At 38.6% G+C, this 72,089-nt stretch overlaps 3 protein-coding genes across 8 annotated transcripts in view; all 3 read right to left on the bottom strand.

Annotated features, from left to right (window-relative positions):
- Nucleotides 1-810: 810 nt before the first annotated feature.
- LOC128696322 (type-1 angiotensin II receptor-associated protein) lies at nt 811-34,648 on the bottom strand. Of its 5 annotated transcripts, none has more exons than XR_008408142.2 (7): nt 22,504-22,809; nt 22,064-22,098; nt 16,233-16,344; nt 14,926-14,998; nt 11,898-12,044; nt 7,376-7,550; nt 811-4,104 (listed from the first exon to the last, which is right to left on the bottom strand). XR_008408142.2 is itself a non-coding variant. In XM_053787519.2 (7 exons), exons 2-7 carry the CDS (start codon nt 23,597-23,599, stop codon nt 7,429-7,431), a joined length of 528 nt encoding a protein of 175 aa, XP_053643494.1. In that variant the 5' UTR covers nt 23,600-23,672; nt 34,328-34,648; the 3' UTR covers nt 811-7,428. The 5 variants fall into 5 exon arrangements, 4 of the variants coding, with proteins under 4 accessions (XP_053643494.1, XP_069948447.1, XP_069948448.1 ...); XM_053787519.2 differs by lacking the exon at nt 22,504-22,809 and adding exons at nt 23,561-23,672; nt 34,328-34,648 and having other exon boundaries at nt 811-7,550; XM_070092346.1 differs by lacking the exon at nt 22,504-22,809 and adding exons at nt 23,561-23,675; nt 34,328-34,648 and having other exon boundaries at nt 811-7,550.
- Nucleotides 34,649-36,184: 1,536 nt separating this feature from the next.
- Nucleotides 36,185-44,001, bottom strand: LOC128696224 (type-1 angiotensin II receptor-associated protein-like). The gene is made up of 6 exons (XM_053787349.2): nt 43,773-44,001; nt 40,852-40,886; nt 38,638-38,749; nt 38,211-38,283; nt 37,667-37,813; nt 36,185-37,254 (listed from the first exon to the last, which is right to left on the bottom strand). The coding sequence occupies exons 1-6, from the start codon at nt 43,857-43,859 to the stop codon at nt 37,130-37,132; spliced, it is 579 nt and encodes a 192-aa protein (XP_053643324.1). The 5' UTR covers nt 43,860-44,001; the 3' UTR covers nt 36,185-37,129.
- Nucleotides 44,002-49,332: 5,331 nt separating this feature from the next.
- The window catches only part of stnB (stoned B), a 23,865-nt gene continuing 1,108 nt past the window's right edge, over nt 49,333-72,089 (bottom strand). Inside the window, exons 1-12 of one of the 2 annotated variants that reach the window (XM_053787520.2) lie at nt 70,557-72,089; nt 70,028-70,220; nt 67,448-67,620; nt 66,164-66,332; nt 63,928-63,969; nt 57,878-58,002; nt 57,018-57,292; nt 55,649-55,835; nt 54,538-54,706; nt 53,979-54,150; nt 52,702-52,811; nt 49,333-51,809 (exon numbers count right to left, since the gene is read on the bottom strand). The exon at nt 70,557-72,089 is cut by the window's right edge and continues 1,108 nt beyond it. In XM_053787520.2, the coding sequence (XP_053643495.2) occupies nt 51,299-51,809; nt 52,702-52,811; nt 53,979-54,150; nt 54,538-54,706; nt 55,649-55,835; nt 57,018-57,292; nt 57,878-58,002; nt 63,928-63,969; nt 66,164-66,332; nt 67,448-67,620; nt 70,028-70,220; nt 70,557-72,089 (3,659 nt within the window). In that variant the 3' untranslated portion in view covers nt 49,333-51,298. The remainder of the gene's footprint in view (nt 51,810-52,701; nt 52,812-53,978; nt 54,151-54,537; nt 54,707-55,648; nt 55,836-57,017; nt 57,293-57,877; nt 58,003-63,927; nt 63,970-66,163; nt 66,333-67,447; nt 67,621-70,027; nt 70,221-70,556) is intronic. The other variant, XM_053787521.2, reaches the window with a different exon arrangement.

The following is a 72,089-nucleotide window of genomic DNA, read 5'->3' on the forward strand; positions in this document are numbered from 1 at the left end:
CCCTTAAACTGTCCAAACATAGATCTACGTTCATGCACTTAATGCTCCAAATGTAGATCTACATTCGATTTTACATTCTTATGTAAAAAAAAAAAAAAAAAAAAAAAATAAGTAGATCTACGTTCAGAGAGCTACGCGCGTGAATGTAGATCTACGTTTGGACAGTTTAAGGGTTAAATGGAGGTGGTGTATGATATTGCTAATTGTCCAAAATTTCCAAATTACAATATAATTTTCATGATTATCCAGTTCTCTGCTGAATTAGCAGACTTAGTCCACTGGTTCAGAAGATAACTGGACACTACGAATACTGTTACTGTATTGTAACATGTAGTACTACAGTACAGTAATTTTATAGCACTGTACATAGTTTACAGTAATTTTACTTACCTTCTTGTGGTGGAGAGATGAGGTGTAAATTGCTCTGATTCTTAGTCAGAAGAGTGGCTGAGGTGGTGCTTATGGATGAGGTTAGCAAATAAGTTGTAGAGGACATCCTCATGCGCAACTTTTAGGCATGACCTACTTCCACTAGTGGGTCCTGCCCACTGCCACACCTCATCTGATTGTAGTATATGAATGTATCTTCTTGCCTATGCTTCAAATTCATCAAGGTCAAGGTAGTAAACACTACCTCTAACTTTAATGCCTTCAAGGCTGAGAAGCTAATTACTTCACCCTCTACTGTCTCCAGTTAACAAGCTCTGTATTGACAAAGCCACATGCTGGCAAAATGTCTTCAAAATAAAGATAACCAGGTGTTGCATGTTATCTAATTCATCAACTTGTCAATATTGAATACTGTTAATGTTATTCATGCATGTCTAGTAGACGTCAGTGGTTGGCAGAAGAGGGACGGGGGGTGGGGTGGGGATAAGTGACATCCTTTTTCTCCTCTCCTTAACCTGCTTAGCTTACTGCACGTGTCCTCTCTCCCATGCAACTATATTCAGCATCCTCCACACCATAATAAACTGAATAATATTTGTTTACATTATGCTATACATCGACCTAATTTGCATTTCATATTAATAAACTGAAAGAAATAAAATATTTAGTTGACAATTTGACAACTCTGTGGTAAAACCATGTTGTAATATTTAACTGAGGAAAATGTTTTCCATGGCATTCACGAATTTATTATGCTTTTGGTTATTTACAACAGTATATTAAGTACAGCCTCTCCTCACTTAACAACAGAGTTCCGTTCCTAAGATGACATCAGTAAACGAGTTCATCGCTAAGCAAGGAGCATACTATAATGGTAGTGGGTTTGTGTGAACCATGCTTGATATTGTTTTAATGTCACCTTTGCACCATTTATAACATGTTTAGTATATTTTTAAATGTTTATACAGTAGTGTACTGTATATTGTAATAAACAGAACAAAGGAAATCAGCTCTAATGTACATTATTTAGGAATGCATATTGGTCAGAAAGCCCGTCATAAGTCTGAGTCATCGGCAAACGAGTACATCGCTAAGTGAAGAGAGGCTATGTTGTACATTTAGGATAATTAACCTATTTGCTTATTATTACATTTATGGGGGAGGGGAAGATACATAAATCTTTAGGTGTCAAACAGTGCCTGGGGTAATGGGAGGCAAACAGATTCAATTTAAGTGAAGGAAGATGTGCCCAGTTCCTTGGATCAAAGGTAATCAGGTTCAATTTAAGTGAAGAGAAGATGTGCCCAGTCCTTGGATCAGGAGTCCCTTGGCAGCATCAAGTGCAGATATGATTCAAATGACCTTCCTAAATGTAATAACCCCATCCCTCCTTCAAAGTGCTGGCACTGTGCCTAGACTTCAGGAATTTAAACATTACCTTGCCCTCACCCCAACAGCACTTCCAATCCTATAACCTAGCACACCTACTGAATGCTCAGGCCCCTATCATTTAAATACATCCTTCATACCCTCCAACCCTTCCTAGAATGGTTGCTACCCCCTTTCCTTTCTTCCTTTCACACTGAATTTATAAACCCTACTGATCACCTTATTATGCTCCATCCTCTTTAAATTCCCAAAACACCTCAACAATGTTCTCTCCTATGCCCTCCGAATTGTTACTTTCAGAACTCGATACAGTACTGTCTTAATTTCTATACTTCAAATTCTTCACATGGTATGCAAACTTTTAATTTTGCATCAAAACAATATCCTATCCAAACCTTACTAAAATTTACATAAATCAATGAAATACATTAATTTTGTGATGCAAAACACAAATGTAAGTTTGACTTCAGCAAATTAATCTTTGCTGAATGAACCAAGTGTACAAGATATGACTAGAGAGGATGACATTTTAAATCCACTGGAATGTTTTTCTTCACTTCAAAATAGAACACAACTTGAAACTTGTTATATAGAAAAGCACACAACTAAACAAATGGCAGGATGCACAAAGCTAATTTATTTGGGTAGAATTGTCAATAAAACTGATTCCTTTTGAAATTCACCTTTATATTTTTTGAAACACTGCAAAAATAAGATACAGCCTGTGGCAGCCTCCTGCCAAACTAGTGGTTAAATTGTTAACCTGCCAGCCGGCAGTACCAAGGGTACATCATCAAACCCAATGTGGGGACTGCTGAGCCGGCCTTAGAAGCAGTATTTACCAGAACACCTTACAGTATACATCTACTGGCAGTAGAGAGCATTCTCCTGACCATCTTATGGTATATATCTACTGGCTTCTACTGGCTTTAGAAGAAGAGCTCACCGCAGCTCACCGAGTCTGATGGCCTCGGTTACTTGACGACCGCATTCCGTGAACTCGCAACATAGTGTGTTCTGCAAGCAGTATTCACCAGACCACCTTACGGTGTATATCAACTGGTCTTAGAGGCAGTAAATAGTACTCACCAGACCACCTTACGGTGTACATCTACAGGCCTTAGAGAGTATTTACAAGACTACCTCAAGGAGTACAATTGTAGGTGATGTCTACAAACTCATCACCGACTCTAGTCAACTGCGGGCCAAGTCATGCTGACGCTGTTGTATAGTGTCATGTGACAGCTGGCTTCTGAAGAAAGACGCTATGCGGGTAGAGTGTTATAACAGAGATAAGAGTGTCGTGTGACATGGTAGAGAAAGTGTCGTGTGACAGAGATAAGGGTGTCGTGTGACACAGTAGTGTTATAATACTGAAACTCCATGTAAATAATGTAGTATGACAGTGTGACACAGTAGTGTCAGAGTTGTATCCTGTGTGGTAGGGTGAACTGTCATGTAACCCAGCTTGTGTTGAAGTGTCAGATGCTGCTAAGAAACGGAAATACAGAGACTGAGTGTTATGACAAAGGGATAAGGGTGTCGTGTGACATGGTAGAAAAGGCATGCATGACGCAGAGATAAGGGTATCGTGTGATACGGTAGAGCAGGAGTGTCGTGTGACAGAGAGAAAAGGGCGTCAGCTGACACGGTAGAGAAGGAGCGTCATTACACAGAGACAAGGGTGTCTTGTGACACGGAGTTGTAGGTGTCATGATACTAGGATAGGTAGTGTCGTGAGACACGAAGAATGCAGCGACACTGACACCTGATGCACTATAGGGTCATGATGAGTTGGTTAAAATTTATTATTGCATGATTCATAGATAGATGTACAAAGATGTTACTTATAATCTATTATTTTAACATGTATATATATGTACCATGACACAGTAGTGTCAGGAAAGTTGTACCTGTGTGAATTAATTATTTAAGGATGTTAATTATAATTTATTACTGTAGCTTGTATATATATGTATCAAAGATAATAGGTTTTAATCAGATAATATATTAAAGATTATTTTATAATACCCCTAGACCAAAGATTAGTATCTTTATATGCAATTAAAATGATAAATATTTTGTGTGTATATATCTATCCCAAACTCTTTATTACAAAATGAGTAAACTACCATCTAAAAAATTACTTTTTTTTGTAATAGCCTACAACACAATTATGCCTAAATTTTCTATTTTTAAATTGCAAATAAAAAAATATTTCAGTTAGCCTTGTGTTCAGTTCTTATTTCCCCTACTTTTCTTAAAACATTTGAAACATATAATGACAATCACAACAACTAGGCTTAAATATTTCCCCTCCTCAATCTGAAAAAAAAAATAGTTTTTGAGTTTAATGTTTATTTCTCTGTTACTAATGTATATAAAGCATTTTATAATATCCTAACCCTATCTCAGATTGGGCTTATTTTACATAATTATGTATCAGGTTCATTCCTGTCCGCATCATCATCTACGGTATAAGCATAGGGTTAAAAAAAAAAAAATTACCCTGTAAAGAGGTGCATCTTTCAATCAAAAACAGTTACATTTTTCTTTTAACATGCCAGCCACTGCCTACCAAGGAATTACAACCCAAAATAGCAAGAGGGATAGGATACCAAAATTTTTGCCAAAATCCATACTAAATTTTAGGCCAGTACTGATACCACAAAATTAGATACCTACTGATACTTTGGCATTCCTAAATAGCAAACACATTCATCATCAGTCATTCAATAGTTGTCATGCCAGAAGTTTGCAGACATCACAATTCAAATGATCCTGCAAATTGAAATATCCCCACCCCTCCTCCAGAGGGCACTGTATTTACCCACCATATTTTACATAACCACTGTATTGTATGCAAGTTACAGTATCCATCTCTACTGTTAGTTTTATGTAAAACAAGGAGAGAGTACAAGATATTTAAATACCAACATGGGTGCCTAGTGGGGGTCCCAGCTGGTGTTTTTTGTTTGGCCACTTAACTCTGGTTAAGAGATAGCAGTACATGCTAGGATGAGCAGAGTTTGCTGAAGTGAGAGGAATCTAAGAATGTGGCAAACAGTTCAACTGTAGCAAAATTGTAGTTCAATGATTTAAGAGGAATAAACTTCTAGTACCATGTTTGCACTTAATGCAGGGAATAATGGACCAGGATACTTTAAAAAAAAAAATCATTACCAGTGACAAGAAAGTGACATCTATAAGCAGATTATAAAAAAATGAAAAATTATAAATACGTAGTGTTTCAGTCACATTTCTTCAAAGCATTGCCGGAAGTCAGTAAACTGTAAATGTGAAGTGGGTTTAAAAACAGTGGCCTTTACTCTATACACCTTAGATATATTTGGTTATTTTTAGTTACAAGGATAAAACTCAGTTTGTGGTATCCCATCTGTATTCTAGTTTCTTAAATTGGCCTTATTTGCAACAAACCCAAATACAAGCTGAATGAAGCCAGTAACAGGGTAAAATTATAGAACTTATTAAATGCTAAGGTGATTCTTGGTACATTTACAAATTACCAGCATAATCAGGTTAACAAAATAAAACTGTCATAAGTACACAAATGAATCTGTATGCAGTGGAACCTCTACTTACGAGTGCATCCATGTGCGAGTTTTTCCACATACGAGCATCTGTTCGGTCGATTTTTTGCTTCCAGACGCGAGCAAAATTTCAAGATGCGAACAGGCATCAAGGGAGGTTAATTGACACTGGTGAGGGGGCTCTTGCTCTTGATCTAGGGAACTGAATCTCAGTTGTTTGTTGGACTATCTTATTGAAACTTGGGCAAAGTATGATGAAAAGATGCTTCTTAACGTACACCAAAAATGAAAGAAATTGGGTCATAAATAACGGAGTTCACTTCTCAGCCATTAGCCTCCCCTTAGCGGTATACAGTGGACCCCCGCATAACGATCACCTCCGAATGCGACCAATTATGTAAGTGTATTTATGTAAGTGCATTTGTACGTGTATGTTTGGGAGTCTGAAATGGACTAATCTACTTCACAATATTCCTTATGGGAACAAATTCGGTCAGTACTGGCACCTGAACATACTTCTGGAGTGAAAAAATATCGTTAACCGGGGGTCCACTGTATTTTTGTATGTTTTTTATGGTTGTATTCTCGTTTTATTTGGTCTCGTGTAATAGAATGGAAAATATACTACAAAAATAAATATGATTTTAATTGGTTTCACGATGAAAAGTACCTTAAAATTGAGCTACATCAATGGTAGACATCATGATGTAACAGTGGCAGACAACATGAAGGAGCAGTGGCAGACATGAGATAGCAGTGGCAGACAACATGAAGCAGCAGTGGCAGACATCATGAGGTAACAGTGGCAGACAACATGAAGCAGCAGTGGCAGATTAGCAATTAAATGTAGCATTAAGAGTGTAGCAATTAAGTAGCAAAGTCACTCTGTCTGACTTTTCTGGGTTATCCTAGGTTCTCTATACATGTAGTCAGGAGCAGGAATGGCCACTGTGGTGGCCCTATAAACCCCAACAATGGCTGCTGTCACCACCACTAGCCACATACCTAATGACATGTATTTTATTCATTCTAGTGTATATATCATGTTTCTATGTTATTAATATTGTTTATTATGTCATATTACATGAATTGTGATAGATAAATAAGCAGTAGAGTTGATATTAGGGAAATTATTAAAGTATTTTCTCGTGCCTGGAATTCCACTGGAATGAATTAATTCATTTCAATTAATCTAAATGAGGAAAATTGACTCTGCAAACGAGCAAATCCAATTGCAAGCAAGGTCATGGAATGGATTAAACTCGTAAGTAGAGGTTCCACTGTATTTAGGAAAATTTAGTGTTGCCTAACAAATGCCAGTCAAGTGATATCAGAAGACAAAATAGACATGCATGCTTTTGAGAAACTTTTATATTCAAAATATACCTCTGTTGTAAAATGAAAGTATTCAGTCAATAACTTCCTCCTATACTAACTTCTGGGTATGAAACAGTGAATGCAGAAATTATACACACATTTCCAACTTCTCAAAGAATGGAATAACTTGCAAGGACTAATGAATCCATTAGGATTAGCATGAGACATAATGAGAGCAAATGAATGAACTAAAATGGCAGAGGATAATACATACAGCTAAAAATGAATGAACATTAAATAAAACACCTTTAATGGATTCCATAAGAAAATAGTCAACTATGAGGTAGCCTAAAAACAAAAACTTACAGTTAAAGATATATTTAAATCATTAAGAGTCTTAAATTGAAATTTCCAGGTGACTGTTTGAATTTAGATGTGCAGCATCTCGCTTGTGTGTGGCAATTTCCTTAATGTCTGTAATAAGTTTAGTCTTGAGAAAATATATTGGCTCAGTTTATTAAAAGCAACCAATGAAATACTGTACTTACTAATTTAAGGTCATTCATATTTAATTTTGCTATGTACAGTATGTACAAAGCCATCCTAGTTCATATATTTTATTACACACTTCAGGTACCAGTAACCAAAAGAAAAATAGTAGCTTTAGCCAGTTTTGTAATGCTAATGCAAGAAAATCTAATACACACAAAATAAATTCTGCTGGATACCTTTGATTAACATGATGCCATTGTAAGGCTGGAAAATTTTGAAACCTTCCTGCTTAAGTGGTAAAGAGATTCTCACTGGGTGATGATGTGGGGACATTTTCTTGGTCCATGCCTGTTGAAGGGTTATTCTGAGGAGCCTGGTCAATATCTTCATATGGGCTGCGTCGGGGACCTCCTTAAATAAAAATGTTATATTACAAACAGAATTTCACAGAAACCGTTGAATAAAGTATTATATCAAATGTACCATCTGAGCAATGTTTTAACCACACCAAATATGCCATGTATAGTACAGGAAGGCCCCACTTTGAAGTGCTTCACTTTATGGTGTTTCACTATGCACCAGTTTTCAAATACAGGAGGGTCCAGCTTTACAGCATTTCACTTTGCAGTGATTCACTAATATGGACATTTCATTATGACCAAAAATTAGTTTATACAGCTCCCTGATTCACTATTACAGTGTCCACATGCCACTCTGTTTACATCCTCTGAGCTCCACATCTCTCAATTATGTCTGGAAATGTTTCAAAATTTCAAGCATTTTAAAGTTACTAGGTATACTATTCATACTCTGATAACTGCACTTATGTGTACCTGTACCTAAATAAACTTACAAATTGTGCTGGTGTGCAAGTACACATTAAAATCACTAAGTGTGTGTCATTAATACTGAAGACGCTATAATAATAATCGCTCTGAGGCACTTTAAATTTTGTATATTACGATAACATAGACATTTTCATTAATCCATCTATGATATTTTTTCAAAATTATATAAGAAACACGCTATATATCATACAAACATAATACGTACAACCATAGAACAAATTGACAATTACGAGATATGGTAGCCAGGCAGCTTGTAGGAGTATACCTGGAGAGAGTTCCAGGGGTCAATGCCCCCCATGGCCCAGTCTGTGACCAGGTCTCATGGTGGATCAGGGCCTGATCAACCAGGCTGTTACTGCTGGCTGCACGTAATCCAACGTACGAGCCACAACCCGGCTGGTCAGGTATCGACTTTAGGTGCCTGTCCAGTGCCTGCTTGAAGACGGCCAGGGATCTATTGTTAATCCCCCCTGATGTATGCTGGGAGGCAGTTAAACAGTCATGAGCCCCTGACACTTATTGGGGCTATGTCTTTTTAGTAACTGTGGGACGACCCCAGTGTCCATGCTCCCTCTCAACAGGATGTTAAAAGCAGTTCTTGATGAATACCAAGTTCCATGAGTCTGGGCCTGGGGCAGAGTGCATAGGCATGTCATTTATCGCCTTTTTGAAGTCATTTGGCATCAGGATAATATCAGATAGGTGTCTAACAAATTCTCTCATAAAAAATTCATTTAGGTCTTCGACTCTCAGTCTGGTTAGTGGCTCACTAAAAGCGAGTCATATTGGGACTTGAGTAGCTCAACATTTCCTTGCTGTCATCTGTGTAGGACCCATCCCGTTTAAGTAGGGGCCTAATACTGATGTTGTTCTAGACTTTGTTTGGCATAAGAAAAGAAATATTTTGGGTTTCTTTCAATTTCATAAATGGCTTTTAGTTCTTCTCGCATTTCTTGACTCCTGTAAGATTCCTTTAGCTTTAGTTCGAAGTGTACTATTTCTCTGACCAGTCTCTCCCTACATATTGCAGATATATTGGTGTCTTGTAGCCGCTCTGTTATTCTTTGCCTTCGTCTGTATAGGGAGTGCCTTTCTCTTTTCTCTTTCTAGTTTACATCTCCTCCTTTTCCTTAACCCTTTCAGGGTTTTGGCCGTACTAGTACAGCTTACGCACCAGTGTCCATGACGTACTAGTACGCATAAATTCTAGCGCCTTCAAATCTAGTGAAAGCTGGTAGGCCTACATATGAAAGAATGGGTCTATGTGGTCAGTGTGCCCAGTATAAAAAAATCCTGCAGCACACAGTGCGTAATGAAAAAAAAAAAAACTGACCGTGTTTTTGGATTAAAACAGCAACTTTGCACTATATTTTCGTATGGTATTTATGGTTGTATTCTAGTTTTCCTGGTCTCATTGTACAGAATGGAAGATATATTACAGAAATTGAGATGATTTTGACTGGTTTTGCAATGAAAAGTACCTTGAAATTGAGCTCAAAGTAGCAGAAATCTTCGATTTTTACCAAAGTTCAAAAGTAAACAAATCATGCTAAGCGTCCAATACACATCAACTGGCGAGTCTAATATTCTTTCACAAGTGCGTCGATATTATTTATACCATTTCTACACTAATGCAGTAGTCTGCATAACAGTAAATCTTCTATTTTTTTGTGAGAATAAAAATTCGAAGTGGAAAGCAAAAGAAATGCAAGAGGGGCCTGGGGGCATGACTAATGAACAGAGGAAATGTTATTTTAGTGCCAGGAATGTCTGTTTATTCTGGACCCTATTTAGAAATTGGCATCTTTTGAAATGTGTGTGAAATTGGCAAAATTGCTAAATTCTGACAACTGTATTGGATAGTTGAAATTGGTAAATTGGTGGTTTCTTGTACTCAATCGATAGAAAAAATGGAGTTCTAGCGAAATAGTTATGATTTCTGTCGACTAGTATATTGGAATTGGCCGAAAATAGGGCTCAAAGTGGGCAAAATCGCCGATGCATAAACATCGTCGAGACCATTAACTCTGCGAGAGCATAATTCCGCAAGTTTTCCATCAAATTTCATACTTTTGGTGTCATTATGATCGGGAAAAGATTCTCTATCTTTTCATAAAAAATATTTTTTTTTTTGAAATTTGGGGGACCCTGAGAACAAGTCTCTGAGAGGGCCTGTGGACCCTGAAAGGGCTAAGGGAATATGCCCTAAGCATACCTCAAGTTCCAGAGTTAATTTGTTCTAGACATAGGGTAGGATCCATGTTGCTTGGTCTATTTTCCCAGTTTATATCATTTAGGACTTGGTTTAATTGGTCCCACCTTATGTTTTTTTTATTGAAATTGAATTTGGAGAAGGCTCCCTCGTTGTATTGTGTCAGTCTGGGGTTCCCTGCATACATGTCTGGACCTCTATTATGTTGTGATCTAAGTATATTGATTTTGATGTGATGACATTTTGTATCAGATCATTGTTAGTGAAGATGAGGTCCAGCATATTCTCCAATCTTGTAGGCTCTATTATTTGCTGGTTTAAGGTGAATTTGGTGCAGAGATTTAAAAGCTCATGTGTGTGCAAGTTTTCATCTGAGCTGCCTCCTGGTGTTATCACTGCTACAATATTATTTGCTATATTCCTCCATTTTAGGTGCCTTAGGCTGAAATCCTCCAGGACTAAGATGTTGGGGGCAGGAGCTGGAAGATTTTCCAAACAGTGGTCAATTTTCAAAATCTGTTCCTGGAATTGTTGGGACGTTGCATCCGGAGGCTTGTATACAACCACAGTGACCAGGTTTTGGTTCTCGATCTTTACTGCTAAAACTTCAACTACATTTGAGGCATTTAGCAGTTCTGAGCATACACGTGACTGATATACAGGCCAACCTACCCCTCCTTTTGCCTGTTTACTCTGTCATATCTGTATAGGTTGTAACCTGGGATACATATTTCATTGACCAAGTGATCCTTTATGTGGGTCTCCATGAAAACCACGAACATTGCATTTGAATCCATAAGCAGTCCATGGATGAAAGGCATTTTATTTGTTGCTGGCTTTAGACCCTGTATATTTGCAATGATGAATGTCGTCAGATTGGTGGTATTGGGGATTCCTTTTTTTTACCTGGCACTAATATCTGTTGTGTTGGAGTGGAGCCAATCGACTGTGATTCCACTCCAGAAATGATTGGAGTTGGTGTATGACTTCTGTCATTTCCTGCCAGCTTTTTTCCTTCCTGACATTAAAAAAAACCTCTCTCTGGAGTGGCTGTGGCTACCAAGGTTGTCCCATGGTCTGGATGTTCTGTCTTCTTGTACCCTTTAAGTGGTGTGCCCAGCAATACAAGTTAAAGCGCTGTCTTTCCTGAACCTTAAGTGGACAGGAATTAATGTGTGTTCATCTGTTTGTTTACATTTTCCGTGTGTCTCTAAGTTTACTCATTCTCTCTCGTTTATGATGGCATCTAAGGGTAGTTCTTAGAAATGATTAAACTCAGTGAACAAGGTATGTTGATAATAATAATGATAATTGCTCTGGGGCACTTAAAATGTCGTATATTTCGTGTAGGTGTGGTAGCCGGGCGAGCTACCACACCTACATGTCCATGCATGTTAAAGCACTTATAGATGCTAGGGGTGATCAACCCATATATTAATTGATGCTAGGGGTGATCAACCCATATATTAATCAATGTAAAATAGTTGACCTGTACTGGTGTATCAAAATAAATCCTGGATCAGTCAGTGAAACTGGTTTAATTGACCTTTTAGTAGAAAAATATCAAATTTTAAAAAATCTATAATAATTATGTCAGTACTATACATACATCCCAGAAGATGATTTGTAACCATATCAATAATCTTTTCTTTCTGTTACACCACCTATCAATCATTAATAACAATGTGCAATACCAACCAAAGATGCCCTCAAAACTTGATGGCAAACCAAAGGTTCCATATGATCCAGCTCGGTCCTGCACAATTCGATAGAGCATAAAGCTGGTCAAAGGACGTAGCAATAAGTTCAAAATGGCCATGGCTGCTCCAAAGCGTTTCATTCCACCTGTAATAGTATGAAATAAAGATAATTTTGGTTTCATTTCATTATATATTGTATAGGGTATTTCACAACTTATGCTATTAGCAAGTTAGATTCCTTATTAATGCAAAGCTTGCAATGATAAAGTTCTCTACTTAATGCATTTAAATTCCTTAAGAAAACCATTTTTCTTTATTCAGAAGAATTACTTAAACCAGGTGATTTTAAGAAGAATACGACCTACTTCTCCATAATCTAGTTATCCTGAATATGGAATTTTCAATCCTACAATACTGTGTACAATTAGATTTTGAAACAAATTATGAAAAAAAAGGCATAATGACACCAAGTAATGATAAAAAAAAAATTCATTAGAGATTTAAACAGAAGTAGTGCAATGACTTGGGAGATGACTGAGCATAAGAGCTTGAGATATTACTAAAAAATACAAGCAATACACACAAATACTTAATAAATTCTGTACTGAAATCGAACAAAAAAACTTCTGTACTGAAATAGCAGAACATAAAACAAGAAATAAATTTAAGTCTTTCATCGAATTTTGCAGTCTAAAAGTAGTTTCTGTTTATGGACCAAACGTAAACCTATTTCAGTTTCTTTGAAAGAAATTAACAAAAATGTAATATATTCTCAGAATATCCCTGCAAGTCTCAGGTATGTGTCTGGAAAAATGAGGTTCACTTGATGTAAATTTCACCTAATAGATTTTCTTGGAACACATCTTGGTGTCTGTGCAGGGAATTACAATACAGTACGTACATCTTATTTTTTTTTATTCCAGGAATGCATCTTCAATTATATAACAGTAGTCTAAGGAAAAATACCAATATTTCCATATACAGAAAAGAAATTGAATTCAATATATGGTTTGTGGAATAAATCTGTCTATTAAGTGAAAATCACCTGTAAATCACAAAGGGAAGCCAAGTGACAACCTTAACCTTGGACCTACTGAACTAAAAAATCCTTTTAAAGGGGCAGAACTGGTATGGTGATACCAACAAGTTGTAGATAAAAGATGTATGCACTGAACAAGATATTAAGGAAACATTTCACCATGATTGGCTTCCTCAGGCTTAATACAGATTATAATAATCAGAGAAAGCGCTAAACCCACAAGGATCGGCTTAATATAGAAAAGTTAGAACAAGCAGTACATGAAGTGCAAGAGATAGTTACCCTTGGTTAAGTTAGGGTCATCTTTAAAAATAGGTTGGATAAATACACTAACGAAGCCAGTATGCCTCCTCAGGACTTCCTGGTGTAGTACAGCCTTCATCTTACAGTGGTCACAATTGGACAGAAATCATTCAGTTAGGGATCAAGGTATGCTATATATGCTTGATATCTACAGTATGGTGTTGGTGACTACTATCCTTGATGCATCCAAGCACTTGTTTTTTTTTTTTTTTTTTTTTTTTTTTTTTGGGGGGGGGGGGGGTACTATTTGTTTGGCTTCATTGAACATGATGTGTCCGTGTTATTCTGTGGGTGTGCTTTAAGTAGGGGTTAATTTGATCATCCGTTCTAAAGGCATTTTTGATGTTTTCAGAGTCTGAGTTCAAGTATTCTTGGTATCTGACTTGGTTAATTGTAATCTCCTCAAGGTATGATGGATATGCCAGCCTTGATGGTGGTAGTTTCTATGCTTGCTCTTTGTTTTTTACTTAGTCTTTGATGGAGGTCGAGGCATTAGTGGCTACTGTCGTGTCATTAGAACTGATACTTTAAAAGCCATATTACTAATTAGGAAAACAAATGAATTTGATGGATGGTTAAGAGCTTTTAGGATCTCCAGCCCACAATACCTAGAAAAAAATGTGAATACAGTACCTAAACAGTCTTTCCTGCAGCTTCACATCCCACCAAACGTTAATAACTACAGGAAGAGAGCCACATTCGTCCTCAACAGGAACAGACAACAATTGATCCACCCACCAAATACAAAATTCTACCATTTAGTAATGAGGCTTCTACCCTACTTATAACAGATGGTCACATTTAAGTAGCCACAAACGGATCAACCCCTATCAAAGGTTTAGTGAAAAACGAGAGCAAGCATGCAGACAATGTGACCATTAAGGCTGGTGTATACATCATACCTTGTGGAGATTGTTACAAAAAGTACACAAGCAAAATATCAAGAACACCTGAATTCAGACCGAGATAAAAATGCTTGCTGTAGGAATAAAAAAAAATTATGCCTGCATTCAACACATAACACAAGGGTACATCATAAGGTTTAATGAAGCCAAACAAATAGTAGTTCCCAAAAATGATTTGATCCAAGTCCTTGAAAGCAGCAATGATAGTCATCACTAATACCATACCACAAAAAACAGACAGCTATAGCTTATCCAGAACCTTGGCCAAACAACAGCTACCCAATAGTGACATTGCCATAAGACGACACTATATGGCACCAGGAAGCACTGTAGGAGGCCTCACTCGCATATTCGTCAAAACTACTATGTAAACACAATCCAACATGTTGCTGCTAATTAATGTGTTACCACACTTTTAATCTATGCTGACCTGATTTTTTGCACTATATATATACAATTTGTTCTAGCTTCTTTGTATTAGGCCTGAGGTAGCCACTTGGTGAACATTTTCCTTAAATGTCTATTACAGCAAACATGTCTTTTACCTACATTATTTTTTTAGGTAATATTGCTACAAAATTAAACAAAAGGTTTTTTTAAAAAATCTAGTTATAACAATGCAACCAAATATTCAATGGACAAAAGCACAGACAAGTCAAATGGATAAAAAAATGAACACCACTACATCATAACACGTGCCACAAAACTAAGGAGAAAAGGCAAACCGAAGTGTATAGACTGCTAGGAATTATAAATGTCTTAAAGTGTGTGGAACTTACTTATAGTGTGGGGCCAATAATATGCAAGATTCACTATATCAAACATTATGGCCAAAAGATTTGTGCACAAAGCCTGGAAAGAAGAATATGATCTATGTATTAAACTGACAAAATTAACAAGAAATTAGTTTAAACATCAAGAAAAGATGCAGGTTGTTGTCTGGGTTGTTAAAGAGCCACCAAAGCCTTAATGAGCCTTGCTTCCTGGAGGACAGGTGCAGAGCTAGACTAGTACAGTACACGTTTCACTCTGAGTAGCTTCGTCCAGTCAGTCTAAAGACTTGTGGCAATGCTTCACACAAATGAAAGCTTGCTCTTCACCCGTCTCTTCTTCATTACTATCAACATTTTACTTTGTATCTAGTTTTAAACACTGTATATGGATATAATTTGAAATGCCATAAATAGTACAACATGAATATTTTCACAAAATTCTGCTTAAACATTTAATTTGTTCCAAAGGTAAGTGAAAGAAAGGGGAAAGGAACAGTAAAGATAGAGTGGGAAGCAAAAGTGGAGATAAGAGGAGAAAAGTGAAGAAAAAGAGGGAAAGAAAAATTTAGATAGGAAGGGAAGGAGGAAAAAACTATCTCAACCACACTTTAGGTAATATTAAGGAACAGAAATAATGTAAATAGAATAGTACAAGTTGTATTCAATTGTATTCAAGAACGTTTAAGCTTTTCTCGTAATCCTTACTGCCTTCTGCGAAATTAATCATTAATAATTTAACCGAAAATAAATAAATGAAGTAGATACAGACTGTTAACATTATGGCTACTGAAAGAGACAGTGTTCTAATCTTGGTAGGCTGGTAGACAGCACCCATCCAGGGAGGCACTACCGTCATGTTTTACAAGTGTAAAATAGAAGCCTGTTGTACACTGACAATTTTCTTTTCTTTGCCTAACATATAAAATACCAAGAAAGTCTTACAAAATTCTACTTACAATGAGTATACCCTTACTCTTCCTTTCCTGTGTTTCTTAATAGCTTACAACTGCCAGAAGGCAGTTAACCTAGTAGCAACCAGTAAAGAGGCAAGGCTAAGGGCCGAGATTTGACCCCTGCAACCACGTATAAGAAAATACGTGTGTACATACCGAGTGCATGTGTGTACACGTGCACAAAAATTTTTTTAGGAGTCCACTTACACATGAACGCATACAAACACACACACTTACAAACATGCATTCTGCCTGGAAATATATTAAAATGATCCTTAACTGTAGAATACTGTATACAAATGGTACAGCAATACATGTATGTTAATTTTAACTAGAAGACAACTCTAGAAAATGACTGACCATGAATGGGGCTTCCTCAGACTCCCTCTGATGTAAACTCCATATGATTGTTAAGAGGAAGATTGTGTTGTAGAATACAAAACTTTCTGGGAGACTCCCACAAAAGTTGCTCCTGAAAAGTGGCATCATAAATAATTTCCATTCTGTACCTTCATGCTTTATTACAATATATTTTTAAAATACAGTAAATGAATGGTGAATTTCAGTGATAAACGTGTTCGAATTTAAAAAAAAAAAAAAAATAGCAGATAATGCTTAGTGCATATTCTTAACAGGAGTGGAAAATTTATCCCTTTAATTAATTTTATAGTAAGCCATATATGTGCATGTATTGTGTAAATGATAACCCAAATACAGCATAAGAGTACTGTCCATTGGATAATATTACAGTATAGCAACTGTTAAAAATTTATAAAAATTAGTATACTATAACTGTACAGTAATTTAAAGAAAAATTTTATGCAATAAAGTATAAACAAATGTGCAATAAAGAAAATTATGGTGCATGACCATGCTTCAATGCAATTATGAATGCAATAACTTTATTTTCCTAGAAAACAGCATCCTATAACTTGCTCCCAATTTATTCCTCTACTGAGGACCTTGCTTGAGCCAAAGCAATGTGGACCACTCAAACACTAATATACTGTACTACCCAAGAATCCTCATTACTACATTTTAACCCTTTCAGGGTTTCCAACGTACTAGTACGTGTAAATTCTAGCGCCTTCAAATCTAGCGAGAGGAAGCTGGTAGGCCTACATATGAAAGAATGGGTCTATGTGGTCAGCGTGCACAGTATAAAAAAAAATCCTGCAGCACACAGTGCATAACAAGAAAAAACAAAACTGACCGTGCTTTTGGTTTAAAACAGCAACTTTGCACTGTATTTTCGTATGGTATTTATGGTTGTATTTCTAGTTTTCCTGGTCTCATTTTATAGAATGGAAGACATATTACAGAAATTAAGATGATTTTGATTAGTTTCACAATGAAAAGTACCTTGAAATTGAGCTCAAAGGAGCAGAAATCTTCGATTTTTGCCGAAGTTCAAAAGTAAACAAATCATGCCACACATCCAATATACGTCAACTGGTGAGTCTAATATTCTTTCACAAGTGCGCTGATATTATTTATACCATTTCTACACTAATGCAGTAGTCTGCATAACAGTAAATCTTCAGTTTTTTGTGAGAATAAAAGTTCAAAGTGGAAAGGAAAAGAAATGTAGGAGGGGCCTGGGGATGTGACTAATGAACAGAGGAAATGTTATTTTAGTGCCAGGAATGTCTTTCTTGTTTATTCTGGACCCTATTTGGAAATTGGCATCTTTTGAAATTTGTGTGAAACTGGCAAAATTGCCAAATTCTGACAACTTTATTGGATAGTTGAATTCGGTAAATGGGTGGTTTCTTGTACTCATTCGATAGAAAAAATGGAGTTCTAACGAAATAGTTATGATTTTTGTCGACTAGTACACTGGAATTGGCTCAAAGTGGGCGAAATCGCCAACGCGCAAACATTGTCAAGACCGCTAACTTCGCGAGAGCATAATTCCGTAAGTTTTCCATCAAAATTCATACTTTTGGTGTCATTATGATCGGGAAAAGATTCTCTATCATTTCATAAGAAAAAATAATTGTTTTTTTTTCCGAAAAATTTTCAACCCTGAGAACAAGTTTAGGAGAGGGGCCTCTCAACCCTGAAAGGGTTAATGCCACTGGATACTATATCCTATCTGTTAATCCTTACACTTAATTCACTTCTTATTTAAATGAGCTATGGAAAGAAAAGAGGGGACATAATTATTTAATGTTAAGATTTATGTAGATTATAATAGAGAAGAGATGTGAGAAGTGGGTTATAATAAGAGTTTATGCACTTGAGGATAGGAGGAAGGTAAAGGGGAGAAATTTTATCAGGTGTTAAGCAAATGTTGAAAGGGTTTTGCACCAAGCGAGAGACTAATTGTTGCAGGGGACCTAAATGTGTGACAATCATTATGAAGAATTCAGAGCATAAAGGGAATACCAGTATAATTCAGAGGGTTGTTGAGGTGGTTTGGGCATTTAGAGAGGATGGAGTATTATAGATTGACTAAGAGGTCATGTAAATCTGGGGTGGAAGGGAGGAGGAGAGGGGGGTCACCCCAGGAAGAGTTAGAGGGAGTGAAGGTGGTTTTGAGTGTTAGGAGCTTTAACATCCAACAGGCTTGTATGAGCGTTACAACGGAATGAGTGGAGTCAAGTAGTGTTTATGGTTATTAGCGCCACTGAAGTATGAACAAGGTAACATTTACAGAGGGATTCAGGAAAACTGGTTAGGCAGACCAGAGTCTTGAAGGTGGAAAGTATACAGTGTCTTTGCACTCGACAGGTGTGAGGATGCTGTAGTTTGGAGGGTCATCTGAACTCATTTCAGCATATTTCTGGCAAGACAAAAATTGAATAATAATAATGCAATGGGTTTCCTTGCTTTTTGAGACACCCAACCTTGATGGGAGATAGCTATTGTGTTTAATTCATAATTCACTGCACTGGTGCCTACTTCAGTGTCAGTTCATCAGATTATATTCAATATAATCAAGTTCAAATTTAAGCCTATTACATGCTAGCCTTCACTTAACTTGAGGTTTTCTTCCCCCTCATAATTCCAGATAGACTAGGAACTTAACCTTTTCAGGGTCCAAGGCCAAAATCTGAAGTGGTGCCCCAGTGTCCAAGAATTTAAAAAAAAAAAATTGTTATTTTTTCTTATGAAATGGTAGAGAATCTTTTTGTGAATGTAATAAAACAAAAAGTACGAAATTTGATGGAAAACTGACGAAATTATGCTCTCGTGAATTTTGATGTGTCAGCGATATTTACGAATCGGCGATTTTGCCGACTTTGACTCCCATTTTAGGCCAATTACATTATTCCAGTCGACCAAATTCTTAGCTATTTCACTAGTATTACTTCTATTCTATCGATTGAGCACAAGAAATCGCCAAGTCAACTGTTTCAACTACAAAATAAAGTGACCGGAAATTGGTAATTTGGCCAATTTAACACAAAGTTCAAAATATTCCAATTTCAAAATAGGGTCCAGAATAAACAATGTAGGTATTCCTGGCACTAAACTAACATTAACTCTGTTCATTAGTTACGTTTTGAGGCTTTACAAATAAATTCCATTTTGATTTTTTATTCACATAATGAATTTTTATTCACACCAAAAAATAGAAGATTTACTGTTATGCAATATTGTAATAATTGTATAAATATCATCACCACATTTGTGAATGTATATTAGACCCACCAGCTGGCGTGTATTAGACGTGTGAGGTCGTTTATTTACTCTTGAACATCGGCAAAAATTTAACATTTCCGCCACTTTGAGCTCAGTTTCAAGCCATTTCCAGTGCTAACACCAATCAAAATTATCTCTATTTCTGTAATATGTCTTCCATTCTATCAAATGAGACCAAGAAATCACAAATACAACTATAAAAAACATACGAAAAAACACTGCAAAGTCGCTATTTTAATCGAAAATCATGGTCTCAGTTTTTTTTCTCTCATTATACAGAGTGTGCTGCAGGATTTGTTTTATGTGGTGCACACATACCACATAGATGTATTCTCTCATATCTAGGCCCAAATTTACCACTCACAGTTTATCAGAGTGAGCTGAGCTCATGACGTAGATCTACGGTTTGGACCCTGAACGTAAAGCCGTAGATCTACGGGACAGACCCTGAAAGGGTTAATATTTATACTATTCATCATCAATTGTAGATGTACTATATACTGCTAACTCTAAAAATAATGAAACAATTTTAATTGCAAGTTAGTAATGAATTTATGTATCTGTGTCACTGCTGCTTATATATGGGTACAAATTTCTGTTTTACCAAACAAATACTCGCTAATATTTTTTTTTTGTTTTCAGGTTTAAAGGTTGAAGTTTGGTGTAAGCAGATACTAAACTGTGATGTGTTGTAGTCAAGTTAAGGTTAGTGCTCAGACACTAAACTAATATGTATTGTGTTGTGTTCACAGAAAATGAGTTTTGTAGCCATCCTGTATGTTGTAACTGTCAAGTGCAAAATCTTCCAACACAGATCTCAATCTAATAATGACCTATGTAGCTCTTGTGGTTTCCACATGAGACTGCAGTGCCCACAGTACATCAGGTATTTGAATAATAAAAAAAAAAAAAAAAAAAAAAAAAAAAAAAAAAAAAAAAAAAAAAAAAAAATTATTTGCCTACTGAATTATTATAACTCAACATTCAATAGAAATACTGCATTTATGTGGGAAGCAGGTAAATGCTACTCAGGGCTTGCATTTTCATCACCTGAAGGAATGTAGCAATATTCAACTAGCTTATGATATTGGTGGTTAAGATACTTCCAATTTCATAGATGCAACTTTCAATTTTTTTAAAATAATCATGAGATGATCAAGAAAGTGATTTATCAAATTCTCTAATTTAAGGAGATTACTATATGTTTTATCAACACTTCAACCTCACAAGGTAATTATGAGTAATTTCTCAACTTCACAAAGGCTACGATTAAACAAGCATAAGTTTACCCTAAAAGTGAGCAACATTAAATTTCTTATTGCTCCCCCCCCCCCCCCAAAAAAAAAAACACCAATTATGATGACAAAAAAGCTACTTCAGTCTCAATTACACATTCAATATTTTAATAAAAAATGGTAAAACATAAAGATTATTTAGCAAGAAAACTAAAATACAGTAGACTGTCCATTAAGCCAATTTATTATAAAGGTTTCACTACAAAACTGTCGAGAAAATGAAGCAGTTTTTCAATCATTATGCTATGATGTTCATTTATAACTAAAGTTAAGGAAAAACAGCTAAAAACCAGCAAAGGAAGGCTAGTAACTAATAATTTCACTAACACAATGCTGTGCTGTTGGAAGGATATAGTTTTGGAAATGTTTGTCGTATGTGTGTACAGCACAAGCACAGTACAGTACAAGCACAGTACAGTACAAGCACCTAAAGTCAGTTCCTGATCAGCCGGGCTGTGGCTCGTACGTTGGTTTGCATGCAGCCAGCAGCAACAGCCTGGTTGATCAGGCTCTGATCCACCAGGAGGCCTGGTCACAGACCGGGCCGCGGGGGCGTTGACCCCCGGAACTCTCTCCAGGTAAACTCCAGGTAAACAGGGTTGCAGCTACCCCTTCCACACATTTCTAGATCAACAAGGAATGAAAACTAACGTGAGCAATGGAAAATCTATTTTTGAATCTTCATGAAACACAAAGCTTCAAAAAAAATTTATTTGCTTTTGTGGGTATTCCAGAAATGTAACCCTATTTGTCTATGTTCTTCAGTTCATCTATGTTATTTCTTTTATTAAATGCTGTTTTCAAAAGCACAGCTATAGTCTTAATCAATGGTCAACTGTATGTCAAGTGTTAAGTAAATCTTTAAACTACTTCAATCAATCTTAAAACACACGATACATATTTATGAATAAATACCAAAACCCACTATTAACCAAGATCCACAATTACTATGCCATAAATACCTATAGCAAAACAAAACTGCCATAAGGTAAACTCTCAATTCAAAGGACTTCAGAAATACAGAACAAAATGTAATGGGTAAATAGTCCATCAGTTATAGAATTATGCATTATGGCACTGTTATGATTACAGCAAAACAACTCATCTCTATCTACCACAATCACCCACAATCTCCTACTGGTCTATTAAATTGAGGGTTTACTACATCATACAAAAATAATGACAAGAATACTGTGCAAAAATAAAGCTAAACAATGCAAACACTAAACTGGGTGTGTCATTTACCACACTGTGAGTATCAGGTGTGCGAAGAATATGCCCTGTGAATGGAAGGAAAATTATTTGCAATATTGGAATATTAAACTTTCAAGCATATAGTGTTGTGAATTAAATGTTAAGTATATAATAGTATGTAAATCAAAAAACATCAAATACTGTATATGAAGCTCAAAAATACAGTAAAGTATTTCAATCACATTTATGACTGCATTACAACCAATGGGTGAATTTTCAAATTAAAAATGTACAAAAATGTACAGAGTAAATGACACTTAGGTCAATGGATAACTTACTTGATAAATCCCATTTTATGGTCAAAATGTTACTATTAATAAAAGTATCCACTGCACTCTAATGCTATTCATTCTGCCTTGTTAGCACTGCATTTATATACTATTCCAGTTCCAGTTTCTGGAGTACAGTACATAAAGGTTACTAATACTAACCCACTGAGTCAATCCCAATAAACAAAATATGTGGGTACTCATGCCTTGGTTGATAAGTCTTCAGCTCACACAGTGAGCAACTGAGGATTGCTCCCCAACAGGGGTGAGACAATGGGTGTGCTTCCTTACCCTTGCTCCCCCTGTTCACCTAACAGTTAGTACCTGGGTGCTAGTTGACTGTTGTGGGTCCCATTCCAGATGCAAATAAAACTGACAATGTGATAAAGCATGGACTTTACTGGATTATCCTGAGTTACCAACTCTCCAGATAAATAATCTGAACACAATCTCATTTTTAGAACTCGAAAGATTTAAAAAAATAATTAGCAATAAGGATTTGGATCAAATATTGTACGTAAACACACACAAATAAAAATGACATGCATAAAAATGGAAAAGTAGTTTACTTCAAGGCAATTAATTTTTAAGAATAGGTAAACTAAATGTCAATTGTAACTGTTTTTGTGCTATAGAACACGACCTACAAGTAGGGTACCTATTTTCTGATATGTGAAAAAAGAAAGCAAGTTATGTAGACCTTGCTTACATAATATACAAAAAAAAAAGACTTGAAGTGGTCTTGAGAGCACATATGTTATGGACACAACATTATGTATATTTAACCTAGGATAACTCAATGAAATCAACTTATTTCAATTGGGGTGTCTACTTATTTCCCCTGCCTATATATCTGTTTCTGTATTAGTAGTTCTGAATATTACAGTGTGTGAAATTCAAGATTAATGATGTGGGATCATCAGTGGTAACTGACTACTGACTACTAATGGTGATTACTGTCTGGTTAAGGAAGCATTTGTTAACTTTGACAGTAACCGTAGATTACCTAATATAACGCCTAACAATGTAAATATACTGTAGTAACAAGGACGTTAAACAATAATCTTGAAAAGGAACAAAGAAACAAATTAAAATCTATGACACGTCAGGCGTGAATGGTAGCCATCACAACACCTTCCCCATCCATGAAGGAGATTACTACCACAAACGCGTATAACACTGCAATAGCATGAATAATATGGCATGCAACAGTATATACCTTTAATGCAACAGCAGCATGAGGAATGTTGATCACCATAATGACTGTATTGATCACCAACAGCAGTGTTGACAACTTGTTCAGGTCGCTTCTCCTCCAACACTGACGTCATCTACTGACACGCAAAATTAAAAGCAAGCAAGAAAATATAAACCCAATAAATTAATACAAAACTTATTCAGGGTTTATACTAATGTTTTACAGGCAGTGGTATACATTTACTCAATGGCTGTCCGGTCACGTGTATGTTTAAGGCATATAACAATGGTATATTGTTTGGTTAGATCAGAAGAATACAATGAACATTGGATAATCCAAAAAAATCAGCATAATTTATTTCCATTAGGGTTCTTTATCTGTTTTTATTTCGCGTTTATTACATGTCCACTGGGAAATTACTAAATGTTTCGGTAAAATGATATAATCGAATCTTTGGTAAGGTGAGGTGGTCGTGGGTGGTAGGCAGATTATACAAGAAATAAGTCAATTCGACTTTACTGGATTATCATAAATTGCATCTACACACTTTACTATAACGTGTGCCTATAATATGTGTACCCTCAAGACCACTATAATCAAATGTTTGATCGTAAAACAAGAAAAACTTATCCGCGGGTGCTGCTGCCGATATATGGAAACTAATCACCCGGTTTCTTCAATGAAAATGTCAAACTAGAGGTTACACAGCCCATATTTTTTGCGAGAATTCATGTCTATATAAATAACTCATTAAGAACGTAACCAGATATATCCATGTAAATAGGTCATTACCACTGTAACTAACCAAGCCAGTTTCAGTGTACACAGCCCAAAACCAATTTCACAAAATGTACTTTAAAAGAGATTTTGGTTATGCTAATTTATTTATTTATTTATTTATTTATTTATAATTTGAGCACACTTACAGAGGTACAAAAAAATACAGATAAGAGCAGCATGCCAAAGCCACTTATACTATGCATAGCATTACGGGCTGGCTTAAAATTAACTTAAGATTAACTAAGCAATGGTGAAATCAGTGAAAAACATTAATGTAAACTGATTACTATAAAGCACAAGTGAGTATTACAAAGACAGGTCATATGGTTGCATGCATTGTTATAAATTCAGTAGAATGGAGTATTCTGTTAGGTAGTGTATTTAAAAAATAATAAAGTTAGATTGGGTTTTAGGTTTAACATTTATGTGATATAATTGTGAGAAACATTTAAGATATACAATTTATAAGGTTCAGTTATTCAGTATTTATTTGGTTTTGGGTGAGTAAGTGATCTTTGAGAAGAGACTTGAATTTATAAACAGGTAGTGTTTCTTTTATATTTACAGGTAATGAATTCCAGATTTTAGGGCCTTTTATGTGCATTGAGTTTTTGCATAGCGTGAGATGGACACGAGGAATATCAAAGAGTGATCTGTGCCTTGTGTTATGGTCATGTGTTCTGTTGAGGTTGGCAAGGAGATGTTTGAGGGGAGGGTTAATATCAGAGTTGAGTGTTCTATGTATGTAATAGGTGCAGTAATAAGTATGGATGTTTTGTATGGTGAGTAGGTTGAGTGTATTGAATATTGGTGGAGTGTGCTGCCTGTAGTGAGAATTTGTTATCATTCTAACTGCAGCCTTTTGTTGGGTAATTAGTGGTCTGAGATGGTTACTTGTTGTTGAGCCCCATGCACAAATTCCATAGGTGAGATAGGGGTAAATAAGAGAGTGATATAGGGCCAGGAGGGCTGACTGTGGAGCATAGTACCGTATCTTCGATAGTATGCCTACAGTCTTGGAAATTTTCTTAGAAATTTGTTGTATATGTGTATGAAATTTGAGTCTATTATCAAGGTGGATTCCTAAGAATTTTCCCTCTGTTAGCTTTGTGATAGGTGATCCGTTTATCATTATGTTAAGAGGGACATCTGTAGCTCTGTTACCAAACTGAATGAAGTAGGTTTTGTCAATGTTTAGTGTAAGTTTGTTAGTACTCATCCAGGTAGATATTTTCTGTAATTCGGTATTTACAGTATTTCTTTTTTTTTTATATTTTTATTTAGAACATAGGACAAATACAATAATGTATAAGAGTATAAAATTAAAAACCACACTAGATATTACAAAACCTCTAGTACACAATCCTGGTACATTTAAAGAACACCATAGATAATGGCCATGTTACAACCATATACATAACCCACAACCATATACATAACCATATACATAACCCACAACCATATACATAACCCACAACCATATACATAACCTACAAACCCTCCTTTTACAATCATTATTGCCAGTGCAGACACAGCTGACACTTCTACCCCCCTTCCCCCGTATGTACAGTCGCCGTTCTAAATAACATACATTAATTATCCTAATGAATGGTCATACACTGACCTCATCAAAACCTTAATGAGTGTTTACCTAAGAGTTGGTAGTGCATGAACAAGACAACATAAATTTACAGACTAAAACAGTTATGAAACATTACACTCCTATACACATACACTGTAATAAGTAGAAGAATATACACCACCAATATAATATCAAATATTAATGTTAACCATGAATTATAAACTTTCAAAACATTGCATATCGTGAAGTTCACACTCAAAATGCAAGATAATACACCTCATCCTACATGTCGGTACAATACTAGGCTATGTACACATTTTAAAGAACCCAAGATTACAACATGAAAAAGTAATATCCAAATGGTCTATTATGATTTTAGTAAGTTACCAACACTAAACTCCTTATAACATCTATCACGCCACATATAAACTTAACAAAACGTGTCACACATTCCACAAGACTTCATTTTATGAGTAATTCAAGATCTCAGTGCCACACAACGCCACAACCATACACACACAGACGTATGGAACCATTCATAATACATACACGTCACTCCCTAAAACCCGCGCTCTACCCTAAAGTCTCTAACATACCGTTTGGTGCTATCACGGGGGGAGTCCAGCCCCCTGTTGCCTTACCCCACCCGCAGTTGCAGCAACATGTGAACAGTAAGACATCGATACTTTGCCGGAAAACTATTATCCCAACTTCTACCATATACGAGTTTATTTCTGCAATACGTTCTGTAGATACCTGCCGCAATTGCCCTGATCCTACCTGATCCCCCGGTTTCCCGCATACCCCACGAGATATAGAGGAAATCAGCCACCACGTACATTATTGCTCTTCGTACCTCACTTGATACTCCGCTAACTTCCAATGTTAAGGCCCGTAAGGTTGAAATACTTCCCCCACTAAGAAAATCTAAAACCCGCCCCAACCACGAACGAACTTTGTCCAAGGTATCACAAAAGTAGACAGCATGAAAAGCTGTTTCTTCAAGACCGCAACGCAAGCAATCCGCCTCCCTTACCAAACCCATCCTATTTAAGACCGATTTTGATGCTAAAATCCCCATGACAAATCTGTACACCAATTCACGAACCCTTGGTGCCAACTTAAGTTTACAAAATCCTTCCCATATTTCCCCCCAATTATACAGCGGAAAAACAGACAATCCCTGTACAATTTCCCTACGACAACATATGCTGACCATTTGCCCCACCTGGATCCGTTTCGCATTTCTCAACTTTAACAACAAACGCAGCATGTCCTCACACTCTATTAATCCCCTGCCGCTCCACCATTTACGCATTTCGATCATTACCCGACCCACCCGGATGCCCTTCTCACCGCCCGCCCTAAGGAACCGCTGCTTTACATAGAGGGCCTTCACCCGTGGCCCCAAAGCCAAGAGACCTAAACCCCCACGGCGAACATGGGTCATGACAACCTCCCGACTTAACCAAGCCCTCCCGAAACCCCAAACATAACGTAAGACCCTTCTCTGCAGATCCTGAATATCCGTATCTCTTAAAGGGTACACCGCGGCCACACCCCATACTTTACTATAAACAAGTGTATTAACCACTACTGTCCTCTGTTGCAACGAGACATCCCCAGCTCTTAACCCCCGAAGTCGATCTAAAGCCTTGTTAACCACCAATTCAGAGTTTACCCTTCGGCTCTCCCTCTCATCTGCCATGTACACGATGCCACATATTCTAAGTTGCACCACGACTGACCACCCATACCTTTCGCCCAACCTCCCCCCCACCCATGTACCCACCTCCAATAATTTCGATTTTGCCTTGTTAACGCACATGCCTGACTCTGCCCCAAAAAACTCAACAATCCATCCCACGATCTGCAAATCCTCCTCCCCTTTTAACAGAATTGTGGTATCATCTACGTACCCGACCACACGCGCTGCATGGTCACTGCTCAGCGTTCCACGCCTCAAACCACCATCCACCAGCTCATAAAATGGGTTTTGCATACAAGCAAAAAGCAGCTGGGAGAGGGGGCACCCTTGCCTCAAACCCCTTTCCATACGGACCGGCTGACCCAATTTACCGTTTACCTGTATGCGTACCATAGCCGTGGCATACAAGGTATCCACCCATCTTGCAATTCCCTCTCCAAAACCCTGCTTCAATAAAATAAGCCTCAATAAATCCCTATCAACACAGTCATAAGCATTTTGCCAGTCAAGCCCGAGGACACCCCCCCCTTGACATTCCTCCAAAAACTCCCTAATACGTACATGTCCGTCCCTCATGCTCCTACCTGGTATGCCTAGCTGTCCCTCGTGAATAACCGACCCCATAACCTTCCTCATTCTGTTTCCTAAAACTTTTGCAAAGATTTTATAGTCAGAGCACATAAGAGATATTGCTCTATATGCACTCAGACCCCTCCCCCCTCCCTTTTTGGGCACCAACACAACTACCCCCGTACTTTGTGACATACCTAACCTCCCCTCCGTGAGCATGCAATTTAATACATCAACCAAACAATGCTTAATACTTCCCCAATGCGCCCTATAAAAATCATTCGAAATGCCATCTATACCTGGTGCCTTTCCTTTACTCATACTAAAAATCGCCTCCTCTACCTCCTCCACTCGAATGCTACCTTCTAGTACCGTTCTATCCCTGTCACTTATAACTTTTCTGAAATCCCTCCTCACCAGGCCGCCCTCATGGACCCCCCCTACTCCCCTCCGTAGCTTTTCCCCAAACCATAGATCAGCATAAAAACTCATGCTGTCCGTGGTGAGGAGTACTTGACCCGGCAGGTAACCACCCAAACCCGTGCATACTTCCAATTGCAAGAGGGACGTCGCCTGTTGCCTGACCCTAAATTTGCGCAAGACACAACCCGAAGGTTTGTCACCCCATAGCACTTCTTCCATACCTGCTCTGACTCTAACCGCATTGAAACGTTCATTGTGAATTTCTGCAAGTCGACTACGAAGATGTTCAATGTCGTCATACCGACTACTACTCCCGCCCCCCACATAGTAATCATTTAGCTGCCCCTCCAGATAGTTTTGCAGCCCATACCTCCACCTCGCCTCCTCTTTTCCCCGCTTCTTATAATAACTCGCTATTCCAGGTTTGGCACGCGTTTCCCACCATTCCAACAAACATTCACCTGCCCGTCGCGTTTCCCAAATATCCTTCCACCAGTCCTGAAAAGCTGACCCATCCCCCTCCCCCTCCAATAGCCGCACGTTCAGTTTCCAATAACCTGGATAAACCCTGATCATTCCATCCCAGTTCAAGTCCGCTAGCACTGCACGGTGATCTGAAAACCCCACATCAAAGGTCTGTACGTGCCCAACTCTAATCCCTTGTGTTACATAAAGTCTATCCAGACGGGCCGCATAGCCCCTACGAACGAACGTATGCTCCACCCCCCACCCACCCCGCCCCACCACATCATAAACCCCTGCATCCCCCAGCAGATTCCGTAAGACAGGTAAAACGCACCCCGCCCCCCGCGGCTCAACATCGCCATGGCGGATAACGCAATTCCAATCCCCACCCATGACGGTAATGAACGGCAAACCCCGAGTGTAAAACGTTAAAGCCTCCCTTACAAAGTCTACTTTAACTTTAGTGTTGCTGTCCGCTGGCATGTAAACGCCAATAAAACAAACCCTCACCTCACCCCAGTACCCATCTACCCTCACCACCCTCCCACCTCCCCCCTCCTCCCATCTTAAGACACGCCAAGGGCTGGACTCCTTCACCGCTATAGCTACCCCACCCTTTAATTTTAAAGAACTGCTAACATACATTCGGTAGCCTTTTAACCGTAACTCTCGCCCAAACTTATAATTGTGTTCTTGTATGAAACATACGTCCACAGCATATCTGCGCAAGAACCACTCCATCCACACACACTTAAACTCTGCCCGCAGACCATTTACATTGATGGTAACACACTTGAATTCACAAAAGGAGGTTTTCCTCTATGCTTGTGGGTCTTTCCCGTTCCTACATGTACATTACACTGACCTTCTTTGACCTTTGACTTCCCAAGGCCCCCCTCACCCCCCCGTGCCCTACCCACATGCTGGGCGCTTGCCCCAACCCCGTCTGCAGGAGGCGCCTCCGCCACTTTCGACCATAATTTCTTCCCTGGACGCTGTCCCGGTGTCAGGACCTCGTCCATATCCGACACTCCTGCCGTCCGTTTGCGGGAACCAACTTCCACACACATCGCCTCACCAGACGAAGCCTCCTGGTGAACTTCCACCACCACCTCATGCATCCGTGTCATTGTAGGCACGTCCAGGTCTCCCATCTTTGGCGAATCATCCTTCACCACGTCTTGACTCTCAGGTGAAACGTCTGGGCTATGCTCTGCCCCATCCAGGAGATCGTTTAACACGTTCTCCAGCAACCTTTCCTGTGACAACCCCACAGGCTCCGTAGGCCCCACAGGTGGCGTGGGCACGTTTGTAGTGTCCACCGACAGGGTGGCGCACGCCATAGACTGCATCTCCTCTTGTTGTACTTCCTCACTCCAAAGCTTAGGTCCTTGTTCAGGCGAGGGACCAGTCTCCAGATCAAAGGCCTCGGTTCTTAGGACCACAGGAGAAGGTTCCCGGATACGTACAACCAGGCGTCTGGAGCACTGAGCAGCCATATGGTCATACGAGTTGCATAACCTGCATGTCTTATGTTGGCCCGCATAGTGAACAAAAACTTGGGTCCTGTAGTGCTCTAGATAAACGTAAGATGGAATCGGCTGTTTTAATGTCATCTTTAGGGTGCAGGAGCCTTCCGGGAGCCCCTCGTATGGGCCCTCCCTCCATACTCCCTTGGTCGCTGCATGTACCGTGCCGTATTTGCCAAAAACTTTCCGAATAATATACTCCTCCGCCTCGAAAGGCACGTTCCTTACTTTGACCCAGGTGACGTATGTGGAGACGTCATGCAGACATACCTCTACGGCTGAATTCACCGCCATTTTTCTCTCTTGAAAAGCGTCCACAATCTTGGAGTAAAAGCCGGCATTTGCGAATTTTACAAAAAACCTCGACATCCCATTGAGAGCCACACCATATAATTCCTCAGTGGGGATGCCATAGACGTCGCGAATGATGGTAGGCAACAAGACATGCATCGTTGCACCACTGAGAGAGCCACGAATAAATTCCACACAGACTGTGTTTACTCTTCTACCTTGACGATCCGCCATCTTGCGTACTGTAGTACACGGTTCGCCACCAGGTGTAAGCAAGAGCAGGCTCAGAAAGCGTCCTCTCAGCCCGCAGGGTGAGAGACGAATGCATTTACAGTATTGGCTAGCGTGACTGGGCTCGGGTGGGAGAAGACGTATGTTGTGTCATCAGCAAATAGTGTGGGTTTGAGTAATTGAGAAGCATTTGGTAGGTCATTTATGTATAGGAGAAAGAGAAGAGGGCCAAGGACACTTCCCTGTGGGACACCAACTGTAATTGGTTGTGCAGAAGAGTTTGCCCCATTTGCGTACACATATTGGCTTCTGTTGCTGAGGTATGACTTGAGGTAGTTGAGGGAGTGCCCTCTTATACCATAGTGTGACAATTTTACGTGGAGCAAGTCATGGTCAACTGTATCAAAAGCTTTACGTAAGTCAATGAAGATCCCCAGTGGGACTTCTTTTTTCTCTATTGCAGTGTATATATGTTCTAGCATGTGTATAATAGCATCATTAGTATTTTTATTAGGCCTGAATCCAAATTGGCAGGGGTTGAGTATGTTTTGGGAGATAAGGTAGGAGTAGATTCGTTTATGAATTAATTTTTCGAAGATTTTTGAGAGAGGGTGTAAGTTGGATATTGGCCTATAGTTATTCAACTCTGTTTGGTCTCCTCCTTTGTGGATCGGGGTGACCCTTGCTATTTTGAGTACTGTAGGGAAGGTGGAGGATTCAATGGATTTGTTAAAGAGTGTTGCAATGATTGGTGATAGCACTTGTGACACTTTTTTGTATATAAAGGGTGGTAAGGTATTTTCCCATCTCGCGTGAAACACTGATGTATTTTGTTTTCCTGTTTAAGTTTTCTCAGCCTGAACAGAAGGTTTTGACGTTTTTTTGTTAGACACTCATTTATGTACACTCCATTTTTCATTGTAATTGCTGATTTAATTAGGTCCTTTCTTTTATCGTATGAATGAAGTCGGATCATTATACTGTGTTTACTTCCTGGTTTTCCTAACAAACGTGTTTCTTTGATTTCATTGTTTTGCACGATGACTTGTACGTGGTCCTGTATTATCCTGACAGCAGTTTCTTTGCACTGAGCTTGTGTTATGTCACTAGGAATGTGTGGACTGTTTATTATAACTGCATCAGACAACTTATCTTGTTCAGTTTTGTCGTCTTGGAAATCAAGGTATTCATTTAGTCGAGTGTGCATGTTCTGATTCCAGTCCTTGATTGCTTCTTCAACCTTCATATTTATTGTTGTTATTTGCTCAGTGTGACTGGCTATAGCTGCTTTTAGAGTATTTTCTGTGTCAACACTTCCCGATGTAATCTTCTCTTCAAGGTTTTGGATCTTATTCTCGAGGTTGGTTATCTTGGAATCTCGTCGCTCGAGTGCTGCTTTGATATCTTTGATTTCATTTTCTAGAGCAACGATGTAGTCCTTGATATTGTCAGGAATAATCGTACCTGAGTTATCATGGATGAATCCTTTGAAGGGAGTGGAGTTGGAGGGGGAGTCAGCCATGTTTGTTGTTGTTGTTGTTGTTCCCTGGGTGGCGTCGGTGAGGGGGGTTGATGATACACTGGCGTCCTGCTGGGTAGACAAGTTGAGTTCTAGGGTCCTTGCTGTTATTCTTTTATTACTGGTGTTGTGTCTTCTGCGATATCCTTTCATAGTATCACTGAAGTAGATACTGTGTAGCAATGGAGGAGAAGGCTTGTTTTCTCGGAGCTTGGGTTAAGTGGTTGTCTGGCAGCGGAGGCAGTGTTTGGGTTAGCAGGGCTGTCTTCCTTAGATCTTCTAATTTTGTCAAGAATTGGGTTACATTCTTAGTATTCTTGGGTCATGTTGTGGTCTACGTGGGTTCATGTAGTTGAACTTTCACTTAGGCCATCACAAGTTTTGATGGGCGATGTTTTTTTGAGAAAGAAGAGCTGGTAGGATACCGTTGCTGCCGCTGCCGCTGCTCTATGATGATGAATGAATTAATTCTCTTCTACCACATCCTGCACAGGTAAACAACTGCCGTGAATTTAATAAAGATCAATATGCTCGAGTGACTCACGAAATCGTAATGACACGATTGCTAGAGTTCGTCACGGCCACGCTAGCTGGAGATTCGTCTGTAAAAACTTGCATTTGTGGTCACAGTGGTGCCTGTGCTGACCTTCCTATGGTGTAGAAATATACCTAGTTGGACGAATCTTATTGTGGCTAGCTGGTCCAGTGGCTAACGCGACGGGCTGGAGTTTTGAGACTATGACCGCGGGTTCAATCCCGGCCGGGGTATGGTTTGGTTATGCTCGGAGTCTATACCCTACTCTTTCTCCTTTCCCCAATAAAATCATTGTATGTAGGTAGAACAAAACACTACGGACATAGCAATTCAAGATTCCCCGATGTAGTCCTGCTGTGGTCATTTTTTTTTTCGAAAACAGTAAAAATGTATTATTTGTATCGGCATCTGCGTGATCTCAAGTTATGCATCTGCAGTATCACCTACCTTGACACACTCAGCTGGCATAGGTGACGCAGCCCAAATTCTCCTAGGTGGTTCGATCCCCGAAACGGGTGGAAATGTTGGGCTTGTTTCCTTACACTTAATGTCCCTGTTCACCTAGCAATAATTAGGTATCTGGGTGTTAGTCGACTGGTGTGGGTCGCATCCTGGAGGATAAGACTGAAAGGCCCCAAATTGGATACAAGATGACGCACTGACTTCCTTGGGTTATCCTGGGTAGGTAACCCTCCGGACTTGTTCGGAGGGTTAATTATTATAATCATGGGGGAGCGCTAAACCCGTAGGATTATACAGCTCATGTGGGGGGGGGAAGGTATTCAGGCTTAATTCAGGGAACTGGATCAGATCCAATTCCCTAGATCAAGGGCCCCTCACCAGCGTCAAGAAACCTCCCTTGAGGGGACGGAGGGTCGGAGGGTTAACCTACAGCTCCTGGGTAAGATTAATATTTGTGCGGATTTTTAACCCGGATGTGTCGCAGGGAATGACCCGGGCTGCTGTGAACCCATAACTCTTTACTATCTTTAATAACAAATTGTTGGGTCGTGTAGATAACTAGTGTAACTAATTATTAAATTTATTAGGGAGCGCTAAACCAGTAGAGATCATACAGCGCCTGGGAGGAATGTGCAAAAAAGATAGATTAAAAACTTATCTTGGTTAAGAGTGAACGGACGTCCTGCAACTCACTGAAGCTGACGAGATAAGATGTACAGGGAAGTATCCTCACACCTGCTGTCCCCCGTTCATCTGGCAGTAAATAGGTACCTGGGTGTTAAACTGTCGTGGGTCTCACCCAAAGGAGCCCAATGGAAATAAGTGATTCTGTTGCCTTTCTTGGGTCATCATGGACTGGTATTACCGGTAACATGCGTTGTCTTGTCTCCCAGGTCTGGGACCGGCCTCGGGAGGCTGTAACCTCCGGAAGTCACTCCAGTTGAAACACAGCGTAAGCCCGTTACCACACACACCAATGGCTGCCGAATGACTAACTCTAAAATCCCTGTAGGTGGCGCAGCTGTGACCAACACTGAAACAGGTGTTTCAGCTGCTTCTTAACAAGCTAAGTGCTGCATAGTCATCTAGCCCCACCCTCCAGCACTATGAACCGCCCATCTATCCTCACTCCATCAGCCTTGACAGAGGTAAGATGATGATGAGTGTTTCTTCTTTTTTTCGGGGTCGCCCTGCCTCGGTGGGAAATGGCCTATGTGTTATATACATATATATATATATATATATATATATATATATATATATATATATATATATATATATATATATATATATATATATATATATATATATATATATATATATATATATATATATATATATAATATATATATATATACATTATACATATATATATATATATATATATATATATATATATATATATATATATATATATATATATATATATATATACACATTTGTGTATGTGTGTATTTTTTGGTGTAGCATAAAAGTGTATAGAAGACTGGTCACTGAGAGGGAGGAAAAAAAACACACGGAGACAAAAACAAGGAAGAATTATTAGCTCTATATTTCACTCACCAGCTGAGGTCCTCACGTTTCCAATCATGTCCAACACTAGTTTAGCCTCTAGTGATAATACTGAGAAGTGTGGACTACACAATCTTACTTAGTAAAAATATATAATAATAATAATAATAATAATAATAATAATAATAATAATAATAATAATAATAATAATAATAATAATCGAAAGAATTTAGTAAAAATAGCTTCAATAAAAATAATTACATCAATCATACTTTAGAACAGCTTAATGGATAATGCTAGATACATTATTATTATTATAATAAAAAAGAAGCGCTAAACCACAAGGGCTATACAACGCTGCAATGCTAGATACAATCTTTATAAAAAATTCACGATAACTGATTCTTGTTTATCAGTAAATCGCAGATTTTTTTTTTTTTATTCGCCGGTATTCTCCCGGCCCGGGTCTTTTCCAAGTAGTGGTGACCCGGCCTTGGCTCCCTATCTGGGGAGTGTCTCGAGACTTAAGTCTCCCATGGGAGGAGGTACAAGTACCTCCTCATCTTTGGGACCAAGTGTCCCCAGGCCTAGCCACATTCCCCGCCCTCACGGGGCTCGTAGGAAGAAGCTAGGCCTCTGGTCTGCCATCTACCCCGCCTCAAAGGGGCTCGTGGGGATGGCAGTCTTATGAGCTGCAGATGGTAGCAAGCTCCACTAACGATTAAATCGCAGAAATTTGCAATAGTTATACAATGAGAAAATGAACATTAAGGGAGGTTAGGTCAGGTTTCTATGTTAGTTTCGGTTCAAAAATAAAAAACCTTTATATTATTGTCAATGAAAAAAAAATTGATATAAATTTGTGAAAATATTTTTGGGAAAGTTTAATTTTTAAGGGAATTCGGCTTATTAAGCATATATATATATATACATATATATATATATATATATATATATATATATATATATATATATATATATATATATATATATATATATATATATATATATATATTTATATATATATATGTCGTGCCGAATATGTAAAACTGGTCAATTAGCAAGAACTCATTTAAAATTAAGACCTTTCTAAAATGTTCTTTTATACGTTTAAAGGTATATTTTTTTCATTAATGTTAATGTAAAAAATTTTAATTTTGCACCAAAAGAATCTTAGAAAACTTACCTAACCTTATTATAACAAGGTCAATTTATTTTAGCCTAACCCAACTAAATATATTTTAGATTTATTTACAGTAATTTAATACTAAACAAACGCTGTGAAATATATTTTTTTCGTTAGGTTCAGAATGATTTTGGCGAAATTATTGCATACACAAATTTTCACTTGTCCTATATGGCAAGATGAGCGTTGCTATTTAAGCCAAGATCGCAAATTCTGCCTATTCGGCACGACATATATATATATATATATATATATATATATATATATATATATATATATATATATATATATAATATGTGTGTGTGTGTGTATGCAGAACAACCATGAGCTAAACCTGTATGGTCATTCAGCGATTGTGGCACTGAGTTACATAATCACGTGTTAGTTATTTCCTATTGCAACTCAGCAGTGCCATCTAACTATGAGTTGACATAGATATTTAAAAAAAAAAGGCCGCCCGGAAGTGTAGCACTGCTGTGAGGTACTATATAGGTTATAGCTTAAGAAAAGCTATATTCGGGAAATTCTACATCTACAGTCAGTGGTATAAATTTGTACACTTGTTCCGAGGGCGTATTCATGCTTTAGGCATCCACTTATAGTAAAAATTATGTAGCTTTAATCTAATGCATAAAATGTAAATAGCTTTCGTTTGTGTTTAACAATATTTATTATATGTTAACTACATTTTGTATACTGCACAAAGAAATAGAGTTTGTTTTAAGATAACCCAATAATACACACGTAAGTTTCAATGATTATGCAGGTTATACCCATCCTGGACTCTCTGTATCTTATCACACAACAAATGTTTCTTGTTTATGTGGCGTCGAGGAAATTGGAGCAGTCTCAGAGTGGAGGGTGACAGGCTCGCTCCTTGGAGTCTGGTCAATATCTTCATATAGGCCACGTTTGTGGCCAGCTGTGTCAAGAAGTATATCGATATCAGTGACAAACACGACTAATACATATTGCAGTAAATTACAAAATTAAGAGTATATGTGACAAGGGAAGAATTTATTACAAAAAACTCTAAAGTTATTTCTTCATGACAAAGAAACCTCTCGATATAACAAAATTATCAAAGCTAGTGAAAATCAGAAAATAAGTAGCATCTATAATGTATATTATACTGGAGTTTTTGGTCATCTGACAGAGGCCTTCCGCTGGCTTACTGGTCCACCCCTTTAAATATTATGTTTATGATTATAACCATTAGGTAAATATTAAACACTCAAACACCGAGGGACATACACTTCTCGGTGTGTATCTTGTACTTCTTCAAGTAGTTGCTGCTGTCACCTCGCATACCACTTCACTAAACATATACGTACCGAAAATGCGTTCGAAGCCGGAAGGTAGGTGGTAGGTGCCCCGAGCCTGGGCTCTCTCCTGCACAATACGGAAAAGTAGGAAGCTGGAGAAAGGACGGAGCATAAGGTTCAGCACCACCATTCCTCCACCAAACTTCATCGGTCCAGCTTTAATCGCATGAAGATAAATTATTGGTTTTAGTGGTCTTAGTTATCCATACAATTTTATTACTTGTCAATTGAATAAAAATAATCTAATATTGTTCTTGGTTTCAACATTGATACTATGAGCAACCATCCTAAATTAGTTTGTTAATTATGAAATATAATTCGTAAATATGTACCTAGATGTATTTCCGTTAACCCCCGTTTGGGGTCAAGTTCCCAGGTTCTTTGTGTATCCATATACTCTTGCGCTACCATCCACAGGATGGTTATGGGGTGCATAATAAAGACGGTAAACTAAAAATTAGGCAAGAAAAATTAAGAAATACTGAATGATTAGCAAAAACTAATCACGTTCTTCCATATAACATTCAGATACACAAGTGTACACAATACTCACTCATTATTAATGGCCAGAACAGTGCAAGATGCACAGTATCGAACACCATCGCCAGTGCGTTGATGCACAGAGCCTGAAACAGAATTCTTTTTATAGTGTACTTCTTCCAGAGAGGTACCATGAAGCCGGTGAAGAGCTCTTGATCCAAGGAGTTAGAGCTACCCCTTCCCTTCTTTGAACCAAAGCTGATTATCTTTCTTCTCCCCCGCCCCACTGCATTATATGACTTCAATGGATTAAGTGCTTCTTAGTGAAAATACTATTACTACTGCTAGTTGTAGTAATAGTACTGCTGCTAGTAGTAGTAATAATAATAATAGAAGAAAGGAGGAGTGAACTTGGTAAGGGCTTATTAACAGGGGGGACCAGCAGCTGAGGCTCGACCACTGCAACCACAGCCAGATAAGCAGGATGAGTCGAGACTCACCATGAAGGGAGCTTCTTGAGACTCACGCTGGTGTAGGCTCCACAGGATGGTGAGGAGGAAGACAGCATTGTACAGCATGAAGGTCTGTGGCAAACATTCACACATGCTGCTCCTGTAAAGGAAGAACCTTCTTCAGTGTAGCTAGCACCTGACGAGGCTCCAGCGCGTTTGCGGGCAAGACTATCTATCTCTCTCTCTCTCTCTCTCTCTCTCTCTCTCTCTCTCTCTCTCTCTCTCTCTATATATATATATATATATATATATATATATATATATATATATATATATATATATATATATATATATATATATATATATATATATATATATACTATATATACACCGAGAGATGTGTATGCATGTACTGAGAGATTATTTTAATCCCTACTTCAAGGATGAAAGTATTCTTGACTGGTGAACAGGTTACGTGCAATCTTAATAATCTCATGTAGTCGATAGGCTTTAAGCCTCATTAACCTAGTGTTATTATACACTCCGTGTGCCTATTCTGTGGGTGGTAGTTTCCAGTTACACTTGTGTATATACACCTAGAGGTGTGTTTCTCGCTGTGTATATGCTCCGAGAGATGTTTCTTTTAGTGTTTATACACCGAGAGGTGTATTGCTGTTTATATAAGCCGAGAAGTGTGTATTTGCTGAGATGTGTATCTCTCATTGTATATCCACATAGGGATGCGTATCTGAATAGCCAGAGAGGTATATATCTCGCACTGTATTACTCTTACAGAAGTATCTGTATATACAGGAAGAGGTGTGTGTGTCTCTCAGTGTATTATATATACCGGGAGGTAAGTATCTCTAAATGTTTATATCGCAAGCAGTGTTTCTCAACGCATGTACACTGAAAGATATAAAACGTTCAGAGAATATACACAAAGATGTATATCAAAGCATATATACAATGAGAATTTACATGATTCTTTATTGTACAGTTTAAAGCAATTTTTCCTCTTGATTTCAGAAAGTAAAGGGCTCTCGATCCAAGGAACTGAAGCTTTGATGAAGGGTACTCAGTCCCTCAGCCTTAATAAAAGGTGTTCAGTCCCTCAGCCTTAGTTACAATTATAACTAATTTTTAGAGGGGTGGACCGGTAAGCCAGTGAAAGGCCTCAGTCATGTGACCAAAAGCTCCAGATGTGGGTCATCATATGACTAAGACCCGCGTCAGGAAACACTTGTCCTGTTTCCTGACAAACTTTACCTAACCTAACCCTCAGTATTAATAAAGGGTATTCATTTCCTCAGTCTTAATGAAAAATGTGTTCAGCCCCTCAGCCTTAATAATAGGTCTACCTGGAGGGTATTCCGGGGATCAACGCCCCCGCTGCCCGGTCCACGACCAGGCCTCCCGGTGGATCAGGGCCTGATTAATGAGGCTGTTACTGCTGGCCGCACGCAGTCTAACGTACGAACCACAGCCCGGCTGATCCGGCACCGACTTTAGGTATCTGTCCAGCTCCCTCTTGAAGATAACCAGGGGTCTACTGGTAATGCCCCTTATTGCTAGTGGGAGGCTGTTGAACAGGTTTGGGCCCCAGACACTTACTGCGTTTTCTCTTAGTGTACCAGTGACGCCCCTACTTTTCACTGGGGGTATGTTGCATCGCCTATCAAGTCTTTTGCTTTCGTATGGAGTGATTGCTGTGTGCATATTAGGGACCAGTCCCTCCAGAATCTTCCAGGTGTAGATTATGATATATCTCTCTCGCCTGCGCTCTAGTGAGTGCAAGTCAAGTGCTTCCAGGCGTTCCCAGTAGTTAAGGTGTTTGATGGAACTTATACGTGCGGTAAAGGTTCTGTGTACATTCTCTAGATCTGCAATTTCACCTGCCTTGAATGGGGATGTTAATGTAAAGCAATATTCCAGCCTAGAGAGAACAAGTGATTTAAAAATGATCATCATTGGCTTAGCATCTCTTGTCTTGAATGTTCTCATTATCCATCCTATCAGTTTCCTCGCAGATGTGATGGTGGCAGTGTTGTGGTCCTTGAAGGTGAGGTCTTCGGACATTACCACACTCAGGGTAACCAGTCCATTAACCTTAAAAAAGGGTATACAGTCCCTCAGCCTTAATAAAAGAGATTCGGTCCCTAAACTTTAATAAAAGGTGTTCAGTCCCTTGAACTTGATGAAACTAAAGAAGATGCACAATACAACAACAACTACAACAACAACAATAATAATAATACTTACCATACTGTCAGGGTGAGATGCGTGAAGAAAGTTCCCTGAGGAGAAAAAGAAAATTATTGGTCACTGCACTTAATATTTTTAAATAAGTCATACGCGTAATCACATTGTTTTGTCGAGTTCGGTCTTTAAATTCCATGACGTTTTTCCAGTACGCTGTTAGTATGCTTTTTTTTTTCTCATGCTGGCAGAAGACGGAGGTTGGGAGGATGGGGCGAGAGCCTTCTGTTTTGTTATCCTTGCCTCAAACACTTAGATAATAGTAAACATATCTTAATTAAGGTAGAAGCAGATAAACCTCAGCAGATAACCTCGATTTGAACTTCAAATTCTGCACTCTACTTCTAACATGTACTCCAGTGTACTTCCGTGCATTCCCACATACTCCCGTGTACTCTTATATACTCCCGTGCACTCATATACTTCCGTGTAGTCCCATTATACTCGAATATACTCGGTGTACTCCCATATACTCCAGTGTACTCCCATATACTCCAGTGTACCCCCATATGCTCCAGTGTACTCCCATATACTCCAGTGTACTCCCATATGCTCCAGTGTACTCCCATATACTCCAGTGTGGTCCCATATACTCCAGTGTACTCCCATATGTTCCAGTGTACTCCCATATACTCCAGTGTACTCCCATATGCTCCAGTGTACTCCCATATACTCCAGTGTGGTCCCATATACTCCAGTGTACTCCCATATGATCCAGTGTACTCCCATATACTCCAGTGTACTCCCATATGCTCCAGTGTACTCCCATATACTCCAGTGTGGTCCCATATACTCCAGTGTACTCCCATATGCTCCAGTGTACTCCCATATACTCCAGTGTACTCCCATATGCTCCAGTGTACTCCCATATACTCCAGTGTGGTCCCATATACTCCAGTGTACTCCCATATGCTCCAGTGTACTCCCATATACTCCAGTGTGGTCCCATATACTCCAGTGTACTCCCATATGATCCAGTGTACTCCCATATACTCCAGTGTACTCCCATATACTCCAGTGTACTCCCATATACTCCAGTGTGGTCCCATATGCTCCAGTGTACTCCCATATACTCCAGTGTGGTCCCATATGCTCCAGTGTACTCCCATATGCTCCAGTGTACTCCCATATGATCCAGTGTACTCCCATATACTCCAGTGTGGTTCCACATACTCCCGTGTAAAATATGGCTCACTCTAGCACTACGAGGGATGAACGTTAAGATTTGTACGTTACAAGTCTTTCCTGAGCCACCTCCCTTCCAGACGTATAATAGTCGGTAGTTAAATGTACGTTTTGCGGAGTTTACGTAACCTGACATACATTTCAAGCATTGAGAAACTGACGTTCATCACAATGTCAAAACTGATGTAGTGAAATGGAAATAGCGTCACGAAAATCACTCACTACGAAAGCAAAAGACTTGGCAGACGATGCACCATCCCCCCAATGAAAAGCAGGGGTGTCACTAGCACGTTAAGAGACCATACAATAAGTGTCAGGGGCCCGAGACTGTTCAACTGCCTCCCAGCACACATAAGGGGGATTACCAACAGACCCCTGGCAGTCTTCAAGCTGGCACTGGACAAGCACCTAAAGTCAGTTCCTGATCAGCCGGGCTGTGGCTCGTACGTTGGTTTGCGTGCAGCCAGCAGCAACAGCCTGGTTGATCAGGCGCTGATCCACCAGGAGGCCTGGTCACAGACCGGGCCGCGGGGGCGTTGACCCCCGAAACTCTCTCCAGGTAAACTCCAGGTAATATATAGTATGTTTATTTTACAGGCTGATCCAAGGAAATGGAGCTGCCATCCCGTTCCTCGGATCAAACGTGATTATCTCCCATTCCACGGCGTTGTGTGACCTTTACGTATATATAAAAGTAATGTGAATAAAAAAATATCGCTGTATATATGCTGAGACACTTCTCGGTGTATATGCACTGAGAGATATACGCTTCTTGGTGTATATACACTGAGAGATATACGCTTCTTGGTGTATATACACTGAGAGATACTTCTCGGTGTATATACACATACACTTCTTGGTATATATACACTGAGAGATACACAATTCTCGGTGTATATAAACTGATAGATGTACACTTCTAGGTGTACATACACTGATATATGTACACTTCTAGGTGTACATACACTGATAGATGTACACTTCTAGGTGTACATACACTGATAGATGCACATTTCTAGGTGTATATACACTGATAGATGTACATTTCTAGGTGTATATACACTGATAGATGTACATTTCTAGGTGTACATACACTGATAGATGTACATTTCTAGGTGTACATACACTGATAGATGTACATTTCTAGGTGTACATACACTACGCTAGAGTGCACAAATTTTCACATGGATGCTGCTGATGGCTGAGTTCTGTTACACACTGAACAAGCAAATAAATTACCGACCAATTAGACATTTTCAGGGCCAGGAAAAGCGATAACATTTCAAGGCCAGGAAAAGCGATGAAAGTTTTTTTTTTTTTTTTTTTTTTGCTAGGCCTCATGGCTGACAAGACTGAGAAAGAGGGCTGGGATAGGCTAAAATGCCGCTAGAATATCCCAGTCAGGAAGAAATAAGTAAGAAAGTGACACAATCACTAATTTAATAAACATACCACTTTGGGTATGTTTATTAAACGAGTGATTTTTTTTGTTCCCATGCAGTGATGCGTGATGTTGATATATGAGTTTTATAGGCTTTAATTTTTTGAGGCACAGGTACACATATGTACAATTATCATATAGTGTGTAAATTACCTAGGATAACCCAAAAAAAGTCAGAGAAAGTGACTTATTTCTGTCCTGAGGAATTCTAACGTAGAAAAAAAAAAACGTATTGGGAGAGCCCAACGTATTTAATGGTAATTAAAAGTTTACAGTGAATGAAAAATTAATTACTTACGAAAAGAATGTCCAGTCTATTTTGTGGTGAGAATCCATTGGATGACACGCGTCTCAGAAAACAAAGTACATTCTTAATATTTTCCATTTCAACACTGTGGCAGAGTAACACAAACTATGAACACTAGAATTGTAGGCCCACGCCAGCCCGTGTTGTGGGTAGCAACAGCCTAGTGGTGTTGTGCAGTGGGAGGAGCAGTCACGCGCTCACCAGTCTCTGACACACTGACACACACACATACACACACACATACACACACACACGCACACACACACGCACACACACACACACACACACACACACACACACACACACACACACACACACACACACACACACACACACACACACACACACACACACACACACACACACACACACACACACACACAGGGCTACTACATGAGGTATGGAAGACAGCAAATGTCCCAATTTTTTAAAAAAGAGACAGACATGAAGCATTAAACTACAGACCAGTGTCACTGACGTGTATAGTACGCAAAGTCATTCAGAAGATTATCAGAAGGGTGGTGCAGCACCTGGAAATGAATGAGCTTATCAACGACAGCCAGCACAGTTTCAGGGACGGAAAATCTTGTGTCACAAACTTACTGGAGTTCTATGACAGGGAGACAGCAGTATGACAAGAGAGAGAGGGGTGGGTAGATTGCATTTTCTTGGACTGTAAGAAGGCGTTTGACAGTTCTACACAAGAGATTAGTGCAATAGCTGGAGGACCAAGCAGGGATAACAGGGAAGGCACTATAATGGATCAGGGAATACCTGTCAGGAAGACAACAGCGAGTCATGGTACGTGGCGAGGTGTCAGGGTGGGCGCCTGTAACGAGCGGGGTGCCATGGGGATCAGTCCTAGGATCGGTGCTGTTTCTTGTAATTGTGAATGACATGATGGAAGAAATAGACTCCGAAGTGTCCCTGTCTGCAGATGATGTGAAGTTGATAAGAATAATTCAATCGGATGATGACCAGGCAGAACTACAAAGGGCAGGCTGCAGGCCTGGTCCAACAACTGGCTCCTGGAGTTCAACCCCACCAAGTGCAAAGTCATGAAGATTGGGGAAGGGCAAAGAAGACCACAGACGGAGTACAGTCTAGGAGTCAGAGACTCCTAGACAGTACGCAAGGAAAAGGATCTTGGGGTTGAGTATAACACCGGGCACATCTGAGGCGCACATCAACCAAATAACTGCTGCAGCATATGGGCTCCTAGCAAACCTTAGAACAGCATTCCGACATCTTAATAAGGAATCGTTCAGGAACCTGTACACTGTGTACGTTAGGCTCATATTGGAGTATGCGGCACCAGTTTGGAACCCACACATAGCCAAGCACGTAAGGTTTGCAAGACTAGTCCCGGAGCTAAGGGGTATGTCCTTCGAGGAGAGGTTGAGGGAAATCGACCTGACGACACTGGAGGACAGGAGAGATAGGGGGGATATGATAACGACATATAAAATACTGAGAGGAATCGACAAGGTGGAGAGAGACAGGATGTTCCAGAGATGGGACACAGCAACAATGGTCACAGATGAATCACGGGGATGTTAGGAAGTATTTCTTCAGTCACAGAGTTGTCAGGAAGTGAAATAGTCTGGAAAGCGATGTAGTGGAGGCAGGATCCATACATAGCTTTAAGAAGAGGTATGATAAAGTTTTTGTAGCAGGAAGAGTGACCTAGTAGCGACCAGTGAAGAGGCGGGGCCAGGAGCTGTGAATCGACCCCTGCAACCACAACTAGGTAAGTACACGCCACACATACACGGCCAGGAACTATGAATCGACCCCTGCAACTACAATTAGGTGAGTACACACACACTGCAAAGGTTTGCAGCAAGACTAGTCCCGGAGCTAAGAGGGAAGAGGTTAAGGCAAATCGACCTGACGACACTGGAGGACAGGAGAGATAGAGGGGACATGATAACGACATAAAATACTAAGAGGAATTGACAAGGTGGATAGGGACAGGGTGTTTCAGAGATGGAACACAGCAGCAAGGAGTCACAACTGGAAGCTGAAGGCTCAGATGAGCCACAGGGATGTTAGAAAGTATTTCTTCAGCCATAGAGTTGCCAAGAAGTGGAACAATCTGAAGAGTGATGTAATGGAAGTAGGATTCATACATAACTTTAAGAGATACGATAAAGCTCATGGAAGAGTGGACCTAGTAGCGATCAGTAAAGAGGCGGGGCCAGGAGTTGTGAATTGACTCCTGCAACCACAAATAGGTAAGCACACACACATGGATAGAATGGAAGGGTTGGGAGGGGAGAGGGAGATCAGTTGTCTCGCCCCAACTGTCAGGTGACTCAAGAAACCTGACCCGGGCAGCTTCAAGACATTCCTCCCTCACCTGTATTATCTGCCTTTGCTCAGGTATATAATCTACCCTCTCTCGAGTACATAATCTACCTTAATCCACTTGTATAATATACTATTCCACACTCAGTTGTACATATGAATTTTTTTTACATGTTCCCTGATGAACTAACAAAGTAACGTAAACAGCAGCTGAATACAATATCAAACAGATGGCCCACGGACAGTCATGTGAATACAGGGGACGTACTCAGATGTAGGTTGCAAACATAATACGCAGGTTCGGAGCCTGAATTTCGATAATGGGGGATTTGGGGTGGCTGTCTAGTTGTTCTGAAGCAGCGTTATTATTATTATTTGAGGGATTGGAGAATTTTCGGGGCTAACGCCTCCCTTGGCGCCGCTATTGATAATTCCTTATTACACCCTGTAAGTTTATCAGCACTTGGCTCGCATTTCTTGTATTACAAGTTTGAGGAGTGGAATACATCACAGTGAGCTGGGCATTTCAAACTGGATATTGCAGCAACTGCATGAGTCCAACAGCACTGCTCATTCGGGACTTACAGCACAACATATCTGACCAGTTGAGCAATGCACAATATCAAAACATAAATACAACGAAGTGTGGAGGCAATTCAAGACTATGCAACTACATTCTAAATAGCAGAAAACAACGCGAATTTGGAGGATAAAATATTCACACTAGTGGGACGAAATTCACTTATATATGCAGTTACATGCACTTAGTTCAATTTAAGATTTTATTAGACTTTTTTTTTGGGAGGAACGGGTATATCTCATAAGACTTTACATTGTTTTATTTTACTTTGTAATTAAGAAATAAACCAACTTATTGAAGTGGGAAAGAGGGGACCCTAAACGGTGATAGCTTCTTGATATAATTTGGTGTTACGACAATCAGATTGTAACTCCCTTTTAACCTCCATTTGCAAAGCGACTGTGGACGGTTAAGTTGTGATTTTGTAACCTGCTTTTTTTAATGGACAAGAAAGCTAAGAACCCAATAGTGTACAATAAACTAGCTGCTCATGCGGCCTAACAACCCTTATGGGGTAATAATACGAACGAAGTCTTCTCGTGTGTATTTTAACATGAGGTGCACACTTATCATAGGTTAATAAAAAAGAAAGTCGGTCCAACATTTCACTTTTATTTTGCCCTTGTTATTGGCTACATACAGTACACACACGCTCGGGACGAGACTACGACATACAAAGGGAGACACCCTACATCACATCAGCTCAACTCCTGTAAACTTTATTAAAATTCTTTCGAAGTTGTCGATTTCCCGAATGTGATAAGGGTTGTCCACTGAAAGGGGAATGGAAGTTAATACAGAGAACGTGGTATGGCAACAGCCTTTTTTAGGGTAAACTATGTATTTTTTTTTACTTCTGTTAATGAATGCCTATGTTGCCTAGATACAATGAACAATGGAAGATTTTTTTTACTTACATAAATTCATATAGCAGTTATATGGAATGTGAATGCAATTATCTGAATATATACCTCTTTACACTGTGTATGCCATGAGAATGTGTAAGATCTCATTTAAACGGAAAGGAAAATGCTTCTCGCATTCATAGTTTGTCGTTTCAGACACTGTACACTTGGTGTTACAAAATCTCCTTACTTACGAAGGTAATACCCGCCGAAGAAAATAAACACTTTCCAAACTACAACAATCTGCAAACGCTGAACACGGGAGAATATTGTGGTAACATCCATTGATAGTCACAATACATTCTGCTTGTGAAGAAGACACTTTGAACTATATACATCTTCATACTCTAGAATATCCTTAACCCTAATGACTAGACATTGCACTCATCCGACCCAGCTACCTGAAGAGACATATCTGTATTGCCGTGACAACATCCCACTTAACTTACTGATTTTATTACTCATAGTGACTAGGTTATTATCCTTTCTCAGTAAATGTCAAAAGTCGAGAGTAGGCACAGCAAGCAGACATGAGGTTGTCTCCCAGATAGCGTAAAAATAACGCCTGAGAGCAAATTAACGATAATTACCTCATTACGAGAATCGGAATGACTGATTACACACAACAGGTAAATCACCTTGTGTGGCAGTCAATACCACAGTCGCACAGGAGAGACCCTGTGAACCACAGCATACTATGTACACGATAACACTAGAATGTTTGGTCCATTTCTTCAGATTATCACTGGTCAGGATTTCGTTGGCTGTGTGCAAGGTTTACCGAAATCCTTCCCTGTTCACAGAAGTAAGAGACCAAAAAACTACTTACAATATCATACATTTAGCTTCATTCTCGGGGCAGACATCACTCACATTCGCTACCAGGTGTTGTGTTACATTGCATGAGACAGACATCATGTCGATACCTCAAGCAATCGCAAACACGCCTCATGTGAAGAAATGGAATTAAGTTGACAGCGAGAAAGCTGCTTTACCTACTTACAATAACTAACAATTTCATGGTTTCCCACGAAGAAATCAGGTGGCAGCATTCACTCAGGTACCAGCTTAACTAGAGAGCCAATAGCAACGTCAATAGCAGACTTGTATTAATAATATTTAAGCTGGAACCCCAGTGAGTTATGGCATCCGATAATAAGTATCACCTACTTCTTTGGTATGTTGCTGCAATGCTTCGTTCTGGTACTCCAAGACCACCAGAAGTTTAAACGTCAAACAAATCAACAAAACACATAAATAATCTAACACTAGAAATTATCTTATTATTTACACCAACAGCAGCAAAATGTGACCGTGTGCAGTTATACAAAAACAGACTTTGAAATACGTGTTTACAGAGCCCGAGACAACACCTATTACGGGCCTCATTATCTAGCATCCTATGAGAGAACACACCCTTCTGTGGTCATCATATGTTTAACTAACTTAACATTAATTTTATATATGTATGCATATATATATATATATATATATATATATATATATATATATATATATATATATATGTACATATTTATATATGTATATATATATGTACATATTTATATATGTATATATATATATATGTATATATATACATATATATATATATATATATATACATATATATATATATATATATATATATATATATATATATATATGCATATACATACATATATATATATATATATATATATATATATATATATATATATATATATATATATATATATATATATATATATATATATATATATATATATTAATTTGGTATATTAGAAAGGTAGCTATTGTCTCATAAGATAGCGATTCTATATTGGCCCCCAAAACCATGTTGTGCTCGATACTACAATGAGATGTTTATGTGTAGGCTATTGATGAAGCGTGAAAAGGAGACAACCAAAAATCCACTGAAAAAGTTAGCTCCACAAGGCAAGACTAAGAGATAAAGATAGGATGTATCTTGATATAGTACATATCTTAGATTAAGATAGTGTATCTTACATAAAGATAAATTGTATCTTACATAAAGATATATTGTATCTTAGATAAAGATGTATCTTAGATAAAGATATGTTGTGTATTACAGACGTACAGCAGTACAGAATGAGATAGTATAGGGATGTACGATACATGAAAGCTTAAGAGTAAGTTTATTGAATTAAGAGACATGAAGACGGGAAGTAAAGAGCAACACAGTGATGCAGGGCTTATTTATGCAATAACATAGCTCGGTCATTGAAGTCGGGAAGCAGTAATAATTTACTATGTACAGAAAAGTTGAACAACGTTATTGAAAAGAATTACTGAGTAAAAATAGTTATAGCATATAAAGAGGAGCAATTAGTTACAAAATAACTGTATAAGTTAGATATTTTCGAAACATTACGGTGAATTATAGTACATAGTCAGTAAGTCAAAGACTGTATACTTACCACAAAAAAAGACAAGAAACTCAAGGATACAAACCAGATTGTGGCTAAATATAACGTTAAATTAGGCATTTCAACTAATTTTAAAATGCTGAAGGAAGAGAATAGAGAAGAATAATGGCTAGATATTTAAGACCAAATCAGATTATTAAATTTACAAATGTTAAGAGTAAGTAGAGGAGAAGGAGGGTAGCCTAGCACGACATGACGGTCTGCTTTAGAAAGACAGAAATGGGTCTCAGCGTGGTAACCACTTCTCATTGTTTATATTTTGTGTTTTTTTTTTTTAACGGCACAGATCCAGAAAATCCAATATTCAACAGGAAATTTACTGCATGCTATATATATACAGTATATATATATATATATATATATTTAGTTTATTTTATGTAACAACTAGATTTTAAAGTTTTTTATGACCTCTCCTATCAATGAATTACATAGCCGAGAAGCGATCATCAATAACAGGGTAAATCATGAAATAAGATATGTGTTCCGCACGCGTTTCAACCTACTTCAAAATATACAGTAACCAGGATAACTAGACGACGCATTTGGTGACTATTAATAGTGAACCACATTCGGAAAAAGTCCTCAAGGAAGCTCCCCACAAAAAAACCTATCACAGTCCTGGGTATTATTTAGACAGGCAGATTAGACAACAAAACAAGACAAGGAGTTTCTTTTTATCTCGTTGAGTACTCTTTCAGAATTTACTTTTTGGTATATAGAATTTTCTCAGAGACAACAACTACAAGGAACTGTCCCACTGTGGTACGTGACGAAGAGTCAAGCTCTCCATCTTATGAATATCAATGCTCTCACTCATATAATACAATACACAACATTAAATTATTTGCTGCACCTTAGTCATCGTTACGAGTGCCCAACAATATATTAGCTTAGCTTATCTAGTTTCCAAAACATATCGCTTTTGGCACAAAAATAATAATACGCAGTTAGGCACTACAATACATTGTTCTTCTTTTGCCAAAATAATTTCATATATATGTGCAATTACATCACAACAGGCAATATTTCATAATGTCTGTAAACTAGCACTTGATGTTCAATATAAATAGACTGTTAACACCAGCACCATGCAATAACATATTTTTTGCTTCCCAAGATCGCGTATGATGTCTTGGTGTTGGCAGAAGTCAACAGTAACTGCACTATAGTCTTGCTACACTTGGCTCTATAACCCTGTTAATGCTGAAGCAACACTAGCCGAGGAGGCAGAGTTAACCTTCATGTTGTGAGTAAGATGGGCCAAGGAGGCAGAGGTTAAGAAGAGTCATCACTACTAGACTCCTTATTCTGCTGCTGTTGTTGCTCCTGCTGCTTGCGTGCAGCCTCTTCCTTCTGCTGTATCTCTGGATCCTTCATAGTGGCGGCGATATAATCAGCTGGACCAGATCCCGAGGAGAACGTCATCTCGATACGGTACTCATGGCGAGACAAGTACCGGACATACTTCTCCGGTGGTTCCTCGCTGGTGACGGAGACGGAGCGCATCACACAGTGGCTAACTGTAGTGGCCGGCATAGTGAACTCCAAGTAACAGTATTTGTCTAGGGACTCTGGCATCTGGTCAAAAGCTGTGAGGGTCATGCGGCAGGTGAAGGAATGGGTGCTATATGCCCCCTGACCCTCTTTGGGCAGGCGAGCCATGCGCCAAACGATGGCTCTGTGCTGATGTTCGTATTTTGCTTGACCTGAGGTAACTTCCATCAATGCAGACTCCGGCGTTTCTACAGTTCCCATAAACCGCTCAATACCCTTTACTTTTCCCGTTCTGAAAAGAAAAATGTTAAAAAGATATGTATAATTTTACAAATATTATTACTCTAATAATTTAACGACGATGTAAAATATATGATTGTATAACCATTATTAAAGACTTACTTGCCCTTTAAACCGACTTCTCTATATATGCTATTTAGGTAGGTTGTCCTAATGCAATCATTGTTTTTGTTACAGTTGTGCCAAGTGGCATTGCGCAAAAGATACTGAGTCAGAGCCTTATAAATGGTTTTACTTACAGATACTGTGGTCAGCTGCAAGGTATATAGTAATATGACAAGATTTCGTAAACCATTTTTTTGTCATGATATTATTATTAAGGAATTACAATGGATTAAATACGTAAGTAAACAACTTCTATTGATTTTGATGCTAGAAAGTTTACCATGCTGCTGTGACGTCGATAATCCCTCTAACACTCAACAGAAAACAGGAGGTAAACAATAACTAGGCAATAATTCTTGTACCAATGGCAAAGACACGTGCAACTTAAGAAGCTTTACTAACGATGTTTTGCTCAGTGTAAACTTGATAGACTACATGGGCGAAATGTCGTCAATAAATGTTCCATTTATTAAACTGCATTTGTGTCTTTACCATTGTGTCGGCATCCCTTGTGCCAATTTTCGCCTTCTTGGTTTAGGTATGTTTATTTATTTATTTGTTTATTTTAATCATTGGGAAACGCTAAATCAGTAAAGGGTCATATAACGCCTGGGAAATGGGAGGCATTCAGGTTAGGTCCAAGGAAGGGACAGATAAATAAAATTTCTTGGATCAAGAGTCACCGACATCAAGGCACCTCCTTCGAAGGGTGGTTTAAATATAATGCATCGTATGCTTGAAATACTAGAAAGTATATGGAATGATACGTGATGTGTTACCTCCTGTGTGCTGACTTGACAGAGCCGTATCTGAAGTGCTTCTCAACTCTGAACATGTATATCCAACACTCTGGCAGGGGAAACCGAACCACCACATCCTCGCATGGAACCTGAAAATTATCACATCGAAACGCTAGAACCAAAATTTGCTCGATAAACATACATGTTAAAAGGTCAACTTTGTCGCATTTCAAAATGTATGCAGAAAAAGTTTTATGCAAATTTATATATATATATATATATATATATATATATATATATATATATATATATATATATATATATATATATATATATTTATATATATATATATATATATATATATATATATATATATATATATATATATATATATATATATATATATATATATATTATTATTATTAACACATCGGCCGTTTCCCACCAAGGCAGGGTGGACCGAAAAAGAAAAACTTTCACCATCGTTCACTCCATCACTGTCTTGCCAGAGGCGTGTTTACACTACAGTTATAAAACTGCAACATTAACACCCCTCCTTCAGTGTGCAGGCACTGTACTTCCCATCTCCAGGACTCAAGTCCGGCCTGCCGGTTTCCCTGAATCCCTTCATAAATGTTACCTTCCTCATACTCCAACAGCACGTCAAGTCCTAAAAATCATTTGTCTCCATTCGTTCCTATCTAACACGCTCACACATGCTTGCTGGAAGTCCAAGGTCCTCGCACACGAAACCTCCATGAATAGACCCTGCCTCCACTACATCGCCTCCCAAACTATTCCACCTCTTGACTACCCCCTCCCTCCAACCTTTCCTAGGCCGACCCCTACCCCGCCTTCCCTTCACTACAGATTTATACACTCCTGAAGTCATTTTATTTTGTTCCAACCTCTCTACATTTCCGAACCACCTTAACAACCCCGCCTCAGCCCTCTGGATAATAGTTTTGGTAATCCCGCACCTCCTCCTAATATATATATATATATATATATATATATATATATATATATATATATATATATATATATATATATATATATCACCCTAACAATGAAGTTCTCTTCGACAAACAAGAGGACCCGTGTTAAATCGGAATATACCGTGCTCATTTTGTGTTTTATATCCTGGAACACTACTGTGCGATGCTCATGAGATATGTGGGCTGGAGTACGTATCATTACTTTTAATGAAGTGTTATTTATTGGTGACAGGGTAGACTGGTAAACCAGTAGGCTATGCTCAAACGACCAAAAACTACTAAGCAGATCATAATTTCCAGTTTTTTATTATGACCTACCTGTCCAAGCTTTCTCCCGGAGAAGCCAGGGACGAGGATCTCGCTAAAGATGTCCACACGTCTGCCCTGGATGGTCACCTTTGTCTTCACCTGCAGGGGAAGCTCACGGTTCTTGGGAGGACGCACACGGAACCTCATGAGTTCAATGTAGCAGGCGTCAGGAGGCTTGAATCTGGGTGGCAGAGATGTTTGAAGTTATTATATTGCACAGCACAAGTTACTATAACCAGGAATTGTATCTAGAGGTGGGGTAAAACAAGGGCATAATAACGAAGAAAAGACATGGGTGAATATCAAAATTTTGCAATATGGGGGAGCTTTATAAAGGTAATGAACTGAATTGATAAAGCTTTACACAGAGCGAGCCGTTGTCACAATAAAAGCTTGCTCGGCATCTGTATATCATTACTGTCAGCAGAAAGCTCTTGCATCTAGGATTATACTGTAAGGAACTGATTCCGGAAAGACTAACATTTTTTTTAAATAATATTTCAGAACACATCTTGTCAGACAGACCACAGATACTGCTGAAAGAGATGCAGACGTTTGGAGCACTCACTTGATGTGTTGAGTCTTCTCAAATTCTTCCTTATTTACACAACAGTGGAATTCCACCGCCTCGAGACGAATCCACTCCTCGGTAATAACAGGAATGATGTCGTGGCGACCCACCACTTCCCGCCCCTGCTTCCTCATGTCGTTGATCCCCAGGTCCACTTCTGGCATACCTGTATCATATGTAATAATATTCTAGTCAAAGATTACTAGGTGTACTGAGACAAGTTTTTGTTGAAATATGAAAAATGTGTGATGAGTAGTGATGTAAAATACCGTCACTAAGCTACACACAAGTAGTATGGAAATCGTATTAGCATATGATATTTCGACTGGACACCAAACTGTCAAATTTTATAGATAGTACTCGGAAGGGCATGAACTATAACGGGAAACAGTGTAGGTGAACGGAAAGGGGTAAGATGGGATTTAAAGTCAACTTCACTACACATCACGACTGTGGCTCCTTCAAAGAAAAAAAAACAAGTAAAGCCAGGATTTACATCATTCCCATTGATGACCACAGCAGTTTGTCAGTGAGACATCAATGGAGATCAAGTGATACCTTCTAGTGGTGATGGTTAACTTATACCTTGATAATTACTCAAAGATGTAGAAAGGGATAAAGGATGCTTAACAAAAGAACATGAGTGGTGCAGAAACATAAAAGAGAAAGCGACGTGCGTACATGATCAGCGGCGGAGTGATTTATTAACGGTCCAAGTCGGAGCGAAGTGTCGACGTGTTTCAGTCTCCTAAGTGCAGGTCGTTTGCGTTTTGTTCCAGCCACGGTATTGTGACCTTTTTAAAGGGTGGAAAGGAATGAGAGATGCAGAGATACAAAAAAAAAATAAGAAAGCGATAAAAGACGAAGAAAAGTATGAGAGATGCAGAACTGTTAATAATATAAAAATGGTAGATTTAAATGGAAGAGGTAAGAGAAATGATAGGTACTTAAAGATGTATCTATGATGAGAAGTGCAAAAGAATAAGAAATGAAAAAAAGAAAAAAGAAATTAAAGGGGCGGAAAAAGGAGAAATCACAAGAAGTTAAGAGATGCAGAACCTGACACGAGAAGCAGGAAGAACAAGACAAGTGTGATTAAAACACCCACCAGAGATGAAACCCAGGAAGAATATTCTGACTCTTGCGATCATCCTGTGAACAACTCCCTTTAGGTCCTGCTCCAGGTACAACTCATCCACCGCCGTCAGCTGCACCTCCTCTGATTTGTAATTGAGTGCACGGTCACGGTGCACCGTCAAGATAAACAGCTGTTCCTCCACCAGCGACGCGAAAACCTGCATGAGAGACCGATATACAGTTATGTCATGTTAATAAGTGAGCTTTATATAAAGGTTTATTGGGCTGAAAGCCTATCAACAACTCACAGACTCATTAAGGCTGCATAGCACCTCTTGAGGGTTTAACTTTTCACAAAATAAACAGTATTTTTACATTTTTTTTACTTTAGTAATAACTGATCCAGCAATCCAGGAATCATTCAACCAGCCGACGTCAGAGCTTAAAAAAAATGCATTGCGTTTTTAATCTTTTCCTGGAGTACTGAACATCACAAAAGGTAAAGGTATTAATAAATGAGTCACCCTTTGATACAGGGACATACATGTGTTGTCCTCTGATACATATGCATGTTACACCCTCTGTATGATTACAACCAGTGTCAGGAGACACGTCCAGTCTCCTGACGAATAAAACAACTCTGATAATTATTATAATCATGGGGGAGCGCTAAACCCGTAGGATTATACAGCTCATGTGGGGGGGATGAAAGGAATTCAGGCTCAGTTCAGGGAACCGGAGCACAGATCCAATTCCCTAGATCAAGAGCCCCTCACCAGCATCAAGGAGCCTACCTCCCTTGAGGGGACAACTCCGATAAACATGACGAAGAGAATACTAAAATCACACTCTCATCACGAAGCTGAGAATGACATTAAAACAAATGTTGATTTAGGAAAGCACCGAAATGAAATTCTAAGTAACTGTTTTGCTAGACATTCTGATGTCATAAGCCTTAACTATATTTTCCTCATTACCTAATCAACATTAGTGATTGTCAGTGTTATCTTGCTAGCCTACTGTATTTTATCTTGACTAATTGTCACGCTCATAAGACGAGGGGCTGCATGTAATCTGTTCACCACCAGTCGTGAAAACCTTAATCCCTAAAGTACAGATTAAAGTCAACTCTCAGCACATATACACTGAGATGCACACGACTCACGGTGTATAAATCCCGCCGTCGTAGCAGGTGCGTCTACTGGTTCAGTGGCGAGGGATTTGTCCCAAGTTTCCCATCAAAGTGGTAAAGAGCTTTTGATCCAATAAATTCAAGCCACCCTTGCCTTTCTTAGATCAAATCTGACTACATCTCATTACTCAGACGCTATGTGATGTCTACGGGTTTAGTGTTTCCCCAATCTTTCAGAATTCATTGAGAGGCTGCGTGTTGCTCTGACCTTGAGATCCTCATAGTTCTGAGTGCCGAGCTTGAGCAGTTGGGAGATCTGAGGGGCGTGCTCCACGGGCATGCCCAACTTGCGCACATCGCTGGCGAATTCTTTGACGTGCTCGTAGTCCCCGGCGATGGCGTGGTGAGCAAATTTAGAGATTCTAGTGGTGAGTCGTTCTGCCTTGGAGACCTGGCCGGGACGCACGCCTGGCCTCTCCTTGTAGAATATGTACTGAACCTTCACCGTGAAGATCTTCCCGAACTGGTCGAACTGCTGAGCTCCTGTGTCGGGCAGAGATGGAGTGAGTATACACACACACACACACACACACATATATATATATACATGTATATATATATATATATATATATATGTATATATATATAAATATATATATATATATATATATATATATATATATATATATATATATATATATATATGTATATATATATATATATATGTATATATATATATATATATATATATATATATATATATATATACATATATATATATGTATGTATATATATATATATATATATATATATATATATATATATATATATATATATATATATATATATATATATATATATATATAAACCGCAGTCAAAGTGTCCTGTAAGCATGAATTGCACTAAGTCTGAGGGACAAGATTCATCAGTAAATGATCTTCATATACTCAGAACAGACAGAGAGGAGGTGAGGGAAAGAGAGAGAGAGAAAGTAGCTGTTGGTGAGAGGTAATGAGGGAAGGAGCCTGCGCAGAGGAAAGAGGAAAGGTAGGGTGGGAGGGAGGGGAGTGAGAAATGATAACGGGAGAGAGAGCAGGTGTTGACAAGGGAAAATAAGAGAGCACTGACCGATATCAGAGACAGAGTAGCAGGCCTGGAGAGGCAGCTCCTGGAAGGGATCCTTGTCTTCAATGCTGTTGAAGAGCTGCAAACCCGCGCCCTCCGTCAGCTTGACGATCACCTTCTTCCAGAACCTGCACGGGAGGCACACGTCTTACCCACCACCACCACCACTCACACATACCTATACTTACATAACTTAAGTTTAAGTAAACCATAGAACGGGTGGAGTTAGAACCCATGGTTTACAATCGTATTATTACGATTTCGTGAGTCATAAGTTTAAGTAAATACTATACCTTATATGTTTGTGTATTTCCTCCATTTGTTATTTGAAACTGAAGCTAGAGAAAGGTGTCGTTTTCGAAGTTGTTTTGCCGATAAATGCATTGGAAAAAATCTGGTTTTCCGATAGTTATATATTTAAATGTTAGAACATAGCACTGGAGAACTGTATACTTTGACTGCATAAAAGTGTCACAATCACTGAAAACATCGAATGTCTTTCATTCACGGGATAATCAGAATAAAAGTGCTCGTAAGAGCAGGTATTTGCGGGTTTCCTATGAAAGCTGAATATCATTGAACTCTCAACCCTGTGAACGCAGGTGTTGAGAAACAGCAAGAAATCCTCGTCCTGTTTCAGTGGTGAATTTATTGGAAGGGGATTCAGACATTCTGTCAGGAAGACAGTCACCAAGATGCAGCCACGAGCATGGAACATCTTCCACCTATCAGCATTATATGGAATTTACTGAGAGTATTATATTAATTATCTGTGTTTAAATAATTCCTAAACAAATTGTTCAAAACTGGAGACAAAAAGCTTTCCCAAAATTCTGAGAATGTAACCATTCATTAACCGTATTTACAATCTTTGATGCATAGCATGAACGACTGTATGAGAGTAGCTGTGTTCAATGGAAAGATGTGTTTGAGAAAGTCATCCGCCAAAAATGCAGTGAGACAGCCATTAGAATCTTAACCTACATTCTTAAAATTTCGTTTCCACATAACACTACAGCCAGGCAGGCAGCTCCTAGTTTATGACTATCAATCATAGAAGCCCTCACAAGTAAATACTGCCACTAGCTCGTCACGGTGATCCGTGGCCTGGTGGCTAAAGCTCTCGCTGAAGTGTTAAATAGAGGTCTATTCAAACAGGCCTGTTCAGAGGCCTATTCAGTGTTATAAACTCTGTATCTTGCTTATTTATTTCTAAACATATTTCTCTATATTGCAGTACCACGGCTGCAATAAATAGCATCTAGTTTTTAAACAGCAAAACGATGATGCACGACATTTCGATCTTCACCGAATTTAAATATGGTTCAGGAAATACCAAAACGTCGTCGAGTTTCCTCTTCCAGTTCGTGGGCCCGGGAATGATTGTCACAACGCTGCTGCATGTGGTGGGTTACGTCAGATTCATGGTGGAAAGTGCATGATCTCAAAGACAAAGTTTTGCAACCACTATTCTAAGTATTGCTAATAGCTTATTTACTCGCAGATAGTATGGCAACAACGACACGAAAGTAGCAATTGGAAACTTTGTTACGACAACGTTTCGCTTGCGCAACAGGATGTTTCGTGTTTCATAGATCCTGGGTGCTGGTAGGACAATGCATAGGCGAGAAGAGAGGAACATGGGGTGTATAACACTTGCGTATCTTTATTGTGTAAACGTCTCGCCAATCAGTGGCTTTACAACTTAAATACAAAGAAAAAAGGTAAAAGATATGAAGGAGTTAGAGGTCAACAGTTCCTCATCCTGGAGATGATGTGTCCAGTCCATCAGGATAGTTAAAAACACTGTGATAAAAGTGCTCCCTCCACAGATCTTCCACTGTTTTTCTCTGTGTTGGACTGATAAAGCCACTAGCTGGCTGGCTAAACTTTTCCACAGTAAAGATACTCAAGTATTGCCCATGTCATGTTCCTCTTCTTGCCTACGTATTGTGCTACCAGCAGGCAACATCTATAAGTCTTGAGAAATCATACAGTGTAGGCTAAACCTTGTTTCAGTAATTTCCAATTATATCTTTTATGTCTTTCATTATCTACAACTAAAAAAATATGAAACCATTAATGATTTGTCTATATAAAACTCAAACTACATTACGGAATTGGGAAGAATTGCATAAGTAGAAGCTATATACATGTACTACTGACTTTTACAGTATTAAAACACGCTAGCATAGCCTATGCATCTCTGTATTCTAATTACTCAAGTGATCACACAGTCTGCTGTATAATGCATGACTTGGGAAAGCATTAGCAATTTGTACAATTTTACACAAGGCAACAATAATGCTTTGTGCCGATCATTACTAAAAAAAAAAAAAAACATAAAATTAAATTGTGCACGAAGATATTTGTAGCTTGTTGACACTACGAAAAACTTTTCACGAGTGAATTCAAGCTTATGTTTTGTGTGTACTTGTTCTTAAGAGAACTAAAGAGATAATTATAATCTTCATCAAGTCTTTGCATAATACAAGAAAAAGCAATATTTAATTAAATTTGCTTGAAGACGCATCGAAACGAGGATATCACTGAGTTACACGTCACTGGTTAAGACAATAATGGTGGTCCAACATCATTGAGATATACACACACCTGGTTGTTAAGACAACACTGGTGGTCCAACATTACTGACACACACATCTGGTTGTTAAGACAACACTGGTGGTCCAACATCACTGACATACACACACCTGGTTGTTACGACAACACTGGTGGTCCAACATCACTGACATACACACACCTGGTTGTTAAGATAACATTGGTGGCCCAACATCACTGATATACACACACCTGGTTGTTATGACAACACTGGTCGTCCAACATGACTGACATACACACACCTGGTTGTTAAGACAACAATGGTGGTCCAACATTACTGACATACACACACCTGGTTGTTAAGACAACAATGATGGTCCAACATGACTGACATACAAACACCTGTTTGTTAAAACAACAATGATGGTCCAACATGACTGACATACAAACACCTGTTTGTTAAAACAACAATGGTGGTCCAACATGACTGACATACACACACCTGGTTGTTAAGACAACATGGTGGTCCAACAACACCGGGCTACATAAACCTGGTCGTCATATGTAGTGTATCAGTATGTTGTTCCAAAAGAACCAAAATTCAATTTTAAAAATTCAAAACCTTTTTTTTCAAAATGATATATACGTCGTGCCGAATGGGTAAAACTTGCGATTTTGGCTTAAATAGCAACGCACTTCTTGCCGAATAAGACAAGTGAAAATTTGTGTATGCAATAGTTTCGCAAAAATAATTCTGAACCTAACGAAAAAAATATATCCCACTGTGTTTGTTTATTATTAAATTATATATATATAATTTAAACCACAGGGCCTGTGGTTTAAAGCGTCATGTGGTTCTCGCTTACCATGAGGCAGGTCAATACAACATGGGATCGAATCCTTGGCTAGCGCAGTGTTGTTATTGATCAATACCACTCGTTCGTGGTTACAATAATATAATATATATATATATATATATATATATATATATATATATATATATATATATATATATATATATATATATATATATATATATATATACCGCCCAGGGAGGTACTACCGTCCTGCCAAGTGAGTGTAAAACGAAAGTCTGTAATTGTTTTACACGATGGTAGGATTTCTGGTGTCTTTTTTTCTGTCTCATAAACATGCAAGATTTCAGGTACGTCTTGCTACTTCTACTTACACTTAGGTCACACTACACATACATGTACAAGCATATATATATATACACACACCTCTGGTTTTTTTCTATTTTCTTTCTAGTTCTTATTCTTGTTTATTTCCTCTTATCTCCATGGGGAAGTGGAACAGAATTTCTAACTCGCCAATTGTGATTGGCGAGTTAGAAAAGACTAAATTGTGACTTTCGAAATTAATTAAAAGATTAGTTTCATGGAGATACATAATATAAACACTGAATGGACTAGTTAAGTACACACAGCATCTTCATTGTGTTTGAATTTATCATGTAAAAATTATTGAATTCATTTGGTAAGTTATTCCACATTTTTGTACTTTTTATTTGTATCGAATTTCTGTAGACTCAGATGAACGTTGAGAGTATCAAAGGTATTTTTGGGTCGGGGATGATGTCTATGTTGTGTTACCATTGTCCAGGCACTGCACTGAGTCACCAATATCACCACTGCAGTGCAGGTTTTTACAGAAAGTATGTATATGGGCATTTTAATTCAACTTTAATTTTTAAATGGACGGACTGGTAAGCCAGTGGAAGGCCTCGGTCAGATAACCAAAAACTCCAACTTCGAGTCATCATATGACTAAGACCCGCGTCCGGAAACAATTATGTTTCCTGGCGAATCTTACCCAACCTCACCTAGATTAAGTATGTATATAATCAGAGGTTTTAATGAGGGTATAATGTGTCGCCTGTAATTTGAGTTCGTGATTGTTCTGATAGTTGACTTTTGTCATGTGAGGATTAGTTTGAGGTGGACAGCTGAAAGAGATCCTCGTGTACAAATTCCATGTGTGTAATAAGTAAATATGAATGAACTAGCATTTTTGAGCCTGACACCTCTCACCAACTTCCACACTTCTGGGGACAACACTGAGCATTTACAGCGCCTCATAACTAGGCTATGCTTTCATTTATATAAGCGAAAAAGTCACAGGAAATTGAAAAAAATAATTATACATATTTATTACGTCATGAATTCTATCATCAGCAGCAGCCACAGCCATGAATATTTAAGTTAAGCAGTAGAGTCTATGTGATAAAGGGGCAATAATACTGGGTCAGTATATTTTTTTCAATAGTAGTTTTACCATAATAAATGTTTAAACGCAAGTCGATAAAATTCACCTATTTCCAGACATCGATAAATTCATTTGCAAAGTCGACAGCCGAGGAATTTTTAGATACATAAAAGTAACTAGGAAAGGCAGGTAGCAGGTGTGTTTTGTCCGTCAGGAAACAGGACAAGTGCCTCATGTCAAGGATCTTTGTCTGATGATAACCTGTTGTGTAGCTAAGAATCCCATGGCGTACTGCTGCTAGGTTTTACTCCCCATTCACAAAGTAAATGATCACTGAATATTAATGTCCTAGGAAGAAAGCAGAAGACTTAGTGATCTACAATTGTCCCGCCTAGGACTGTCAATAAGCACTGATGAAGGTGGCGAGGAGTATCACAGGGTTATATGTAGTTTTAAACCTGCTGGGTTATAAGCAGTGTTAAGCCTGCTGGGTTATAAGCAGTGTTAAACCTGCTGGGTTATAAGCAGTGTTAAACCTGCTGGGTTATAAGCAATATTAAACCTGCTGGGTTATAAGTAGTATTAAACCTGCTGGGTTATAAGTAGTATTAAACCTGCTCGGTTATAAATAGTATTAAACCTGCCGGGTTAGAAGCAGTATTAAACCTGCCGGGTTAGAAGCAGTACTAAACCTGCCGGGTTAGAAGCAGTACTAAAAGTGCTGGGTTTTTAAGCTGCAGGAAACCTGTCACACACCTCTCAAGCAGGAACAATCATTTAAGTGAAGATTTACCTTCAATTAACCTAGGAAAGTTTTTCCTAACTTCAGCAATGAATCAAGAGCTCATAAGGATACCATTTTTTATTAAATATGGTAATATTTTCAGACACCACTTTAAAAAAATAATAATACTGATGATTATAATAATATATACAGTACACTAATTAAATCTATTCTGGAATGCTTCACGTTTTACGTAATAATTGCAAGGCATAACTGTTAAATGTCTATCTCATAATGCAGATATAAGAGGAACATGATGGGAGAGGAGCACTGCGGTAGTCCTACAGGCCTATGCTAAGGAGTCACAAACGATACTCAACATAATATATGCTAAAGTGAGAGACACGGGAGCACTTAAGCAAAAAAAGAAGCCATCACTCAAGTGTTCAGTCATTAATGCCACTTAAACCAGTTGGATGGGTGAGCCTTGGAGTAAGCAAGAGAGAAATAGAGAAGCAGGATAACAGCATCACACATCTCTGACCTGTTCGTCAAACCTCCGTGACCGTCTTTGAAGTGAGACAGACTGGCAAGCCCAGAGGAAAATTATTAATTAATTCACCACTTCAGGTGCTCTCTTACACATGTTATTCATTCTATGCCTCACCACTGTATTCTTACCATTATTATTAAGTAACATGAATGATCTTTGTTTAAAACAAATTCTACCATAGATTAAAAGAAACTCTTATTACTATATAACCATTTTACTTATAATATATATATATATATATATATATATATATATATATATATATATATATATATATATATATATATATATATATATATATATATATATATATATATATATATATATATATATATATATATATATATATATATATATATATATATATATATATATATATATATATATATATATATATATATATATATATATATATATATATATATATATATATATATATATATATATATATATATATATATATATATATATATATATATATATATATATATATATATATATATATATATATATATATATATATATATATATATATATGTAAAACAACCACTCTGAAAGAATAGAGAAATTCCAAGCGCTTTCGTGACTACTCACATTATCAAGGAACTATGAAAGTAAAGCATCCAAGGAAGCTATATGATATTTTGTGTCTTATGCCCAAAAATGTAGATATACACCATTTCCTTGGAAAATTAAATAGCTTAGCCCATTCTATAAACTTTACTGTTGAGTTTGAAGAAAATAACTCATTGCCTTTTCTAGATGTTTTAATTATTAAGGGTAATAATGAATTCAAATTTAAAATTTACAGAAAACCTACAAATAACTGTTCCTATGTCCACTATTATTCCTCGCATCAAGATAGAGTCAAACTGTCTGTTTTCTCATCAATGTTTCTGAGAGCTTTACGAATTTGTAGTCCTGAGTTCATAGATGAGGAAATATCCAAAATTTATGAAATAGGTAATGATTTAAAATACCCAAGAAATGTAATTGATAAATCTTTTAAAGTTGCTAGAAATACTTTTTACAATCCAAAAAGGGACAACCAGCCTTATTCAACTAAAAATATGTTGGTTCTCCCTTACCATGAAAACTTGGTTGATATGCCTTCTCTTCTTAAGGCTTTTAATATTAAAGTTGTATTCAAAAATCTTGATACAGTAAAAAAAACTTTTGATAAAGAATTCCCCCCAAAATGCTGATGGATGTGTCTATAAGATTCCTTGTAAAATTTGCGATAAAGTTTATTACGGTCAAACTGGTAAAAATCTCGAACTAAGATTAAAACAACATAAATATAGCATTAGAACTGGACAAGATTCCAATGCTCTATTTATTCATGTAAGAGATTTTAACCATCCAATTGATTTTCAAAGAGTTGAGAAAGTAGTATCAAGCAAGTCCATGGTCGACAGGAATATAATTGAATCTTGTTTCATAAAAAGCAGTTTTGACAATAATATGAATATTTCCTTTGGTTTATATAAATTAGATCCATTTATAATTAATAGAATTTGGGAAGAATTTAATAATACACTGGATAAATAATAATTTTTAAATTTTCTTGGGTAGAATAGTTTGTGGGCGAGTTGTGCAAAGAACCTATCCAAGTTGGCTCGCCGCGCGTCACGTGTTTAACCGTTGTGGGATCTGATAGTGAGGTGCTGGCCGGACCCCTTATATAGCTTCCTTGGATGGTTTACTTTCATAGTTCCTTGATAATGTGAGTAGTCACGAAAGCGCTTGGAATTTCTCTATTCTTTCAGAGTGGTTGTTTTGCATATTCTGAAATCACCTGTTTACTGTGATCTTATTGCATATATGTATATATATATATATATATATAATATACATATATATATATTTATATATATATAATATATATATACATATATATATATATATATATAATATATATATATATATATAATATATATATATATATATTAATATATATAATATACATATATATATATTTATATATATATAATATATATATACATATATATATATTTATATATATAATATATATACATATATATATATATATATATATATATATATATATATATATATATTATAGTTATATACATTTGCTTGGATATATACAGTGGAAAAATTAACTAGTTTAAGTTCGAAAGTTTGAAAAACAGTTTTCTCCTATAACTACATTAAAAAAAAAAATATTGAGAAGGCAGGCAGAGAGTGATGTAAGGCACATTACCTTTGTCCGGTAATCTTCTTCTTGTTGGGCTGGCGTAGATGCATCTCCCAGACGGGCGCTGGCATCTGGGTGCGTGGGTAGGGCTCTAGTGGCTGGGACTGGTCCTCCTCGAAGAGCGGGGTGGGTGGTGTTTCTTGTGAGTCTGTACGTTCCAGTTCCCCGGGACGAGCTGTAGGTGGAACCTTGCTTGTTAGTGAGTTGTAGTGGGTGGTGGTTTATATGTTGGTGCTGGTGTGTGTTGTAGTGGGTGGTGGTTTATGTGGTGGTGCTGGTGTGTGTTGTAGTGGGGGGTGGTTTATGTTGATATTATTATTATTGGCATAATTATTTTAAATATAATAATAATAATAATTATTATTATTATTATTATTATTAACTTTTTTATTATTACTATCATTACTATATGCATAGGGAAACGCTAAACATGGGGGGGGGGCATAGAGTGCATGGGGAATAGGAGGCAATTGCTTTCAATCCGAGGAAGTGGAGGGTGGCTCCATTCCGTCAGATCAAGAGGTCTTCACAAGCATGAAGGCGGCACCTCTATGAGGGAATGGACACAAATCATACAGTACTGACTAGCTAGTGAAGAATAAAAGAGAAGAACGTCAGAAGCTAAGTCAAGGCAGGCTGCATGTAGCCCTATTGTACCTGTTCGTCAAGCTTTGTATGATTTGTACACTTGACTGTCTGGATCGTTCCACTTCCTGACTACTCTGAGGCTGGGAAATACTAGCCGTTTTGTGACAAAAAACAAATACACACTTAAAATAGAACCCAAAGTGGTTGGGCTCCTTATTCTTTCCAACCCTTCTCTTGCTGTATACCCACAAGCCTTGTCGCTGCCCTATCTTGCTTTAATCTTACTCATTCCTATGCTTGCCTGCTCTTTGGGCAATACAAGACAGGGCAGTTAGGTCCGTTTTGGATCTTTATTATGTCGCGAGTGAAAATATAGTAATAATAATAATAATAATAATAATAATAATAATAATAATTTATTTTGACATGATAAATGTACAAAGGAATATAATAGTTGGATGTACATGCCAAAAGGCCAGTTATATGCGGAGTATTTCGGGCAAATTTAAAACTAACTTAAGATTAATAAGGCAATAAAAGTACATATGGTCATTAGATTCGTTACAATAAATACAAGAGAATTGAGTATTCTATTAGATCATGCTATATGGCTTTAATAAGTCTTGTAGAGAAGACGTACAATTTTGATTTTGATTATGATAGGATAAAGTCATAAGTTTTGTTATGAAGCGGCGATCTCACCAGTAGCATCGATGACGGCCTCAGCCACATCATCAGCCCCTCGGTCGAAGGGGTTGAACCTGGGTGTGGAGTCGGTGAAGGCTGTGGAGGCAGCAGATGCGGGCGGCGGTGCCAACACGGGCATCGGAGACACGGACCGCGGTGACGAACCCGATGCCTCCAGCCCTGCTGGTCTGTAAACACAACGACTTCGTAACTTCTTTCAAGGTCTCATTCATGACCCTTAAACCCAACAACCACAACAACAACAACAATAATGACAATAACAACATGGTCTCGATCTAAAACTACTGGTAAATAAATTATTAATATCTCTGGTCAAATAGTGTCGCGTATGAGTAAATTATATCTATCTTAATTATTTTAATTATTTATTTAGTTGAAAATTTTGTTGAAAATAAGAAAGTCTTGGAGTGAGATTAATAAGCTGAGGAAGCCTAGGGAACGAGTGGATTTGATACTTGAAAATAGGAGAAGAGAGTTACTAAATGGAGAGTTAGAGGTATCGGGAAGATGGAGGGAATATTTTGAGGAATTGTTAAATGTTGATGAAGATAGGGAAGCTGTGATTTCGTGTATAGGGCAAGGAGGAATAACATCTTGTAGGAGTGAAGAAAAGCCAGCTGTGAGTGTGGGGGAAGTTCGTGAGGCAGTAGGTAGAATGAAAGGGGGTAAGGCAGCCGGGATTGATGGGATAAAGATAGAAATGTTAAAAGCAGGTGGGGATATAGTTTTGGAATGGTTGGTGCTTTTACTTAATAAATGTATGGAAAAAAGTAAGGTACCTAGGGATTGGCAGTATGCATACATAGTTCCTTTGTATAAAGGCAAAAGGGACACAAGAGAGTGCAAAAATTATAAAGAAATAAGTCTATTGAGTATACCTGGTAAAGTGTATAGTAGAGTTATTATTGAAAGAATTAAGAGTAAGACGGAGAGTAGGATAGCAGATGAATAAGGAGGCTTTAGGAAAGGTAGGGGGTGTGTAGATCAAGTGTTTACAGCGAAACATATAGGTGAACAGTATTTAGATAAGGGTAAAGAAGTTTTTGTGGCATTTATGGATTTGGAAAAGGCATACGACAGGATGGATAGGGGTGCATTGTGGCAGATGTTGCAAATGTATGGAATAGCAGGTAGGCTACTGAAAGCAGTGAAGAGTTTTTACGAGGATAGTGAGGCTCAGGTTAGAGTATGTAGGAGAGAGGAAGATTTTTCACAGTAAAAGTAGGCCTTAGACAAGGATGTATGATGTCACCATGGTTGTTCAGTATATTTATAGATGGGGTTGTAAGAGAAGTGAATGCTAGGGTCTTGGCAAGAGGTGTGGGGTTAAAAGATAAAGAATCTAACACAAAGTGGGAGGTGTCACAGTTGCTCTTTGCTGATGACATTGTGCTTTTGGGAGATTCTGAAGAGAAGTTGCAGAGGGTGGTGGGTGAGTTTGGTAGGGTATGTAAAAGAAGAAAATTAAAAGTGAGTATAGGAAAGAGTAAGGTGATGAGGATAACAAAAAAATTAGGTGACGAAAGACTGGATATCAGATTGGAGGGAGGAGGTGAATGTATTCAGATATTTAGGAGTGGACGTGTCAGCAGATGGGTCTAAGAAAGATGGTGAACCATAGAATTGATGAGGGAAAAAAGTGAGTGGTGCACTTAGGAAGGAATCTGTGGAGACAAAGAACTTTGTCAAGGGAAGCAAAGAGGGGAATATAGGAGAGTATAGTTATACCAACGCTCTTACATGGGTGTGAAACATGGGTGGTGAATGTTGCAACAAGGAGAAGGCTGGAGGCAGGGATGTCATGTCTGAGGGCAATGTGTGGTGTGAATATAATGCAGAGAGTTCGTAGTATGGAAATTAGGAGGAGGTGCAGGATTACCAAAACTTCAGAGGGCTGAAGAAGGGTTGTTGAGGTGGTTCGGACATGTAGATAGGGTGGAACAAAATAGAATGACTTCAAGAGTGTATAAATCTGTAGTGGAGGGAAGGCGGGGTAGAAGTCGGCCTAGGAGAGGTTGGAGGGAGGGGGAAAATTGGTTTTGTGTGCAAGGGGCTTTGACTTCAAGCAAGCATGCGTGAGCATATTAGATAGGACCTGATGTGCTGTTGGAGTGTTAGCAGGGTAACATTTAGGGAAACCGGCAGGCTGGACTTGAGTCCTGGAGATGTGAAGTACAGTGCGAGCACTCTGAAGGAGGGGTGTTAATGTTGCAGTTTTATAACTGGCAAGACAGTTACGGAGTGAATGATGATGAAAGTTTTTCTTTTCGGGCCACCCTGGTGTGAGAAGGTCAATGTGTTAATAAAAAAATGATATTGGGCTGAACACGTGAAATAACAAATCCAAAATTTGAACATTGTAAATGTATGCAATAGCTCAAATAAACTTGAGAAACTTCAAGTTAATAAAAACAAGAAATAAAACTGAAAAAGAACAGACTTCTGGGAGCAGGATCCGTGCTGTTCAAGCCGTTGTAGCCTTTAAAATCCACAACAATAAATGGGGAAAATAAAACGTGCAAACTTGTTTATTAAAAAGAGTTTCATCAAGCAGTGGTAATACACTATACTAACTTGATAACCACAGTCATTGGTCCCTCATCTGAGTCTGCCGACGTCTGCCGTGGCGCTCGCCGGGGCGTCGACTGTGGTGGCGGTGGTGGCTCATTCATAGCGAGGAAGGCGTCGAAGGGAGCGCTGTCGCCGAACCCAAAGCCATCGGCAGGTGCTCCAGCCGACCCAGTGGTCTCACCCCAAGGTGACGGTGCTGCTCGGGAAGACGTACAACACCTCATTCTTTTATATGCAAAAATGCAATTATGTTAATTAAGCTAATTTAAATTCATGGAATAAATTATTAATCCTTCCACTCTATTTTTTATAATGGCTTTTTCAACAGTCCTTTGTTTTTTACACTGTAAGATGCTTTTCCTTACAATTTTTCATTGATGCAGATCACTGATGGCCATTTTATTGCAAAATAAATTCTCTACTTCTTATATTTTTGACTGAATTCATTATCACACAAAGCAGCAGCTCCAACACATTCTTTTAAACTTATTCAATAAGATTTTAATTATAATATATAATTCATAAAACTCACCTCGTGCTGTGGACGCAAACGGATCGATATGAAGCTCGTCTCCCTCTTCGCCTGTAGCGCTGTCGAATCTGGCAGAGAAGGCGTCAAATTCCTCATCTGTTGCAACCTTCACCCCACTGGTAGATGTGGGCGCTGCCCCAATGGTCAGCGCTGCAGTCGGAGCTATGGACGGGGGAGCAAATGGATTGACCATTGTGTTACCATCACTTTCGGCGAAGATGTCCAACGAAGGCTCGTCACCTGCACCAAATAAGCTCATTCCTACGTTAGGGGCAGGAGCTGTAGATCCGAAGAGAGCCGCCCCCGTGGAATCCGCTCCTGACGGTACAGGAATTGGAGCTGCTTCACTTCCAAAGATATCAAAACCTGAGGACCCAGTTGAGGAAGTATTGTTGAAGAGGCCCACTGCAGGGGAGGCCGGAGGGGCAGGTTGCGCAACGTCACCAAAGAGACTGTTTGCCGGGGAATCTGGAGGTAAAGGGTGGGTCACGTCACCAAACAGACTAATAGCTGGAGATGGTGGCGGCACCGGTTCTGAGATGTCTCCGAAAAGACTTGCAGCTGAAGGGGCAGCTTGTGGAGCACCAAAAAGAGAGTCGCTGTTCGGAGTAGAGTTCGAAAGTGAACTTGATGTGTCCCCAAATAGCGCTGTTCCTGAATCAAGTTTAGAGGGAGCAACGAATGCGTCTGGAAATGCAAATGCATTGGTTTCTCCAAATGTGATGGAGTCTCCAAACGCATCAGTTACATTATCCTTTGGCTCACTCGCAGAAGAAGGGACATCTGATATGCCAAATGCATCGACTACATCTGTTTTTGTCTGATCTTCTAAACTATTGATTTCTGGCACTGGCTCGGGATGAGATGGCTTTACCGGAGTGCTCAGATGGCTAGAAACTTCTGGAGAATTCGAGTGTTCGCTGCTGACGGTTGGAGGAGCAGGCTCAGGAGAGCCAAACACTTCCATAGCCTCTACTTTTTCTTCGTTCGCGGAGGAGGAATCAAGGGCCTCGGCCTCCATTACATGTATCTTATTAGCTTCTTCGCCAGTATCTTGATGAGTAGCCTCAATTACAGTAGGTTCACTATCCGTCTTTTCGCTGATTTGCTCTGGTGAAACAGATTCCTCCACTAGAGCTGGCTCACCCTGGGCCTCAATAGACAGACAAGTTTCCGTAACAGCAGGCGTTTCGCTCGAGACAGATTCTTTGTCAGATGGTGTGAAAAGGTCTTGGCCTTTGCTTACGTCTTCGGCAGATAAAGCATCTAATGGTTCTTTTTCGTCAAAAGGATCACCGGAGAGTAGGTCTGATGTTTTATCTTTATCTACTTCACTATCTTTGGCGGGTACTGTGGACGATAATAAGTCATCAGATAGTAAGTCAACCTGTGGTGATGGTCTCTGTTGTGGCTTATTAAACAAACTTAAAATGTCCTGATTGGTTTTTTGTTTTAGAGGTTGAGCGTCACCAAAAAGATCAAATTCATCTGAGGTAGCAGGTGCAGGAGCCGGGGCAGCTGTAGCAGCAGCCT

This window comes from Cherax quadricarinatus, chromosome 39, assembly GCF_038502225.1.
Source record: "Cherax quadricarinatus isolate ZL_2023a chromosome 39, ASM3850222v1, whole genome shotgun sequence".
NCBI classification, from domain to species: Eukaryota; Metazoa; Arthropoda; class Malacostraca; order Decapoda; family Parastacidae; genus Cherax; species Cherax quadricarinatus.

Excerpts from the sequence above, each read along its gene's own strand:
- LOC128696224 (XM_053787349.2), bottom strand. The coding sequence starts at position 43,859 with ATGGAAAATATTAAGAATGTACTTTGTTTTCTGAGACGCGTGTCATCC. Across the intron at positions 40,887-43,772 it reads ATAGACTGGACATTCTTTTC|GGAACTTTCTTCACGCATCT; the intron begins GTAAGTAATTAA and ends TTTTCTCCTCAG. Across the intron at positions 37,255-37,666 it reads CGGCTTCGAACGCATTTTCG|CTGGCCACAAACGTGGCCTA; the intron begins GTACGTATATGT and ends TTCTTGACACAG.
- LOC128696322 (XM_053787518.2), bottom strand. The coding sequence starts at position 22,545 with ATGAGTACCCACATATTTTGTTTATTGGGATTGACTCAGTGG. Across the intron at positions 16,345-22,063 it reads CACCTGATACTCACAGTGTG|GAGCAACTTTTGTGGGAGTC; the intron begins GTAAATGACACA and ends GCCACTTTTCAG. Across the intron at positions 14,999-16,232 it reads CTGAGGAAGCCCCATTCATG|GCTTTGTGCACAAATCTTTT; the intron begins GTCAGTCATTTT and ends TCTTCTTTCCAG.